Here is a 64,442-nt window from a genome sequence, read left to right as displayed (position 1 = left end):
CATTGTATTTCTGTCACAGCAAAACAAGCACGATACGAATCATAAATATTTGATTGTTTATTCCGTGCAGCCGACTATCGTAGCATCATAGATCAGAGTTTTTTCATCGATACATGAACGAAAAGGGTGAAAAATTCATCACAGTGAAGAAAAGAACAACTCGTAAGAAGGTTCGGCAACAGCAGACGACACAGCTGAGGCAGAGGTAATGTTCGTATCATCGTTCGGAAGATTAACTCAACGCAGTGATCCCGCTTTCATCTTCAGCCATAATTGTTTGTATAACAATCTGTGTTTTTTTTTGTTTAACATCAAGGGAATCTTCGAAAGATCGAAAGAAGAGGCTTGAGCCAGTGGTTGGGGCATGGCTCATTGAAGAGCATTGACGCCCAAAGCCGCCTGGCTCTCGCAAAGCTCTTGCGCCAGAAAGCTCCTGCCTGAACGCATCAGCTGGCACCTACAGGACAACCTACCTCCGGTTAGCGGCCCGACGTCGAGGCCTCCGAGACGGCCGCTTCTTTCGCCGCCGTCAGAGGACTGCGGTTAGTCTCGTCGACTGTCACCTCCCGTACAGCGTCACTGCTCCTACTTCTGGAACGGCTGGTGGTGCAGTAGCCCGCCTCCTTGTTCCTCGGTTGCCTGCTGCTTCGGCTACGGTTCTCGGGATCGGCGCGAGGCTGTGTGCTGTGTAATGGTGCTGTGCTCACAACAACTCAACAACAACACACTCCATCAACTCCTTCCGTCGTGAGGATGATTTGCCCAACAATGCGCAAAATCCACCCCAGCAGGAGGATGTTTCGAACGGACTCAACCAACTGTGTCATGCGCAGGGGAATCAAATGAAACACTTGATGTGGAACATCTTGATACAAAAGATTTGCATGAGGGCTGACCGCTAAGCAAAGGAATCATCTTCGAAGTGCCGACCGCAAGACCACCTGATAATTGGTGTTAACGCGTTCTTAGCGGAGGATATATCGAACGATGTCGATGCGTGACTGCCGATATGAATGTTGAATAATTTGTCCACCTCGATTGCTCGAAATGTAACAATTGTGTTTCTTGTTTTACTAGATTGAAAATAAATAAAAAATCCGCAAAATCTTTTCTCAAAGCGGCTGTTGGAAAGTATTGGAATTAGCCTCATTTTGTCATTATCATTTTTATGCGAAGAATCATTAAACACCGTTCTTACGGTTTAAAACGATACATTTGTTGTTTTGTAGTTGTGTGAGTGTTTAGAATATGTATTTAAAAAAGACATAACCGGAAAAAAAATTGTAATAAAATGTTCTACCTATTGCGCTTGCTCCATTTATATATGGCAACTGACTAAAAAGAATTGTCCAACCGAATGGTCTAGTGGTTAGGGGAGCTGAACACGAAATATGCAGTCGATGGTTTGATACACATGCAGGTATGTAATAAAAATTTACTAATACATATATGAAAATCTACATGCTTTCAGAAAAGAGAACTCTACAACAACACGTAGCAAGCAGAGCAATGACGAAAGACAGAGACGTGGGTATTCGAAAAAAGGAGGGACATTTTTTTATTTCGAATTTTCGAAATCCCCACTTTTTGACATATGCGGTCTTTTAACCGTGTTATTTAGACGTCTTTTAACGGTCTTTTAAAATTATTAAAAGACCATTAAAAGACGTCTTTTCAAGTGACGTTTGCAGCTTGGGATTAGGTTCATCCAGACGACAGCAATGTTTCTCGTCAATGTTGACGTTTACCGTATTCGTACACGATTTCGTTGACTGTATGTGTGTGCCAAGCAACATTGCCGAACGAATTGACGAGCTATCCAATGGTCGATGGATAAGCTAGAAACATTGACGAGCAATGTTGACAGCGATCCGTTTGGCATTCAACAAGGTAACGAAGCTAAGCTATATCCTGTACGAACCTTAAGTAAATTATTAATTAGAACGAGTCAGTTTCATTTGGGCAAGTGTTGGTTCACTTTTTCTATCATGCCACTAATTAAATTCACTTTTGTGATGTTAACTAGTTACCATTTGTTGTTATTATCTATTAATACATATTTCACCAAGATAACTACATGCCATGAAAAATGTCTAGAAACCTTGAACATTGTTGGAAACATTGATGAACATTGATTGCCATCGTATGGACTGAATCCGCCATTTTTGCACAGGGCTGACAACCATGTTTGAATGTGTGCGAAAGATTGACGAAAAGATTGCCATCGTCTGGATGAACCTATTCGCCGCTGCCACACAGACCGCGTTCCGCAGCGCGTTGTCAAATTTGACAACGCAGAAACTACTCGATTTGCTTGATCCTAGCGCGTTTTGCATAGCCGCGAAGCCTCTCACTCTATCTCAAAGATGTCCCGTTCTTCCGAAAGCTCTGATTTGTCTTTTCAAAACAATTCAAATATTCAACGTTAACTATAACGGACAACTAAGCGAGTGTTCTAATATTCTCGTTTCAATGATAGGGAAACTGAATTAGGTCGTTATAAATTTACACTTATATATGCGACGTTATATTTCCATTCTATGAAGACATTCTACAACGTTTACTGATAATGGTTTTATTATATTGGTAAGACGTGAACGAAAGGAAGGGATGAAGACGTTGTAGTCAAACAGGTAGCTAGAGCTATGGAAGGAAGACATGGCGCAGACAAATTGGATCATTCTGGGAGGAATGTGTACGGCGGGTGCGAATAAGGAGAGGTGACCTTTGCAGAAGGATATAGGAAGGGACATACAGAGGAATATGGGACAGGAGTTTTGGAGCGTCAGTGGAGTGCAGGAGAAGTTGGGTGATGAAAATAGCTTGAGTGTTCCGGTGGCGAGTCCGAATCGAGGATAGCCCCAATATTTGACACCACGACTTGTAAGCCGGACGTGTGAAGCATCTCTGCACCCTCTTCAACCATCCCAAGGCTTGTTGGGTCCATACCACGGAGGATAGGTCTGACCCAGCAACAGTAAAGCGCCAGCAAGCAGCGCGGGTCCCGCACCTCCGACGCTAGGCGAGAAACAAGCCACAGCATACGGTTGGCCTTGAATATCTTCAATCTGCACGCAGAAGGGCAAGGTGACGTCCAGCCATATCCCAAGACCCTTGATAGCCGACACCCGCGACAAAGCTACGCTACCAATACAGTAGTCGTGGTGGGTCACCCCAGCGGATCGACTGAAGGATATGACACAACACTTCGATGTGCAGAGAGTCAATCCATTCGCGGAGCACCAGTCGGAGAAGCGGTGGAGGGATTCTTGAAGGAGTAAGAAGTCGGAAGGAGAGGATATGGGAAGGAATAACTTTACATCGTCAGCATAGAGCAAGTGTCCGTAATTAAGCACCACACCAAACATCCTCGCTGATCTCCAGCAGGTTGCAAGTGAGGATGTCACGGGGGGTATGAGCAAGGCCCGTAGGGCCAGGGGCCGCCGACTGAGCCTGGCCAACGAAAACGCTTGGAAAGTGCGTGGCGAAAAGTTTACAGAAGCCTTGAGGAGAGAAAGCGGTCTCTGCGGTGAAAGACATGGAATGGGAAATGCCGGAGGAACCGCGCCGGGTGCCGGATGTTAAAGTACCCCCAGTAACAAGAAAACACACCGAGGGAGTTAAATTATTTCTAGAAGTATTCCTTCAATCCTTTTCACCATTGTCAACAAGGGAAAGTAAATTCAAAATAAGAAACATTTATTATTCACATGAAGTTTTGGAATAATAAACTACTAAAAATATCGCGAATGATGAATACCATCTTAATACGAACAATAAATAACAACATGGTATCGTTTAATGAAAAATTAACTTCATATCAATAATTGTAACGTCCCTTTCTTTGAAATTGAAGGCGTTTCTGGCGTTCAAAAAAGTGCTCGATCCAAAATTTTTGACAACGCGCTGCGTTGTCATTCCCATACAAAACGAAAAACCCACCATTTCTGGGTTGAATACTTGACGCGGTTTAAAAAGCTCTGGAGCGGTAGAGCTTGAGATGCTGCGGCAACCGCGGTGTGTGTGGCGTGCCCGATTGATGAACATTGATTGCCATCGTATGGACAGAATCCGCAATTTTTGCACATGGCTGACAACCATGTTTGAATGTGTGCGAAAGATTGACGAAAAGATTGCCATCGTCTGGATGAACCTAAACCCAAACAAGTCAATACTGATTCGAAACCCAAACGAATCAAATCTTTACCCGGTTGACAAAAATTCAAATTTTTTGCAGCTGTCATGTAGTACCAGCAACCCGCTAGGCAATTTCGAGCAAATCGTCCTCAAAAACGTCCTCCATGACACAAACATCGAGCAGTTTTGTATGGTGAGGAGGACAAGGAGGACGATTGCTCGAAAAACGTCCTCCTTTTGTTTCATCCCCATACAAAAATGGAGGACGTTTGTTCGCGCGGAGGACGTTTTGAGGACGATATTTCGAGCTGCCTAGCGGGAAGTTTTTCCATGGCAGATTGGTGGGACTCTTGCTGGAACTACATACCCAAGGGGATTTTTGAAATATTTCCGGCGCCTGATCCGACCCGTTTTCGCGTCGAAAACGGGTCGGTCCAGGGCACGATGCGCAGTAAATTTCGACCCGATTTGACAGCGATGTTGACGGGCTGTCAGATTCAAATTTGATGGTGGGTTCAAATTCAAAATAGTGGGTTCGAAAAAAATTATCAATCTAGGTTCAAATATAATATCCTCTCTAGGTCTGTTTTCCCTCCTCATTCCGCTATCTTTCCTCTTCCCTCTCCTAGCCTCTACCTGTAATGCACACTTGATTCGATATTCTTTCGTTTTTTTACTGTCACGGTCGTGGTTAACACAGTGGTAGTGATTACATTGGTGGTAGCTGTTGAAGAGAAATTTTTATTGTTTGGTTAGTGAGGATTGAACACTTATCGTTATACATACCATACGATGCGCAGACCGGTTGATCTATCGGCGATGTTGGAAAGTGTCTTGTTGATTGTCTGTTTTATTTTACGTAACGATGGATACATTTTCTCAAAATTGCACTCGCGCGAAATAAGGTGCGTAGTATAAAATCATGAAACTAGAGGTTGGAGTTGAAAAATTCGACGAAGTTTGTGCAGTTTAATAATGTGTTTGATTTTTCTATTGTGCAGTTTTTTTTTAGATTTTAACACTCAATTGACGGTGACTGCAGCATGTTTTGGTCAGAAAGCACACGCCAATAAAGTGTTAAGTGTGGAAGTATTCATGCTACGACATCCACTGGGACAATCAATGTGAAACCCACCGAAACAACTGAAAACCGGCTCAGGACATTCCATCGTCACTGTGTACCTTTTCAAATTCCACCAGCATTGATAAATCACGGTAATTATTGAAATCAAGTTACAAAGATATAACTTTATATTTGTGCCATTTTTAAGACAAATACTGTGTATCATTTATTTTTAGAAGGAGCTTTCAAACACAACCTTCACAACCATTAATATCATACCAGTATCTAAGCCATCGATTTCTGGCAAGTGAATCAGAGAACAACTCTTCTTTCATTAGTTGCATGAGTTTTGCCGTCTGCAAGGCTTGCGGTATAACTTTACAGTGACTTTGGTCCCATTTTCTCTTAAAAAAAAAATCTTAAAGAGGTGTAATCGTTCTTTGGTGTCCTGGATAGGCGCCTTGCCTGAATCCTCCATCAGTTCGTTGTGTCCCAGAAAATACAATGGTGCGAGCAACGCTGCCGTAGTGACCTACGACAGTACATTTCTGGCAACTGCTATAACCAACATGTCCTACTACACCTGTGAAAATTAAATGAAAGAACAATTTAATACATGTGAAATTGTCTGCTGATAAGTTTTGTAGTCAACCTGTTATTAATGCTCTTGCTGGAGCGTCTGCAATAATAGCCCTTAGATTCCCGTTGATGTTTACTTCACATTCCAATAATAAATAGCGTTGAAACCCCATTTCATCCACATAAGCTCCATCTCGATCTTCAACTAGAATTTCTGCTTCCACGGGTATATTGTCAGCTACAGCTTCAATATTTGCTGTAGATTGCTGCGTTTTGAACATTTTTTGGACATTGTCGGATCGACGATAGAAAACAGCATTCTTTCGCAAATGTTTTAATTCGGTTTTAAGCACATTTTCAAGGGATTTCTTGTACAAAATAGACACCAAGTTCTTACAACATACTGGACGAGCGGTTATTTTAAAATGTAAACAATTCCTCAACGGGCTGTTGCTCACACACACACAAGTCTATGCTGTTGGCAAAATAACGCGAGAGAAAAGGACGGAACGATAGAGCAGACAGCATTTGGATTGTCATTAGGAAGTGAGGGGTATGTCAAATGGTGGCGGAGTGGTTGCGGGGTAGCTCTCCCGTCGTGGAGGGGTTTTTTTGTATGGAACTTTCATGGGTTCGGGTCGAAACGTCAATTTGGCGCTCCTTGGGTAGTACCAGCAACAATGTCAATTTCTGTCAACCGGGTAGAAACCGTCAAATGGGATCGATTCTGTCAATACTACTACCATCACTAGTCGTCGACCAGAATTGTTGTTGTTCAGAGGAATTGTTTTCATGCCTATATGATGTCCGCAATCCAAGGAAAGTTAGAGGAAGAAGCTCTCCGTCGCAAGGAGCGTTTACGGGAATTGGCCCGTAAATCTGTGGCCCAGAAAGACGACCGTAATGATGCAGCAGAAAAATCAAACGTTCCAAAGTAAGACATCTTTAATTGAGGATAACATTCGTTGAAATAAACATGGTTTTCGATTTTTAGACCCATTTTTCGGAATTATAAGCCAGAATGCGCCGAAATCCAGGATGCCTCTATTGAAGATGGTCATGTAGGTGATGTACAAACGGAGGTCACATCACAGCTTGAAATGATGGGAACGCCCATCGTTATAGAAGATATAGATATTGTGAACCTAGCTCCTCGTAAGCCAGATTGGGATTTAAAGCGTGATGTCTCGAAGAAGCTAGAAAAATTAGAACGCCGAACACAAAAGGCTATCGCAGAACTCATACGTGAACGGCTTAAAGAAGGTCAAGGACAAGACATTCTACAGGCGGTAAATGTTGCATCTTTAACTACCTCTGCAAATCGTACGTTAAATGATCCGAATGGTGAAGATTGATGGTATTCAAAATTACAATAAACCATTATGTTCTTGTAACAAGATAAGCATTTTATTACGCCTAGTTGTTTTGAATTGCTAAAACGGACACAGCTTCGGCTTGTTGATTACCGGAAATCTTCAATATCGTGTCGTTGATTTCTGAAAAAATACCAAAACATCATCAATGAAATGACACTGTTGGAACTACATGATCGTCCATTATGTTCATACATACTTCGTCGATACTTTTCCTCTATTATATCAGCAGTTTCCTTGATGCGTTTGACTGTTTGAGCATATTCTACATTAGATGTCCGATTTCTTATGTGCTCTTGCTGTATGGCAGCTACGGTATTGCTTAGCTCGACCAACTGTTTTTCTTTCTCCTTTAGTATTTTTTCTTGACGTATAGCAATTTCTGTGCGAAGATCGATTTTGCTTTTCAATTTCATGTTTTCCTTATTAAGATTACTGATAACAGATGATGCGTTAGCTAGCTCATCTGTTGTTAGTTGGAGGGCATGTTTTTTTGTTTGACAAATGTTTTTCTCTGCTACCAACTCTGCTTCTAATTCGGAACGCTGCTTTTCTGCGACTTTCATCTTGCTTTGCACCTCCGATAGTTGGCGTTTCAATTCTAGAAGGGAAGCTTCAACTTTGCAATCTCGATTTTTTTGCTTCGACAAATCACTTTTCAAACGGTCACCTTCTTCTCTCAGTTGAGTGTTTTGATTACGAAGGGATACATTTTCTTCCTGAATAGTTTCTAGCCGTTTCGTTTCATAGGCCATTCGCTCTGTGATCTGATCAATTTTTTCTTGCATTCCGCTGATGATTGTCCGATATCGCTTCTCTTCTAAGTCCTTGCTCTCTGTTAAATGTTTGATTGTTTGGTGCAGTCGATTCATTTCTTCAGTGTTTCTACTAAATATCAAATTTTCTTGTTCCACTATCTTTTCGTTTAAGTAACGTACCTCGTTCTGCAATTTATCAAGAGCATTATTTTTGGCATTCATTTCATTCTTATATTGATGAACTTGAGATGAATATAAGTTTGTTTGTTCTTGTAAGGTTTGCAGCGTTTGATTGATATGGTAGAGCACAGTTTCGGTGGAAGCTTTTTCCATAGTAAGAAATAAATGAGTTAAGTTTTTAAACGAACTCTTCTCGAATATTTGCAGCTTTTGCCCATCTTGTTCACCGAGCAAAGCGAGATGAAGTTCGTTTCGCCTGCAGTTATCGAGGATTTTAATGAGATGATCGATAAATCCTTGAAAGGTGACATGCAGCGATTGCTCTACTCTTATCGTTTCGTATCCCGCGTTATCAATTGTGCTTACATACATTTTGGAATGGTCTATATCTTCAGTCATTCGGATTTGCTGAAAAAGAAATAGGTAGTCACTTTAAATACACTTGTAAACCTTCAGGGAAATGATAGAACCTACGACAAGATTTTGTGAATCCATCTTTTCAACAATGATATGAAACTTCTTCATCGTTCCTATTCCGGAATTTTCTACGCTCACAAGCAAAGGAACCATTGGAAACAATACTTTTACACTCCTCCGAAGGTCACTGTTTACAAAAGTTGTGTCCATTACGATACTTAGTTGTTGTATTATCGGCAAAACAATTCTGCAAAGACGGCGTTCCTATTTTAATTAATTGTTTACTTTGCTTTTTTCGGACCAAGGTTGTTGAAATAAGATAGGCCAACGGAAAATTGTGACATCAAGTAGGTTCAATTTGTTGGTCAAAATCAAGGTGGGTCCTAAGGGTATTCACTTTGGTCAAAATGGTGCAATTTGTTTCCTAAAATGTTTTGAATTAAACAGTCCCGTCGTCATGTTTTGCATCCCAATGTGTAAGAAAGCTATATCTTCCATCGTTCTATGAGAAAGATTTTTTTGAAAAATTAGAATAACTAATTTTAATTTTATCTCATGTATCAGCTTGTACACCTTGAATCCATCAGAGAGACCGTTGAATTCCTCGACCAGTGATTGAAAACAGAAGACTCTTATAAATGTCAGACGACCGACAAAATTTACAATTGTGACAAAACAACGTAAACAGTTGAACACTGAATAATATAAATCCTTAACTCCTTAACTCCTATTAAGTCCTTACTTCAATATAGTTTGCAAAGGGCAGCATAAGTTTGGGCCAGTGTAGAAGAAGTTTTGTTTTTTTTTTGTACCGTTGTTCTTGGGTTAGCAGCAGTCAAACTACAGCCAAATCACAAGCATTATCCAGTCGCTTATTTTTTATCCGCAAGTTCACCATCGCCGTAAGACAGCTTAGCGTCGACTAGCAGCAGCTCTACATTATTTAGTCTTCTTTGCCGTCGTTACGAAATTCGCCATACATTATGTTGCTGCGGTATGAAGTATTGTACTGTTTATATGTTCTTTTACTTTATTTTTGTTTTTTTTAGTCATGTCATTCCGTCAAACAACGAAGTGGAAGAAATTTACATTGTGAAACAGGAATTTGATCCACAAGAGCCGAACTGCAATCCTCTACGAACTAGTTCGCAACTACTGTCGGCAGCATTGTTCGTGAATGAGGATATTGAAATAAAGGATGATCCGTGTATCGTACATCCTAAAGGCACCCCCAACGATTCAAAGCCGAGGCTCGATTCGGACAACCGCTTCGAAGGTGAAAATGATAGCAATTCGAAGATTGGAGAACAAGATGATGGTCAAGAACACAACGAAGAAAACAGTCGTGACAACAAGAATGGCTGTTTGCAGGCTGATGAAAGCAAACGTCGGCGCCCAGCAAAGGAAACATTCAGTTCAATGAATAATGGTAGCGAATTGCCAGGCCCGGAGTGTACGGTACAAAATGAAACAGATTTCAATACGATGAAAATTGAATACTTCAATGATGATATTCAATCGGAAAAACAAATAGCAAAACCAGAACCATTGTCTGATTGTAGTAATGATAATGAAATCACCGACTATGGAGAAGCTGATAGCGATAGCAGTGGAGATTATAAGTTGTCTGAATTGAAAAGGTTGTTTCAAACAAATCAAACCTGCAATTACCGGCGCGGACCAGGACGACCGCGCAAAACTGTTACTGCTAAAAATGATGGAAATGTAGTAATATCAAATTTAAGACGTTCCACCATATCGGATGTGGATGGTGACGGTGTCCGGAATAATGACATGCAAAAAAATGACACAACTAAGTGTTACATTTGCCAAAAAGATTTCTATCAGCGTAAGAATCTATTGCGACATTTACGCGTCGAGCATGTGAATGATTTGCCATTCAACTGCGGTACATGTGTGTCGGAAACGATAACCAATCTCAATCGATTGAATCTGCATCATATTCAGCATGATTTTACATTAAAACGGAGATGTTTTTACTGCCCGGCACGCTTTTCCTGTGGACAAGCTGTCAGTCGGCATATGCGAAAGCTGCATTCCACGCAATATGATATCGATGCTGAGAAAAACCGCCGCTTCATCTGTCGTTACTGTGCACAGAAATTCACCAAAAAATATGATTTGGAAAAACACGAAACAAAGCACCTTTTAGAATTGTCGAATGATGCTGCAGACTTGAAACGCGAGCTAAAATGTTACATTTGCAACGACTTCATGGGACAATCACGTGAAGACCTCAATGAACATCTCTGTTCCCATTCGGATTGGCTGCCGTATCGATGTGGGAAGTGTGATGATAAGCTGATCAATTCAACGCGAGTGTTGCGCGAACATTTGCGCCAGCATGCGGAAGGACTTGCCATTAAGTGTGTCTACTGTGAGCAGCGTTTTGTATCATTGGCTGACTGCCAGCATCATGAAAAACGGGCGCACGTGCAGGACAAGCAAGTACACGAGCTGCAGACAGCAAAGATTCAGGCCGAAATTCATAACATTAAAGTAATAGTGGTTGACGGTCAGAAGCGGTATCAGTGCATGTATTGTAACCGTTCTTATACTCTGCTCAGTACGCTGCGTCGTCATCAGACACTGCACACAGAAGACAAAGCATTTGACTGCAAACAATGCGGGAAAATCTTCAATAAGACTTCTTCACTTATAATGCACGAAAAACGTAGCCATGACGTAGATAGCCCTTTTTCGTGCGACATGTGCGCTAAACGTTTCAATGACACAAGTCGATTGATAGACCATAGAAGGATGCATTCTGGAGAAAAACCATTTATTTGCGAGGTGTGCGGTAAATGTTTTCGCATTCGTCAGGTGCTGAAGGAACACAAGCTTAGCTGTTTCGGACCGGAAGCTTCTCAGTCGTGCTTTTGTCGTCTGTGCTCCCAGTCATTTGATAATCTTTCAGCTGCCCTGAAGCATGTCAAGAGTTCGCACGAGGTTGACATTCCCGATACAAAGTGTCGCTACTGCGATTTGGTCTTTCGTGATGCGGAATCACTTGTTGAGCATGAGTTTCGACATACACTTCCTGACATTATAACATGTAAGGTTTGCAATCGTATTTTCAAGCATCACAAAAATTTAATGCGTCACGTAAAGATGCACGCCGACCAGCCAGTTCCGTACATGTGTGATCTGTGTGGGAAAACATTCACGCAGAAGGGCTCACTTACGATACATCGACGAATACATACGGGTGAGCGTCCGTTTTCATGCGAACTGTGCCACAAAGGGTTTGTGGACAAAAAGGAGATGCGTCGACACTACACTTCCCACTTCAACCCGCAAAGTAAACTGTATATACCAAATGCTCACAACATTGCACCCCCTCCAGAGGCTGGACCGACTGGTAAAAAGTACAAAACGTATAATTGCAAGATATGTGGCCGTCAGTTTACGTCGAGTTCTAATCTAGCGAAGCATGTGACTACTCACACTGGTAAGAGTATTTTTCGATAATGTGACTCAATAACAAAACTAATACATTCCCTTCATACATCGACATACGAACGAGCTAAACGTATATTACTCAAAAAGATTCTAAACAATTTGATATATTTTTTCACAACAATTGTATCACTGATGTATTTTGTCGAAGGCAAATAACACTGAAAAATTTCTGGTTAATGATTTCTTTAAAGGCATGCATGTCGCATGAATGATTTCTCCGATCTTATTAAGCGTAACGATTGTCTTCAGTCTTGTCTATCCATTCAATGACTTATCAGACTTTTTCCTTTACGTGCACACCCACGTACGCCGGTTTATGTTATTTTGATTTAATAATCTATAGTTGAATTAACTGCATTTGGCAAGAGTGTATTTTAAGAGAAACATATTGTACAGCAATCAATTATTCTAAACGATGTTTTTTACATTGCAGGTGAAAAAAAGTATATGTGCGAGTTCTGCGATAAACGATTTAGTCAGGGTGGACAATTAACAGTTCACAGGCGCATACACACTGGCGAGCGACCATTTGCATGTGACACCTGTGGCGACAGATTTTTAGATGGGAGCAGTTTCAAACGCCACAAAACTCATAAGTTGTGTAAAGCATTATCAACTACGGAAAGCATACCTACGAATGGAGAGGATTGTAAAATAGATCAAACGCTTGTGACAGTGATAGACAGTTTCCAGCAAGATGGGGCTTTCGCAAGAACCAGTTCACTACATCAACAAGGACTGCAACCTCCACATATGTACAAGAATAATGAAACATGTTTAGTTAATTTACTTCCACACTAACAGCACCTACAGGATATTGCATTACGTGGTGAATAGACCATTTTTGAATGGTGTAGACCATTTTAGAATGGTGTATTCAGTTAATACATAAAGTAATAAAATAACTACAATTTTTAACCTTTTAGACTTATTTTCTGAAGGGTGTGATCCAAGACAAATATTTACATCGAGTGTAGAATATAAACTCAACACGACAATTACTTTAAGTCCTCTTTGTATGATAGCGAATCTCCATGGTAAAATGTTTTATACAGTTAAGATTTTTGTTCCACTGACATACATTGAACTTCGTAACATGACGATTCTGCAACCGTGTTGAATATTCTGAATGTTTACTGTGGGTGTCGCGACAAAGTTGGTTTTATCGGAGCCAAGTAGATTTATTTAAGTCTAGTTAGTTAAGGTAATTCCCAAAAGACATCATCTTGTGTTTTAGTTTGTCGATTCAATACATTTTTCTAAATTTGAGCTACTTCTTCTTACTAAGTTTGATACTTTTTTAATGTTGGTGGCTTTCGGAGTGATGTCTTATCGCAATCGGGTAGTGCAAAAGGCATTTGCGCGCAAAAGGCGCAACAGTGCAAAAAGCGCAACAATTTGACTGTGCACTAGCGTGGTTGGTAAGCAGGGCTCCTGGCCGCATGGTGGCAGTCAAAATGTGACGCCTACAGAAATACCACAGAAAATCAGGACATATGGCCTTAGTAGTCGGTCCTTAACCAACTCCAGATTAGCTTGCGAAGGCCCAGGAAGCTGGATTCAATAGCCGTACTGGAGTAAATCCTCGCCGAAGAAGAAGAAGAAGAAGAAGAAGAAGAAGAAGAAGAAGAAGAAAAGGATTTACTCTGGGTTAATATTAATTTTGCCTTACCTCCTTCAATGATTCTTTCGTCGGTCTTTTCACATTTCATACTGTCATACACTTACTTCTGGCATTTTGCTACAAATCATGGCAAATTCAATTAAATGTTTTCCACTAAGGTTTAAGTCCACTATCCACGTATACATAGGGTAAAAAGTCTCGTAAGCCCTTTACAGGGCAGGCATGACCAACAAAGGTCGTTACGCCAAGAAGAAGAAGAAGAAGAATCTAGTATACTCGACACGTATGGAATCGAATTAATTTAACAGTATCGTTATTGAATATTACAGCTTTTGATCATGATCAAAATGTGTTTACTTTTAACCTGTATATGTATATTAATACTTTAGGGAATGTTTTTTTATGTTTTTCATTTATATTTTCATAAATGATGTTTCATTTCAATAAAAGTTCAGATTTTCAAGTTCGGTTGTGTTCGATTCTCTATATGCGCGATTGATTGCTAAAGGGTGTCCCCGAAAGAATAAGCACGATTTAAAAACTAGCTAAAAAATAAAACCTGTTCCAAAAACTGAATTTTCGTTTCATAAACTGTGTTTGGGTTCTGTTCTGGACTATTTGTGAAAAAACAAAGTTTAAAAAATTTAATCGTATGCTAATGACCGCACTTTTGATCTGTCGCCTCCGATATGGCTCAGCACTTGTCGTGAACGGTTTTCGACATTTTTGAACGGTTTTACAGTTTTTTTGTAAACTGTCGATGTTTTCCGTAGTTTTAACATGTTTCCTTAAGGTCTGGTCTTGGTCGATTCATCGTCGAGCTGATGAATGAGGATTGGCGGCACAGCAGCTTGTCGTACAGCTACCGGGCCCTATATTTAACGCATGCGGCCTGATTTGCCCTTCCCTTTTCTTTTGGATTTTGTACGATTTTAAATTCAATCTTGCCTTTGCACATTGGACGTTACTTTTTAGGTACCCATTTGTTGAGCCACATCGCGAATGGAACCTTTCTATTTTTGCTTGAATGCTTTTGCTCTTTACCGGTTCAACTATTGGTCGATAGGACCAGCTTTTTGACCACTTTTCGGCGTATCAACGAAGCTGGACTCCTCCCAAAACTTTTGGATGCCGGTTCGTACGGCTCCGATACTCACACCTACCGATTTCGCTAATTGTCTTAGGGAAATGTTAGGAGTCGAGCACTATTTGTGCAGAACGCTTTTGCGCTTTTTGACGGAAATGTCTCGCGTTTTAACGGAAACGGTTGAAAAAAATAGTTTCGATGCACTATCTAGTAGGTTTGAATGTAAACAATCAAACACCCGAAGAATCAACTATTTGGCGTCATCCGTTTTCCAGAAACGTAATTTAGAAATCGTGCTTATACTTTCGGGGACACCCTTTAATCTAGTAAAGCCCAGCTTCGAATAATCGTCCGAAGCCGTTCGAACCCAATACAGACGGACCTGTTTAGTTTTAAAAACTTTAAATTACTTTTGTTAAAAAGATTAAATTACATTGAATTTAACCAATCGCGTTTCGAAGTATCGAATGCCTTATCCAAGGATACAAGCAAACTGTAAATCGAGGTACAGCTCAAGAGTAAAACCAGCTTAGGAAAGAAAACTAAAAAAGCTTAACGAGTCAGAATAAAATGCCTTAAAATGAGAACGTTCCCTCTCACTCACGTCCTCGCAATTAAAGAATGTGGCATAAATCTTTCCCTTGCGACAGGTACGATCAATAAGAAAAAGGAAACCTACTATCGTCACAACCATTCTTTGGCGTGGATTCTCCGCGGGAATTGCGCGGAGCTGCTCTTGGCTTTCCAGTCACCATCCCATTTACCTTGAAACGAAGAGAAGAACATGACATCGGAAGAAATCTCTTGGAGCAGCAAAGGAAAAAACTATACGAGGTTTTATTTTCTCTCCTTTCCTGGTGGATGGTGGAGTTGATCAGACGGCGTTTTTATCCAGAACCTCCACTACATTAGATGTCGTAATGGACTATAGCCCATGGGCTTTAGAATATATGCTCAATGTACCGCGGATGTTATGTGTCGAGACACTCTCATAAATTATACTGCACGAAAAATCTTCCACGGGTGCGCTTCCATCTCGTATTCGTGTGATCTTGATAGTACCTCTTGGTGCTCATGTATTTTCGAAGGCATGCGTTTGCTTTTGGCTGAGTTACTGTAGCGACGTATTGATATTTTCTGAGGAAATAACTAGACATATTCACGATCTGGCATTGAGTAATTTAAAATGTAAATTGTTTAAGTAATTTGTTTATTTTTCAAAAACCTGAATAGCATTCAAGTCTTTTAAGTCCAGCCATGATCTTGACTCATCAAGGTGAATCAAGTGCAATGGCCATCATCGTAGGGTTATATGCGCGCTCAAAGGGAGTATAAATAGCAAAAACAAAAACACAACAAGATCCGATGTGCATGCCAATGAACTGAAGCTACCAGCTGTGCAAGCAGTTTGATCGTGTAACCAGATGAATCAAGCGCCTTAGCTCCAATATTTTCAATTGGGAGAATAAAATTTATGAATTTATAGCCATGCTCTCACCATCCTTGGCTAAACTGCTTTTCGTCCGAAGCTTCTTCTTCGTTTAAAGGCATTATCCGAGTCATGACCGTGCCGATGGTATCATAAAGGTGAGGCTTGTAGTGTTTGCCTGATTATCTACACTCATAGTAAGATTCGGTACAGCGTTCATGTAAGTACACCTAATAAACTCTACGCTTATTGATATTGTTTTCTATGCTGCTTTTTTTTTGACCTGCTCATTGGGTTCACAGCTTTGAAAGGTTTGAAATTATTTAAAAACCTCTTGGAACAAGTAGAAGTAAGTGAATTGAAACATCTACTATCAGGGCGGTAATTTTGTCTTATGCTTAATCTATTTTGATTGCTTTCATTGAATGCCTAAGGACCACCAGTCTGGAATTGACCACCAACAGTAAGTTTACCTTAGAACATATTTATGACTCAAGATTTCTTATGAAAATGGTTCCCCCTCCGTTTGCCGATGCAATTCTAATTTAATCGGTGGGCGATGACCCGTAAATGTTGATAAACATCTGGGAGGAGAGTTTTGAGGGCTATTGACTTTTAAATAGCCATCTATTAGTATCATAAAACTATCTCACCACTCGACTAGGGGTGTAAATGGCCGACTACTACAGCCTTCGTGTGACGAGTTGTGCGATCAAAGTCTTCGCGAGATTCTCGTTATGGAAGGTACGATTAGTACTGTAACATGGACAAATGTATTTTTTGTCCGGGCTTAGCTGATAGAGAAGGTACTCCAGTTATTTGATACGTGAGAGTAAAGTATGATTTGAGGATTATCGAACTAGCGGAAAGATCGGAACTTTACTTCCAGATGTTGCTCAACTAAACAAAAATATACATATATTTGAGTGTGGGCAGGGCAGTGAGTGTTGAGTTGTGTGCCACATTACCGTCGGCTTGTTTTGGTGAAGCTGTTACGCTGTTATTGATTTCTAAATCTATGCTGCTGCGAAATGTTTTTTTTTCATGTTACTAATGTATTGACTTTAAATTTAGTTGTAGAAAATAAACTCGTTTATTGTAAGGATAAGTTATCATTCAATTAACATTTAACATGTTCTATTTTTTGTCTCGTATTTAAAAAAAAGTAAAGCATACGTTTCAGATTTATCTTTTCCATAAATGTAATATAAGATCATAGTAAAATAAATCAGTCAGAAATGAAGTGGGGATAAAGGAAAATAGTTTGTGCAACATTTGTACAGCGTAATAATTCTGGGGAATATTTTGCTCATAGTATTCCTGCGTTCTGTTGAAATTTTATTGTGGAAGCTAATTTTATATCAACACTAGAATAATCCTCAAAGTTAAGCCAAACTTTAACAAAAAAATTCTATGGAAAGCTATAAAATAAGTAAGTTAAGAAATAAAACATTGTTTATTACACCAGAAAAAGCGGATGAGTCTTCTACCAACATATATATTTTCGAGCAGTATTATCTCAATGTATCGCAAATAAAATCCATGAAATTTCTTTTATCAATTTCTCAAACTGTTAGCCGATACTTTAGTCGAAAAATTATTGTGCGTGATTATTAGTTTGAGCTGTTGGTAGAGTGAAATGATTGCTCTTTAATACTTTAAACTGAATTGTATCAGATGGAAATGGTCAAAAAGCATTTTGATGTTATTTTTTAGATTGGATCGAGCGCCTCAGGGGTACGAAAGAAAAGCTAAAATAATCTTTTATTCCTGCCATGGAACTTGATAGTAGGAGATGTTACCAATGGAGTCGGATTGAATTTTAGAATTCTTACAACGAGAGAGTTCATCCGTTGGTTTGTTCACAGTACGATTTGCATTTGAATGGTAAATGTGGCTGGGGGAAAAAGAAAATAAATGCTTTAGAAAACCAGCTTATTGGCCTCGAACCTCGATAAAAGGCTAGCACCGTTGAATTGTCGATAATAGGTATTCTTCGCCTCGTTGTTTTCCAGTCTTCCAATTCAATTCTTGTTATTCCACTGATCACACACAAACATACAGTTCATTTAGGTTGCCCTTGGTCATCGGAACTGTTCCTCGTAAGGATAGCCGAACCGTAATCAAAGAAAAGAATTAAAAACGAAAAAAAAACTGTCAGGGCACTCCTTTTACGACCGTGGTGATTAAAAGCCTTCAAAATGGTTTCTGGTGTTTTGTTCGTTATTCTACCTTATCTGTTCTACCAAGCTCTCGGAAAAAATCCCTCAAAACTCGAGATACATCAAGACAGTGGTGAGAGTGGGAAAGGTGCTGCACTTGTCTACAGAAGATGGCGCGCTTAAAACGCTTAGTTTCAAGTGTTTCACTTCTTTGAACACTTGGCTATAGTTAACGAAGCAGAAATTCGACGGAGACTTATATATTAGAATATAGAGTGAGTTGCTCACCAAACGGTGAGTAAAAATAAAGCATAATAAGACGTTCGAACAAACAGAAAGTTATGTATCAACTATAATTTTCCCAAAATAAATTATGAATGCTTGAACTTGGCTAATTCACCGCGCTACTTATGTAGAGTTTCATATTATGTATGTTCATTCATGTTGTGTATTCATCTGAAGATTTGAAGGTTTTTATTAAACATGTTTATGCCAGCAGTTGAAGAGTTGTGTTATCATTGGTTAATTGTTAGCATTTTCTGAAAATGCTGCTTGCAAAAGGAAATAAATATTATTGAGTATGCTGGATCTGTTTAACCTTAATAACATAATGGTTGGAAAAAAACCTTTTTTAAATTGTTTCTAATATAAATCGCGTGCATTTCCTTTATAAATGTAAAATGTATCATTGTTGAACATCTCAGCATTTATGTACTCCCCTCACACCATTTCCGTTTATGAGAATATAATTCAGATGAAACTTAACAAAATATTGATCTGAACTTTCGTCAAATGAGAAAGTATGCTGTCATTTCCAATATTTGTATCGTAAAATTTGAAAAAGGGGAGGTAATACAATAATGCTGCATCAACATTTTCTGCATTGACTACCATAGTGCATAACAAAGCCTGAGTTTATACAAATTTCACCAAAATAAACAAAATTAAAAATGAAGTTTAAGCACAAAATAATTTACATGAAAACAAAATGGGATCTGTTAGCGTTTTCTTCAAGCGCAACCCAAGAATATAAAGAGGTCAAAATTATCCTTGGCGGCCCTGGCGGGTGTTAAAATATGTTGATGCATGAGCACGTCCACCCAAACCTTCCAGAACCGAATAATGGCAAACACAATCTATTCAAATTGCGATGAAATAATAGAAAAAGATAATGCTGCACTTGCCATTTTTATATTCTCGATTTTTCGATGGGTATGTTGGACGGAATATTTTCTTTAGGCTGTGGAAAGTACCTTTCTGGTGTTTACGGTTCTGTCACGAGCAAACACATTTTTACTATGTCGGAAGTTGATATAATATGTGCACGGAAGTGATTGTATGGTAAAATTTATTAATACGTGGGGGTTTAGATTTAAAGCTAAGGACACAGGTATGATTATACTACTGCCGTAGGGAAAAAGATATGTATTTTTCGTAGTTACATTTTAAACATGCCTTACCATATAGTTAATTTCCAAATAGTTTCATCGTATATAGTTATGGTTGTAGAAGGTATTCTGGAACACTTATTATTTTTTAGATTAGTTATGTTTTTACTATGAGATACAAAACTAATATGGATAAGTTTAGTATAAGATACAAAACTAATAACTAAAATAACAATTGTAAACAATGGTACAGATAAAACTAGTAGAACATTCCAGTACTATTTGACGAACGTAATTAAATTTATTTCCCACTTGCTGTAAATAATTCCTGTTTAAAATACGACAAAAAACGTTAAGATGTGTTCCATCATCCTTCGATACACTGAAGAAGAGTTTTCAATATATTTTACTGACAAATTCCAATCATAATGAAAATATATGTATAGATACCATCCATCCAATGCCGGGACTGTAGTTGGCGTTCTTCTGAATGGTATCTTAGCGATTCATACGCATTCATCGTAAAAGGATATGTTATTGATGGGCAAGCAGAGTATATTACGGTGTGCGCATGACCATTAAAAAGAAACGAAATACGTTGAAATGGTAAAGAGAAATGGTCGATTGCTCTATACATGGTATATGTGTGCTGATCATACATATAATCATAAGCACATAAAATGTGAAAGAAAAGCCATTTATCCGATGCACGCAAATGCACTCTGTGCAGCTAAAGCTAATAATGACTTCTTGCAAAACAACCAAATGTTCGATTGAAAAAAACATCATGTATATATTAGCGACGATAAGAACTATACTGAGTTCTATACTCAGAACTATACTTGATTTTTTTCAGTAAAGTTTGCTAAAAACCAGCAGAACAAAACTAAACAGCGTCGGATTATTTTGATGATAGACTCGCAGTACTACTCCTTTTCCTGTATCTTCTTTATTCAACCAATGTTGCTTTCGTGTTTGGTAGTCGCGATAGGTTTAGGAATGATTAATCTTTTAAGTGTGTTTGTGTGTGTTTATGTTTAAAAGTATGCCTTTGGTGCTTATAGCTCGGGGGGCTTGCAAAGCACGGACAAATGGTTTATTGTTGGAAAAAGAGCTCGGTCCAACAGAGAGCGTGTTGCAGGAGAAACGAGAACACCATACTTACATAGAGAGGACCTTCCCATTGCTCCGATCCGGTCAAAAAAGGACAGCGTTTTCGTCCCACCATGGGGACCGTCGCGAGAAGATGAGAAAATTAAATCCTACCGTTACCCACGACGATGATAAAATTGGTAGATGGCGATTGTGAGGCATGGCGGCATGCGGGTGCGTGGATCCGGGTATCCGGGTTTTCCTCAACGACTGGGGAGAAGGAAAGGGCGCGAAGGCCCAAGACACAGTTGGGAGTGTGTCGTTCGAATACACGTTGTCCTTTTAGCTTGGTACGTCGGTCGTACATACTGAGCTGCTCGCTGTTGGCCTCAGTTTAGTGAGTGCAGTCATTCAGTCCGTCTGGTTTCGGGGCGTACTCGCGTACGTACGTGTGCGATCTTTACGGTCCATTCCGTCGGTGATGGTGGTGTTCCATAAAAATTTTATATGCACCTCCAATCCTACAATCATTTAATAACGACAAGGAAGCCACCTTGGAATGGAGGCGAAATAATAAAAAAAATCTTGAACAGAAATAGCGACGTGAGTGTTGAAAGTTTAATGATGAATTAAGTAGGGGAAAGTGGTTGATGAATCATTGTTTTAGTGAACGAAATAGTGCAGTTTGACATACATCGAGTGAATCAATCGATGACAGTGAATAAACTTATGTTTTTGAATTTGAAGATTTTTAAATTCCGAGAACAAAGACAGGATTGTGTCAATTATGCATTGATCGATGTTTAGAAAAATGCGTGCAATTATTGTCATGTTTCAGTTGAAACAGTTTTTACATCATGACAATCATATGAATTACGAACTTCAGGTGTTACATTTCTTAAATGCCAGATAGGAGCATGCAAAAAACAGTTGAAACTCAAAAATGTACAAGCTCAATGAAACAAACAATAATTGTAGGATTGTGATAATAAGCACTCTGTTGTAACCATTTACACATCGTAATAAAATCATAAACCCTTTTTAACTCTCACTTGAAAGTGGCCCACGAAAAGCGCGAAAAGAGTAAAGCTTCAAAGATGTGTAATCTTCACTTCGCAAACCTCCGTTTAAGTGAAACTTTTCGTAAACATCAATGTCCTTTCAGCTAGTTTTCAGTTAATATATTTTGTTGCAGATAAAATGAAAGTGTATACATGTTATCAATTGACAAGAGTGGACTTATGAGAAACATTTGCAGTAAAGAGTATAATTACTCAATTTGACCTGAAATATTGATTGAGCATATAAATCGACAAAGTGAAGATGATCATTAAGAAAGGTAAATATAAACGTTTGAATTTAAACCTTGTTAACTCGATTGCATCATATTACTTGCTGTAAATTTGCGTTTTTATTGGGTTGGTATATTTTTGTTATTGATTTATAGATAATATTGATTTATAGATAAGATATTTTTCGTAAATATTTTTTATTAATCATCAGTGATGGGTTTAACGGTGAACAAAGTAGTTGCTAGTGACCCAAGGGAGTTCGACATTTATGCTGCGTGCAAACAAATACTATTAGTTGATCAACTCATGTATCAATATATAAAAACGCGTTCCAAAGTTCCAATAACTACGGAATGAAGAAAAACGAATTTGTATTCATAGTTCGCTGATTCTCGGCAAAGATGGTTTTAATGATTAACCCGTTCATTCTAAAACTACAATTTGTCTGTGGGATGTTTTGAAAAATCTATTTAAGGCGATATCATTAAATGCTAAATGGTAAAATTATAGCATTGTTAATTATATAGGCAATTAATTGTATACTTTTCGTCACCGTATGTCAGTATTTTTCTTACTGATTGATTTGAAATAGTTAAATGTCTTAAGAGTAGTTAGATCTTTTTGTATAATCCTCAATCACATGTACATAACGCTTTAAAACGAAGGGTGAAAATGATGGCTAAATATTCAGGTTCCTCAGTTAAAAGAGGGAGAAGATGAAATGAAGTAAAGAAGAAGTTTTTAGAAGTATTTTTAAAAACAATTGTATTGAGCTAGTATCGTGATTCGCGTCGGAAGTATTTGGTAGAAGGGCAACAATTAGGCCCACTTTTTTAGTTTTTATCTCACTGTCTGTAGGAAAAAAAGTTTTCGGATGCAGTTGCCAGCATGCCTGGAAACACTTGTATCCTTTGTTCACCTACAAAAAGAGGTCATACTTGCTGTGCCAATAGCCTTGGCATGTAAGCGGCATTTTTGAAAAACTCATCAATAAAAATTAGACGACCTTGAAAATGTGTAACATTTTTTTATGAATACTCGTCCAACGTATGCTTTAAAAAAATCGAACAAGCGGATATCCTTCAAAACATAGAATACGGTTCAGCTCAATCTGTTACCCTTAAGGCAATAAATAGCTAGAAAAGGGGTCACGGAATGTGTTGTCCATTTGACCTCGCACTCTTGTGAGGATAAAGTGATCTGTAAGGTCAAGGCAAGCAACGTACTTTCATGTTAAACAGAAAAAAAGGATTAGTTTATTGTAAAAACAGAAACAGAGCTTAGTTTATTGCAAGTAACCTAGCAAATATATTCTAGTTTACAAATTGTACATTTCGTCTTGAATCCATATGCAAGAGTAGAAGGTAAAATTTTGTTAAGAAGAAAAACATCGAGCATTACCCTTTTTCCATTTTGTTTTGTATTTCTTCTGCGAAACATCGAACATTTGAATTGGGAACGCTTATGGTGCGGTGTTGCACGGCTGGTTCAGGTTCAGTTACGGCATAGCACAGGAAGTAACAGCATCGACTGGTTAAGTCGGGCTCAAGGCAGCGCGCACATCAAAGTGGCCGAAAGATCCACAAAAAATATTGGGAGCTTGCTAAGAGTGTCAACTTTGTATGTGTGAACCATCGTTCATGAGTTTGATTTATTACACACATGTCATAAAATTGTGTTTTAAAAATCGATCGAGCATAGATTGGTATAATCGAGTTTATGTATTCCTTTGGCATTAGAAACTTATTTACGTGAACATCAATAGTGGGATAGGATTAAGTAAAAATATTGTTAAGTTTACATATTTGAATTCTAAAGTATTATACAATTTAACAAAGAGATAAATTAATACCACTATGCTTTGGTAAGAGAAAATTCTAAAATCAATAATGCTCAATAATAAGGCGTTAAACCGATCATCAATCACCATTCTACTCACTTGTGAAGGCATGGGTGCATAATTGGTTGAGTAAATATTTATCAAAAATGTGTGTTTGACTTTATTTACGCAAAGGCCGAAGCTCGGGTTTTTGTTTATCGTGTGATGTTTCCCTTTTTTGTCGGCGGAAACAGCTGTTTTAGAAGAGGTAAACAATCGTTAGCAGGTTAAACATTGTTTGATTAGATGCTCGTTTGCCAGATTTTAAAGCTTTTGTTTGACTTTATTTATGCTTGCTAGAATCTTTTGGCATACACAGTGAAGGACATTTTCACACGAATTTGCATTATTTGAAGAAATAAGTGTACAGGATTGAAATGGCTTAATTAAATAAGAAATATATGAACAATGAGATTATGTTCAAGAAACGTTGACACTTCAGTTGTATTACATTTTCCGTACGTGTCTTGTACTAGTAAAAATACCGTAAACTTTTAAAATGCCTCAGCTGCCGTTACCAAATTTTGCGTCTTGTTTTCCTTTTTTTGAAACATATTTTCATCGAAACCGAAGCTAATATTATACATATAAGGTTGTTGAGCACAATGCACATTTAATATGTTTAGCGAGCATATGTTAGTTATAATTAAGTAGCTAAATTTACCACATACACTGTTTGCATTAATTAATTTAATATAACAGAAATTACATGAAATGTTCCATTATGCATTCTTCCTATACTATTAATTTACCGTTGTGCCAAATAATTCACATGGAAAACCTGGTGAAAAATGTGTGAGGATAGGTATAAATATTTAGTATATAGTTGAGAAAATGTTTATTGTTATTGGCCTAGTGGGGAACATAAATGCCTTGAGTCGAGTGCTTATAGTAGGTATCGAGCAGTTCCTCATACTGGTTCAAAGTTATGCTTTTCATGTTTTAGTAAGGTGTAAAATGAATTGAAATTTTTATTTTTATGAATCAGCCACGCCTTTTAGTACTTTTATAATGAAAGCACGACAAAATTTAAAAAAGTAATTACAAATGACAAATGTGTAGGTGATAATTTCATAGCTATGCACTTTCCTTTAATCTCATAATTGTAGAAAGGATCATTGAGATTTCTCGTTTGTAGAAAATGATAAGGCTATTTTTCCGATATTAAATTTTTCGAATTGAATTGAAAATTATTCAATTATGCAAAAACTCAAGCAGCGTTGGTTAAAAAGAAATGCATAACGCCGTAAAAATGCATGAGACTTTTTATAGCGTGAAGTGAAAGAATGGTAAAGAAAGTTAATTTATATTTCGCAGCGACGCTTGCAATAATGGCCTCCATTTGCTGTGTCGAATGGCATCAAACATGCGCAGTAAAAGAAAAAGTGTTTCATCGAGTATACGCTGCTGTGTGCGTGTATTTTTCTGACGCCATGATACTCAGGTTTTCAGGGGGTGTGGCTTAAGTTTGTGCTTTCTACCTACCATGGGAGAAGGGAGTGGGAAAGAGATAAATAGTTACTTTAAGAAACACCTAAGAGCCGCTTGATGTTGAAGGCGTGGTGCAGGAACGGATAATAAAAAGACAAAGAATAGTAAGTGATATGGAATAAATGCGACCAGTCCTCTGCAAGGAGATGATTGAAATACTTTCTAATATGTGTGTGTAATTTGTTGAGTACAATAAATGTTTAACTGTAAAATCGAATACGTACGCACGCACAATCATTTATTAAGTTAATGCATTTTCATGTTTAACGAACTGCTACAAATAGATATAATTCATGTTTGTTAAACCTTTGACTGGTATTCTATTCTTGAACACTGGTATTCTATGTACATGTCTTACAATATTGTGTAATTAGAAACACAGCAAACCTTTATCGATATCATTGCCGCGTCGTGGATATTTTCTATACTTTTTAAATTAATGCCTTTTCCTAGTAACTTCAGAAATACATATAGTTCGCAATGTAAGATAATATGCATGTGCAATTATTTGATTTTACAATGGTTTTTACTGAGACAAGCTTCTTAGCAATCTTCTTGCGAAGAAGCTAAAGCGCGAAAGTTGAATGTTTGAACTGAACCGTACAAATAGCTAAATGAATTGAATAAATAATCAATCAAATCACATTCTCAGTAAAATTTCTCAACATTTTTCACTCAAGTTTAACTTGTTTTGCAGTTCATGTAAAAATAATATTTCCTCGAAGGAAATATCCTTCCTTTATGAGGTCGTTGTCGTTGGTTAGCTGGTGAGCACTAAAGTTTTCAATCGTTGGTTGATAGGCCTCCTATCGCCCGACCTGAGCATTAAGGCCTTCGATGAGCTGCGTATAGAAGGCGTCCTTATCAACATCACAGCACTCCCAAGGTGCGGGCTGTGCAAATTTTTAATGCTCAGGTTGAAGAAGCGACCACGTATCTTCAACCTACACATCCTGTTGTGATCGGCCACTATCCGATCACACGTTTCCTCATAGCACCCATACAAGGAACGCCGTACCGAGCTCGTGCTTGACTGATCCGTTCTGGTAGATCATGCAATCGCTGCGGTAGCGGCGCTCCGAGACTCCCTTTCAGTGAACCTCTTGAAGTGCTACTATTTGGGTGAGGTAAGAGTCCTGCAGTTCCATGCATCGAGTTTCCAGTTCCGTAGTCCTTTTTCCGTCGCGTAGGTCTGACATGATTGGTCCAAATAAGTTCTTCATTTCGGTATCTTTTCGTTGCGATTGTACAAAGGTTGGCAAGGCCTCTCCCCCCGCCTCTTATCTCGTCGGTGGAACAGTCAGCAAAAGCGGCTACCAGAACGATCGTATGACATAGATCTTCCATTTGTGAACAATGTGGAGAGGAAACCGTTCGGAAAAAAACGGAAAAAGAATTGAAAATACAAAATTCGAAACTACGCTAGTCTAGGCTCACTAGAGGGCGCTTACCTACACCAGCAGAGGGCGCTAGCAGTCAATACACGTATCCGGTTCGACTGGTTCCGGGTCTGTTCGACAGAGGTCGCAAACCGGAAACGTGTGTTGACTGCTAGTGCCCTCTGCCGTGGATTTTTTATTTCTTATTCAAATGTTTTTGGTTTTTTTTCAAATCCACCGAAATTAATGAAAATTTATAAAAATTACACGTTTAACGTGTTCAACGGTACAGCTCTCGTCAGTTGGATGTGTAAAACCCTTCGGTACATTGTAGGTACTTTACTTTTGAGCCCGCTGTTGGAAAATATGTCTCAATACCTTTGAATAGAAGTAGAAGAGAAAAAAAGAAATGACTCTGATTTGATGGAGTAAATGGAGACCTGGTCTACAGCATCTCAAATCGTATGATCCATAATGATTTATGCAGCCCACAAGTACGTAACTTACAATGTTGCACTGTCAGCGAAACATTTTTGTTGTGTTAATCCAACGTTTGATTGTCATTTTGAGCAGCCATGATATCCAACTTCAAATTTACTGATCTCCCTTTTATGAAATTTTATTTATTGGCCATTTGATTATAATTGGTGATATATCGTTACATATATAGCTATAGTGTTGTGATTTGTCCTTAATCTAAATTTGTCTCGAGAAGCAAAGAGGCAAATTAGTCACGTCAAATTAGTCTGCGTAGTCACTACTGTATCCCTCAGTTTGTAGTAACCGAGTAGTAGTGTAGTAACCACACAACCGACCCAAACTCTAACATGGATCGGGCTAGACTGATAAATATGGTTGATCCTATCATGTTTTGCTAGCAGTATATCAAACGATATACTGTCGAAGTCTGCCTTTAGATCTGTGTACATAGTGTTTACCCCTGTCCATGCAGCTAAAAAAATCCGAAACAAATTCGACTAAATTTGTTGAAGTTGACGTTGGGGCATGAACCCATGCTGAGCCAATGTTATGTGGATTTTCAACCTACCGATCAACGCATTATAAACAATTAATTCTAGTAGCTTGGCTATTTCCGGTACTGACGTAACGTAAGTTGTATGTTGTATAGCATTACAGAAGCATGGTACTTGCAGATCGTGAAGTTATCGATCCTAAGCTAATAAATAAGACTACTCAATGTATGCGCTGACAGGGTTGACAATGTGTGTGAGGTGTTTCCTTACATCACAAAATGTCGCGCATTGAAATTATTTAATCATCCACAAAGTAACGAGCAAAAGGCGACCTTCAATCGATCCTACCTATGGTTAATTGGTGAGTTGGACAGATCGCTACCTTTCTACCCGAGCATCCCGTAAGTAGGCCTTCCTACCATGACGGGTTTAAGTTTTCTGTAGGATCTGACTTTTTCAATTAAAATGCGCCCTGCTCGATTATGAAGTCGTAAAATAGGCTTTGTTTCTTCTTAGCGCCTTTTTTCTCATACTCATCTTCGTCTCCTGATTGGGTCGGCCGTCTATAATTCTCCAGAAGGGACACAATTCGGCACACTCTTTTATCTGTGACTAGCCATCCGCAGTTGCCAGATCGAAGAGATAAACGCTGTCAGTGAAGAATATATAAGAAAAAAATGGATGTAGTCAAACCCAAGGATAAATACTACCCGACTACCCGCGGTAGATACATTTGCATTCTCTTAATTAACCCTCAGGCGTATCTATTTTAATGAAGATAGCTAGGCGTGGTAAGCGTAAGTTGGCGTAAGCACTCTTCTCTGGCGTCGTGAGTTCGAATCCCAACCAAGTTCAATTTTCTTCAAACAATTTTGACAAGTTAACGTAAAGAATAATAAAATATAACATCGAGTTGAAAAAAGGCACAGTATTTTGATGATAAAAATTAAAATAAATAATGCTGTGCGGTAGAATGCAACAGAAAGTATTAACATGAACTCCTTCAATGTTATTTGCAAAAATAACAGTATCCACTTGAAACAACCAGTATACAACTATGGATCAATTCTACAATCTTTTTGTGTTTTTTGGAGAAGATGAAAAAGATCACTTTTGGGAAATTATTAAAGAAGCGGTTAGTTTGAAGATCATGGAAATAAATGGACTAGCAAAGAAATCTCTAACACGTTTCTAAAACATGATTACGTACAAAAAAAATCACGTAATACAAGTTTTTATTGGATACATTTAAGTGAATTGTAGTTTTATCTACTAAAAAACACTAATCAACATGTGAGTGGTGAACATGTTGCGTAGTGTATGGTTTTCGGGACTAAACTGGGGACCCTTAATCCGCCACTGCACATACTCTACCCGAGATTTCTTCTTTTGTTGCAATACAAACCCTGATACTGGATTCTGCTTATACCCCTCCCTACTCTATTCGTTGAATGTATTATATTTGCCGAACGGCAACGGAAGATGTTTTACTTGAAACGGGATCATTTCATCTTACCCGAATGGAAACAGGAGGGTTGCTAAGGGAATAAACAGAACATCGGGGCTGACATACTTTGTCTTTCTTGGGCACCATTATGCTCCTCGGAACGGATGGAATACCATTCTGCGACAGAGTTTCGAGCAATACCATAAGTAAAGAGGACCAATCCCCTAGGAATTCGTTTGGAATAACAGGCGCCCTTTCGATAGCTTTCGATTCTATATTTTTGCTAGTGCCAGGATTGCTGTCGATGGTAGAAACGTTGCATGGACAGTTGTGGCACAACCCCATGGCACATTCGTTTGTAATTTCATGGCGATAATTTTTATCAGCAAAAATAAGATTATCGGTTCCGTTGTCGTTGGAGGTTCGTTGTCCTTGGTTGTACGGTCCAATCCCTGCGAGCTCACGGTAGCCATTTTGCACGCAAAGTGGAATGGATAAACTGAAACGAGAACAGCCGGCAACGTGGCAACGCGAGCTCTCTCGCTGGTTCTGTAAGAAACGTTGCTTGTAAGTCTCTCTTTCCCTAACGCCAGTTGTTATGGTGATTTATCACTATTTCTTTAGTGCTTTCACTGATGAAGCGACTATAGCACGTTATGAAAAAGTTAAATGTAAAGATGTATTGAAACATTATTTTTAAACAGAGATTATAAACAGAACTTCTCTTCCAATCCTTTAGTGTTTATCCATAGTTTTGATGTACGGTTATTGCATGCCGCATAAAAATTTAATAAAGATTCTACCTGAGTATGGTATCATTTAATGTTTCTCAATTGTATTTAATACTATAAATTATAGTTTTAAACAGTGGATCGTTTGTTTTGCGTGGTTTTATTGTCAGTCAGTAGCAGGAAGGGTTCCTACTATTTTCACGCTATAAGAAGTACTGTATTTCGGCAAAATAATTTTAATATCTGGGTTCTACTATTCTTCAAAATTATTTCACTGTATGTGCACGTAGTTGAAAAAGTTTTTGTTCAAAAAGTAAAATTCTACAATTGAAAACTTGGCTAAAGGAAACATCAAAACTAATAAAAATAATAAGCTCAAGTCTTACTGGAAGCGAAGACAGATACAAAATCTTCATCGTCGTCAGCGCCATGTTTTCTTATTCATTTTGATTGTGTCATTTGGCTTTGAGGGCAAACTCGCCGCCGTCCCATTACACGCCAACTCGAAAGCCACTTTACCTGACAACTTACACTCGACGAGATACACTCACACGCAGACGCGGTATACATATATACCTCACATCATGTATACATCACATACATCGATGTCTACATACATATTCGTATCGCTGAGGAGCAAACGGTCAAGAGACTGCTATTATTATTCTATAAGTGGTTCAGCAAAAAGGCTTTTCCCAACTGACCGCTGGTTGTTGCAAGCAAATCTGTCGCTTTGATGTTTTTCTGTCTGCCGTGTGTGTTATTATTGCTGATGCTCTTAGTGCTCGTTAAAATGGCAGCAACGAGGTAGAGAAGGCAAAGTTCAAGGCACAAAAGCAGACCCTAACATTTCTTACGATATGCCATCCCGTTGTTCAACGCGGTTGCATATGGAAGGGATGTAGTCGTTGCCATGTGGCGTGAGAGAGTTACTTGTTGGAGATTTCACGTCACGCATAGATTGACCATCGTAGCTCCTGGTAACCGGTACAGTTTAAACAATTTACATCAAATCTCGCCAAGACGTTGCCGACTGACCAGACCATATCATAAAGGCGACTTTCAATACCAAATTGAAGTTAAGATATCATTTGATAAAGGTATTTCATAAACAAAAAGAATAACTACAATATAATTTGAGTTTAATCTAATCACTAACAATTTAATTATGTTTCTTTAATAGCTAGAACTAGGTGGGCAATTGCATGCAATATGCATAGTTTTGATCAATAAAAACAAATGAAACGTTTATACACGAAGTTAAGATTATTTGTGAGTGCTTTATATGGTTTATAGAAGTTTAAATATCACTATACACGCTTTATTTTCATGAAACACGGATCAACTTCATTCATAATATTTACATTTCAAGAGTTTCTTATATCCTCAGTATACGATGTTTTTTACTTTTGTATTTTAAATGTGCAGCAGGGTACTTTGAACGAGAGACACATTTCTGTATTTAGTTTTTGTTAGTTTTGCTTTAGTTTCAAAATATTCAACAAACACGTATTAAGCAAAGGAAACGAACAGCGAGAAAACATAAATCGTTCAAGTACATGACAAACATTGTAAACGATAGCAGCTCCGCTACGCATCTTAATGATGACATTTGGGACCTTTTATGATTTTCTTCTTCGTATTTTTCTTTCTTTTAGCAATAGGAAGGTTACACGGTGCAGGATCAGTTTGAACGTAGAAAAACTGTTGGTGTATTTCGTTTCTTAGGTTTGGTTTTTTGTTTTTTATTCCAACTTGGATGTTGGAACAGCAATTAAAATATGATTCTTTATAAAAATACGACAATATGATAAAAAAAGTTAAGAGTAAACCTGACTTAAATAAGTAACAATTTGTGAATAAAAATGTAGGAAAACAATACAAATTGAGAGTGATATTGATCGCATATGATGCTTACCAACAATACAGTATCTAAAAACGTAGTATCTAGATTGTAAATGTTTTGTTAGTGCAGGAGAATGTTGGGTATCTGGTTGTAAAGGTTTTATTAGTTATCAATGAAAGCAATGTTTTTTGAACAATGGTTATTTGCAAAATAGTTACAACTTAAATAAAACATAAGCAGATTTCCCAAAGAGCAGCTTTTAGTTAAATCGGCAGCTTTCATGTACGCACGGATTGAATTTGGTTATAAAAATGTCAGATCATTGACCGCAATTCACAAGATTATAAACACATCAGCTGCTGTATTCGCTTGTTAACCTCTTGACTGGTCTTTTCTCATAAAAAACAGCATTCAAATCGAATTCTACTGAACGGCACCTTTCAACTGCTCCAATCTGAATCTTTTCTGGCGGTAAGAATGACAACACCAGGCGGCATTCTTTATTCTTTTCAAACCTGCCAGATTGAACGTGTTATCGGATGGGTCCCATTTCGGCGAGTTTCATGTTTGGCCTGTCTTTTGAGTTTATTTACATTGGATTCGCGTTTAGTTGTTTGCGACAAGTATGTGGTTTATTGTGGTGCCTGGAGCTAGTCAAATTGTCTTTTACATTGTTAAAATGATTCCGTACCTTCTGGTTTGAATAAAAACAAATATTACAACATGAAAAAGTCCGCCAATGTGACCATTTTCATTAGTTTAACCTATGACATGCTAACTCCTGCTTTCTTGACGTCTTTTAATTTCGTTGCAGAAAACAATGATAATCACTATCCATCGCTACGAGTGAGTGATCTAATTCGCAAGGTGAGTTGTAAATGCTTCATATTTTTACAGATGCTTCAAAACAGAAAGGGTTCGAATTGTTTGTTTTACCAAATCACAAGGCTTACTTCATCAATGCTCTTAAAACGACACTAGAGAAAGTTTCTAGATTGGAATGTATTGCGCATGATCGTACAACTGTATATCGTGCAAAAGACAATCTCCCTGAACAAAGAATATGAATCAAACGATGTTTACAAGGGGCATGTCTCCTTATAAAGAGTTTAAATTCAAAAACTGTTAGTTGAGCTGTCTCTCAGTGCAATACAAGAAGAGAAGTTGATATCTTGAACTGGTAAACATGGCAGACTGTCGGTTGCGTCCTATTTTAGTCCAGTTTTTTTTATATTCTTCAAATATGAGATGTTGCTACTGAGCAGCGAACAGAAAATGAATCCTACCGAGTCGAATGTAGTAAGGAGGTTGACTGGAGAAATATAAAAGATAAAGAGAGAACGATAGTTGACGGTGATGGCAATCATACCTGCGACTTTCGCAAGAGATAATCAGGAAAGAAAGAAAAAACGAGAGAATGCTAATGAATCAATTAAGATTTTATGGATTTTCTCCTCGATGGCTTGGCCTTTTACTCGATGCAAAGGATGGATCTGCTGAACGATTTCGTCATCTTATTCATTTCAATGTTCTTGCATGATTCTAGTTCCAGCTATTCCATGCCAAACGGAAATGATCTAGAAAATTATAAGTTTATTACTGCCAACCATAGCATTATCATAACGACAAACGAACCGGCCAAGCGATCACAAATCGGTTGCATGTAAGAACCAAACCAACTAGATAGAGACAATCAGAAAGATAGTTGTTTCACTGGTAGCGCTCTATTTTATATAGTACAGAATGCACCCTAGGATGGTTTGTGTTGTTACGAATATGTCGGTTGATAATATATGAACAGAACCGAGTAATTTGGAAAGTTACACTTGCCTGAAATAAAAAAACCCTAAATTCACGTATCACCTGATTGACCAACAGGTTCTGAAACTCTCTCTCGCTCTCTGAACTATTACTGACAAAAGACAGAGCCGTCGGTAAAATACAGGGCCAACTTGTATTGAAAAAAATCATTTAGTATGACAGAAAATAGAATGCTCGATAGAAAAGTGAACATGAGATGTGTTATGTAGTCATGAATGTCTCCTCTTCATATTAGAAATCGTGGTACAGAGGAAATGGAGGACGGTGGTTGATCCACGGGCAGAAAACTGAGACATGCGGAGAATCTCTAAATATTCAAATAAATTATGCCTGCCCTCTCTTTGGATTCTTCAAGCTGGAGTCGAGACAATCGTGGACTCGGCATGGGACGAAATAACAATCCCACTACATTTACCGTCAACATGGCGGCCATTGTCAGCCAGGGCGCGGATACACCATCGCGCACCCAGTCACGTTACACGAGATAAAGAAAGGTCGAACAGAGGGAAAACAAGAGAAGGAAGGAAACAGGTTCGGCTTTAGATTAGAAGACGCAACATGAGGGAAGATACTCTGTAGGTTGAGGCTATGGGCTGGGACAATGACCAAATATTCCTGGATCTCCGTTTTCTTTCCGTTCTTGGGATTGCTGTCAGAGGCATTTCGGAAGGGCGTGGGGGGTAAAAGATTTGTGATATGTCTCAGTCTTGGATTGCCTTCGTTACAAGAATACCGAACAAGCCGAACTACAGAGGTACGACGCACGAAAAACAGACAGTGAGAGTCAACATCATGAAGCAACGGCACCTGGCAGCTGTCAATTAAGTGCTTGTGTGTTGTCGACGCCATTTTGTTCAGCTGCACGTCTGTTTTATCTCAAATATGAGCATACAACTAAAAAGCATCTTCTAGTACTCAGCTTATGGAACTGTTTAGATTGACAAGTTAATCACGCTCCACACCTTTCATTAAGATTGGTTTGGTATTATAATTGCAACATGCTTCTTTCTTTTCAGAACATACCCAACCTAATAGGCCGGAACAGCATTTTAGCCAGTGCTGCTTACGGTAGGTATTTATCATAGTTTCAAAATGATCACTTTATGTAATAGAGAGGTAAATGAATAAATAGTAAACTTTTATAGCACTGCGATTTACTCGTAACTCCCTGGCACACTTGATGAACTTGAAAAGTGTTAAAGGAATCAGGAATTCAGTTCCAGTTGACTAGAAAATATCTTAACGGACATACTTACATTTGGGTTCAACATTTATTGAACCATTGGGTACTATTCTAAGAACGACATTGTGTTTGGAAAATGCTACATTATTACCATCTGTGGAAAGTATGCTTCTGCGAGTGTGGTTATAATCTAATTGCTCATACAATAAATGTTTATCGTGGAATGATGAAAGGAAACAATATGTAGAATTGAAAATCAATAAAATGGTAGGTTCATTAACAAACACATCGAGAAGCTCGGAGTTATAGTAGTTGATAACAGAAATTATATAACATAATGAGATCTGCATCTAGTGTTGATAGTTTATAGCCTTTGTTATTTTGTAAATTGTTTCAATGTTTGATTCAAACATCTGATTGAAGGTAATACGAAGTTATGAAAAAAAAATTATTTATCACAAATGCTTTGATTTTTGCGTATCAAACCGTTGTCGCATAACTTCCATCAGCTGACTGAAACTTTGGTGAATTGAATGATTTATTAGCTGATTATTGCTGTTTGACATTGGTGCGACCCGAAACCCGTCGCGTTCTCTCCCTTGCCATGGTTTGTGGCAATTTCCTGAATGAACACAACCATTTAATGGGATGCTTTTTTGGCACCTTCACACGTTGTTGGCAGTTTTATTGCACTTCTGAAGCGTCCATATGGCCATGCGTGTTCGTAAGATGTCTGGAGATTTGTTCATTGTTTGGTGATTTTTTTCGCATTCCTTGAGATAGATGCTTCTGGAGAAGCGTGTGCCCAGTAAAATACCCAGTACCCAGTACTACCCAGTAAAATTGCTCAGAGTGAAAAATATATATATATATATATATTTTCGTTCCATCATACTGTTATGAAATGGGTTCTAAAACCATTCCAGCAGACGGATTATGCTCCGTTTGTTTTTGTCCTGTGCAAAACTACCAAATAAACAATCGTTATAAAACTAAGCGTTTAACGACCTTGTTCGTCATGTGTTGAAGAAAGGAAAAATAGATAAAAGCACACAGCACATAGCCATACACACGTAACGAAAGACTGTTTACTTTTTCGGTTCTGTAATTGCCAAAAGTTTCTATCGATATACATTGTGACCCACCTTTATTTATGGTTTGTTATTTGACTACAGTATTTTACCTTATTGAGCGCAAATTTGAAAACAATTTATAAACGCGGCAGGAAGGCGGCACCAGATTTTTCTATCTTTTTTCCTTCAATGCTTCAAGATTTGAACTATAATTCTCGCCTAATGGTTGCTACTACATTCATGCCTGAGGTAGTGCGACATGGCAGAGGGTGCGATGAAAGATTTTTTAAATGAAGCGATTCGTTTTTAATGATGATTATTTTATGATTATTGCATTAATTATGGGGCAATGGAGAGCTGCTAAAGCGTTTTGTGGCGACGAGTGCTTTCGTATAGGTGTAATTTTCTTGCTGTTTTGAAGGCACGGAATATGAGGGACTATAAATTATATGACAGTGTGTTGTTTGTCTGTTGTGTGCTTTTATGACCCAAGCCGAAAGCGTGGTTATGGCTGTCTGAGCGCCACAGGTGACACCAGTGAGGACGGCAGGCCCGACACAGAAGCATTTGCACAGCATAAGTCGAATTGCAAACGACCTCGGTATTTTAATTGGCAAGGACGCGCTTTCGCATCCATCGATCAGCCACGTGACGATACATTTGACTGTCCCAATTATTGATTTGGCTCGAGTGTAGGCGGCGAGTCGATATTCGGCGTTTGGTCGCGGAAAAAGTACGCACGCCGAACGAAAGATGGCAGCAGCCAGCGCCCAACGCAACTTGCCGGGTCCGCTGTATTTACAGAACTCAGAGCTGAGCCTGTGTAGGTGGATGTCCCAGTGTGCGTCGAAAGCGCTTTTCGCGGAAGCAGAGAAACTAGAAAGGACGGCCCCAGCGCGCACGCGTCCGCCAACGACCTTTTCGGGCGCACACAACCAGCGGCAAACAGTCGGCCGAATTTCGGCTCGCTCGCTTACTCCTGCACAACGCATGCCTGCTCGGTCGCCTTCTCTACGACCACTTTGGTAAAAGCGCGCACCTTCCCCCTCTTTTCGTTTGCGCTGAAGCGGCATGCCGAGGCCCGTGTCCGTACACGGTTCCGTGTACGTATAGACTGTTAATCTGCTGAGAAGCGGCACACGCGAGAGGAAGCGTAAGAAAAGGCGCCGCGTATTGTTGAAAAATTGTTTTCTTAGCGAAGGAGAGTTGCTGGGGCGTCGAGTGAGAGGCAAGGTCGGATCTTTTCTGGCCTGTGTATGCGAACGCGGCTTCATGTGGATATCCCTTTTCGCTTGCTCCGGCAGTCGTTGTGCAATCGTCTTTTTCTCTCTGAGCATCATTCGTTTTTCGGCTGCGAGATTCGTGCATCGACACGCAAGGGACACACGGCGCTTGCTACGACACCACATAGAGAACGTTCGTTGAAACGCGCGCGAGTGCGGTGTGTTGTGCAAACACGCAGAGTTCTATGATTTTGTTTTCAGTGTAAGGTTGAACTTCTTCAAGTTAAGACGAAAGTCGGCTTTTCTTCGTAGCGCCACGCACACAGTTCACTCGGCGAGGTTAAGGGGCGCATTTTGGGAGCGAGTCGAAACGTACGGGAGTGTTGCGACGAGTGTGAACGGTGGACGGCGCGTGTACGTTGAAACGATCGACCGTTGGACGAGTGGAGAGTCGCGGCTAGGCGCGGGATGGCCATCAACACCCACTGCTACGGAAGGAAAACTGATTAGAAGATCGGTCGTGCTTGGCTATTTGATGGATAACTTAGTGCGCGTTTTGCGAGGATAGCAAGGTCCTGTCGGGATTCGCTGGGTTTGGCAGTGTTGCCGTTTTATAGCCCTCGGCGGGTACCGGGTGTCTACTGATAGGCGGGAAATTTGCGAATACCCAGCATACTTTGCTCGCGGTGATTTCGAAAATTAAAATTGTGTCAAACAGCGGCCAGCGTTGTGAACAAGAGAAGCCCCAACCGACTTATGAATTCAGCACCCTAACAGGCTGGTTGTTGGTTAGTGTTGGATAGAGTGCTCTTCACGTGGCCGAGTGTTATCGGGTTTCGAAGCTACTGAAATCAACTTTGCAGAAGAAAATTATCGTGGTCGTTCCGTCAGTATTAGCCCTACGATTGTGTTTGCAATACACGATTTGCAACTGTTAAAGTGCGATTCAAGTACGAACCAAAGACTAATTAAAACTAATTAAAACTTCATATCAGCTCTGGTTGTTGAGAATGGATTGAAGTGATATTTCAAGTACACTGCTTTTGTGAACCGAAATTCAACTACTTTTTCATGAGTTTACTTTGCTCCCTATTTGAGCGGTTTGTGGAGCGAAGCAAAAGAGTATTGATAAAAGTGACAAAACAATCTCGGTTGTTGGCTATCATAACTCCCCACACAACCCACGAGCTGGCAGATAATGAGCATCAGTTTCGAGCGTTAAGGTACTCTAACTGGTGTGACTATAGTGTGGTGTAATTTTAATTTGTTTGTGAAAATAAGCCTAACGGTAGTTGGTTTCTAGATTAGTTCTTGTGCCCGAAAAAAAAATCTAGTCCTGATCGTGGTAAAACAGATGACAGTCGTCGGTGCCTCGGTGCATAAAGTTACCTGTTGTAAATTGCAGTGCTGCGAAAATAACTAATTATTCGAAAGAGTGTATCCAAGGTCTCGAGCAGTAGTTACACCGGACTGTCCGTGGGTTGTTCTCGCTAAGACCGTGTACATTTGTGTTCTTTGTGAGCGATCGCAGCATTGTGGATCGTTTCTTATAACTTTTTTGTCCATACCGTCCTTACAAAACCGCAAAAATTACGATCACTCTGCTAAACCACCACCATCCTCACCACACCTCTGACCTGGCGTGCGCAATATACCACGATCCCCACGATGTCACGGCAGGGTCACACGCTGCTGCCGGGGCCTGGTGGGGGCAGCACTCCCATCCGGTGCACACGGTCGGTGCGGCAATGTATGGCGAGGATACAACGGGTGGACACACAGGTGTCGGAAGTCGCAGTCCTCCATCCTCCCTACACAACGCAGCCAGCCACAACAGTTCAGGCAACCATATCGTGCAACAACAGCAGCAACAGCAGCAACAGCAACAACAACAGCAAGTTGCCGCAGCCGCTGCCGCTGCGGCCGCAGCTGCCGCGGTGCAACAGCAGCAACAGCAGCAGGTGCAAGCACAACAACCTACTGCGGCTCAGCAGACACCTAACTCTTCCTCATCGACTACCGCTCAGCAACAGAGCAGTGCTGGATCTGGGGTGTCTGTACAGTCGCAAATTGTTCCTCCATCCGCAGCCAGTGAATCGCCGGGAAGTGTAAGCTCACAACCATCAGGTAATTGGGAAAATTGATTCATCCTCCCTTTCCACTGTTCACGTTTCCGATCCTCCATATGCATCCCTTATTAGAGTATTCACATAAAATAATGTTTAAGCACTTGTGATAGCTTCTGTTGTTTGTACGTTTGTTTCTATTTGTATTCTTTTTTTCTTATGTTTCTACTTTCGTTCTTTCAATCCCGCAATCCTTGAACTGTGCTCAACCAATGCGTGTAAATCCATTAATGATAGGTCCTATTCATATACCAGCAAAACGTCCTCCCGCGTTCGATCCAGATACCCGACTGAGGCACTCGTATCCGTGGGGCTACGATTCGGCAGCTGACTCCGCATACCATGCACAGTATCCCCCGTACGCGCTCGCGACCGACATCAAACCAATGTATTATCCGAGCTATCCAACCGATGCCAATTTCCAACCAGTAAGTGGACAACCTGTCAATGACAATTTTTGAGGAGCCAAGTTTGACAGAGGTGATGCTCGTACCGTGCGCTACAGTGAATGTTTTCGGTTTCTTTTTCGTTGTATTTTTTACGTCCCGTAGCATCACTACTATCCAAAGTATGAAACGGACGCCTACATTGCAGCATCCACCGAGAGATCCCGTGGGGTTACAGGGGATCCCCCCTCGCTGCAGTCTAGTTATGAATCATACAACTCGTCGGGACTGCGATCATACCCTGGCGAAACATATCCTAATCCTGGTAAGTAAGATGAGCAACTTTATTCATTCATTTGATGTACGATAATTTCGAAGTCATAATACATGACTTTTAAGATTATGGAAAGAAGCTAGAATTAGAATGAAAATACAGTAGACTCCCGATTTACAATGGCCATAAATACATATTTTTCATGTTTAGTTACACGATCGTTCAGTGGTTCGGGTAAGAAGAAAGCTATTCTCGCAACAAACAGTTCAATCAAATGTCAGAAGACCGGCGACAATTGGCTTTGCTATCTAAAAATTTGGAGAATTATTTGGTAAAAAACATAAACTGTTAAACCATGAATTACGCAATTAGTTCTTATTTAAAAAACGTTTGAACAAACGCTTTAAAATTGAAACTCTACTGTTTTTCTGATAGTTGTATATTAAATTTGGCCTTGTATTGTATAAAAAATTTCACGGTAAATTGTCAGATAGGTGGAAACATTTTTGGCTTCAAATACCATAAAGGTCCCTAAAAAAAGAGGTTTTGATTTTTTTCAAAACCAAACCCTCAAGGCTACTTGAACCAATTTCGGCATCGGAGCGTTTTGTGAGCTTTAAACAACATTTTTCTCTCCTGAGAAGACCTGCGCAATTGTACCTTTAGCTGTATGGCTGTCGTCAGCTGAAGGGCTACTTTAATAGCATTGGTTTTTCTCTCACGAAGTATAAACGTGTCGAAGCGGGAGAATTGACTAATATTTTTATTTACTCTAAGCGTGTGAGTTCATTGATTTGGGTCCAAATATTAGTCGTCTGGTTTATAACCGGAGGGTGTCGTGAGTAACAGCAATGCTTTGTTTATTAAGTTTTCAATCCCATCGGGCGTTCACTTTCCTTCATTGTGTTTTCAGCGAAAGCCATGCCTCACATCGATTGAAAGGCAGAAGGAACAGAAAATGGAGGACAAATTGCGTTGGTTATTTTTTATAGACTTCCGAAAAACTGTGTCTAATCGAACTTATACCTAGTTGCTTGAAGGTGACTGCTTGGTTGGAAGGTCTGTGAGGATGTTTTTGTTTATATACGAACTTGTAAACTATCCCTTGTAGCGTTGTGGTAACAGGTTCCGGCATGCATGTCTTTTGTGGGTTTGTTTACGTAGAATATCCGCGGGGCCTGGCGTTTGTCCGTAAATTGCTATTCTGGGATTAGCTTTTACTTCAGAAAATATCCTTCCTGTTCAATTGATGCCAATACAGGTCAACAAAGGCTGTAGTTTGATTAGGTTTTAGAATTTTTTTTATTCGTTCTGGTGCGGACGTTATTTATTCATTTCTTTAAGGTTATTTCTCTATGCGCGTATAATGGGACAACAAAAATGATTGTTTTTGTCACTGCAAATTGTACATCTCGAATATTAGTCGCCATGCAAAATGTTGTAGATATATTTTTAGTGAGTGAAGAAATTGTGCAGAATGTGATGGTATCTCGAAGATTGTTATTTTATTATTTAAACCTTCAAATCTTCAACTAAGCATAGCTAACTAATTGTTTGCATAACATATAAGTGAAAACAAATTTTCAAAAATAAAATTTCATTCTTCTTCGCTTCAACTTTACTATATATACAAAGTTAATTGTGTTTTGTCCTCAATGTTCTTGAAGGATTGCTCACTAGCTCAAAATATGATTGAAGTACTAGGTTGAAAACCGGTTTAGGTTTTGTACTCATTATTTGTTACATAATATGAGCTACAAACTAGGCCCGCTAAGTAATAATCGATTGTTTTCGAAAGCACAGTTTTGTATTTGAACTTGTAGTAAATTACCAAAGAAGCTCAAATATGTGAAATAGTAAAATAAATATAACCATCAATAAACCAATCATAAAATCCCCATTTTCACCGCCTCTGGAAATTATGTTTGTTGAGATCACTACTGCTAATTCATTGTCTGGGAATAATGATGATGATGGTGATAATCATGATGGTGCTAATGGAGGTAGTTAGGGAAAACTCATTTTATGGATATAATAAATTTTTACGGTTTTGAGTGTTTATAAATCTATAAAACTCGTAATACACCTGTTGAAGAGGTTTGAATGTTATAAATCAATTATTCGTTTTTATTTCCATTGTATCTATTGTTTTTTTAGAAAGGATTTGGTCGTTAAATAATGTTTATTGGAAGCATAAAATGACCAGGCATGTAATAAGGCTTAATTTTGACAATTTTATCAAACTTAGAGTGTCAATAGCCGCGACCGCCGAGCGGTAGCGCCGTTTAGAAAATCGGCCCATGAGCGCCGGGGCTCACCACCTCGACGGCGTGGGTTCGAATCCCAACCGAGACCGGACCCTCCCCTGTACGAGAGGACTGACTATCCACGTACAACAGGGAAACAAGTCTCGTAAGCCCTTAACGGGCAGGCATGACCGAAGAGGTCGTTACGCCAAGAAGAAGAAGTAGTGTCAATAGCACTGTACCTAGTTCTGATAAACTTGGCTTTTTAAGCGAGAATTCGAACTCACGCCATCGAGGTGGTGTCTCAGCACTAGTGGCCTAATGTTGTAATGGCCGATGTTACGGCACTGCTGTCACGGACCTTTATGACAAATGACTCTTCTACAACATGCAGCTCATCTTTGCTAAAATACAGAAGAAATCTTTTGTGGTTTTTGTTTACAATTTTCCAGTATTAACCATAATATTTGTCGTGTAAAGACTTGATGGCTCCTATGTTGTTTAATCTAGGTAAGATCTACTTGCCCCTGTGGGTAGCACGTGTATCGTAAAGATTCTTAAGTGCTAATAAATCATCTTACATGCTTCAGAACAAACAGTTGAGTAAAAATCGTTTAAAATCATGACTTGCGTTTCTTATAGTTATGTGAGTGCAAGACCATTTAGTACCGAGAAATGACCAGCAGATAAAAATTGTGCTCCATAATAAAATGTGACTGACGTTGCATGTACCTTCGTGTATACAAGATTAGAAAAAAGTAAAATCATTGTAGAAGAAAAAAAATTGTCATATAAGCAACCTCTTTGTTTTGATGATATTTTATTTGTCAGTGTTGTTTAGGCGTTCGTTACTGCGATGTTGGTTTACTTTGGTTTACATTAAAAAAGTTGACTTGCGGTCGTATGAAAGGTATCCGACATTTTCGTTTTTATACGTTTTATGAGCTTCAAAAATTCGGATATTCTGTTCTGTGGATATAGATTAAGCCCTCGACTAGAAAGACTAGCCGTGCTTGTGTGAACAGATCTATGAGTATTCCCCACGCAGAGTTAGTTAGTTTGGTCAAATAAAAAATAAGAAGAACCTGCCCTGCAGCCAGACAGAATTTCAATTCGTTATCTAATTCAGTATATGGCTTATTATATTCTGCTTGGGAAGAAAGGATGAGTCCCGTTAAGAGATATATAGCATGAAAAGTCATATTTACACACACATATATAAATAAATATTATATATATATATATAAATATATATATATATATAAACAGGCATACACAATTTCTGTTACGGTGTATCCTGTTTTTTTTTGTTAATATTTTGATGATTTTATTTCAACGTTTTCACTGTTTTGATTATTATCATCGTTATCTCAATATCGATCTAATTTACAGGTTCCAGTTTGTCGGTCGGCGTCACTGGTGTCGGTTCATGTACACCTTCAAATCCGTTGGAGTGGACAGGCAATGTGACAGTCCGAAAAAAGCGAAAACCCTATTCCAAGTTCCAGACACTTGAACTGGAGAAGGAGTTCCTCTTTAACGCTTATGTTTCCAAGCAGAAACGATGGGAACTTGCTCGAAATCTCAACCTCACTGAACGACAGGTACGTCTTTCCTAAATTCAATGCTGCGTTAGTCGTTGTCATTAATTTGCTTTCTCTCTTTTGTTGTGTGCTCCTAAAATTGTGCGTTCATTATGCGGTGGGCAGGTTAAGATTTGGTTCCAAAACCGACGGATGAAGAACAAGAAAAATAGCCAGCGGCAATCAGCACAAGCAAGTAGTGGCAGCAGCAACAACAGTTCCAGTCACAGCCATTCTCAGGCGCAGAGCCATCACAACCCGCATCACCTGGGCCTAGGGTTAGGCATGTCAGCGCTTCACGGTGCAAAAATGCATCAGTGACCTTTGGAGCAACAGTCACAGTCACCACAATTATCACAACAGCCACAGCCTCAACAGGCCCAACTCCAACAGCAGCAACAGTCTCAAACCATTCAGCAACCGCAATCCCACCATCCGCATCATCATCATCCGCAGTCGCTCCATCCACAGACGCAACCATCGCAGCATATACAAACTGTGCATTCTCATCATCTTAATCTTCCACCACATCAGCCTGAGGACGATGACCAGCTGAAGGTAGAACTGTGTGATGTCCCTACTGCACCAATGTGCAGTCACATTCCTCATCCGCACCTTGTGAACTATCATCAGCACTGATAAGAGATTGGGTTCTGTGATCGGTGCTCACGGGACCGGTAGCTCAATATGATGACGAACAGCTCTGCTTGGTGTAGTGGTAACGCTAATACGTAAAAGAAAAACATGTTTTGAAAAAAATTAAACAATCGTATCAATCGGATTTTGTGGGATGCGTGATGGAAGATTTGCTATATTTTCCGAAAGGTTCTTCACCGGTTCTATGTGGTTGACTGCGCATGTGTTAGAACTGTGCGTGAGTAATCATAAACGATGCTAAATGAAAAATGTAAATAGAATAACAATATTTATAAGTCGTGTAGCCAGTGAGACAGCCTATAAAAACTAGAAAAAGAGGTTAAGTCGTAACATTGAATAATACCAGAATGTCAAATAGTCCATTACAATCCATGGCTCGTAGTTTGCAAAAAGATGACAAGAGACAAAAATAAAAACAAAATTCTGAAAATTTGCAAAATGAACGCTGAACATTCAAACTCACACGTGAAGAGACACACAAACGTAAATTATAAAATAATATCAAATATTTGTGAGGGAAATGGAGATAAATGTATTATAAGGCTCACAACAGGGCGCGTTAATTGTAGTTATAGGATTCAGTAAATTAGTAAAACGTAGTGAATTCAAATCTCCAAATAATTTAAACCAAACTTCCTTCCCTACCTACAGAATACTAATTTATTTCCATTGCACAACGTGACGAAGCAGCATGTGAAAATCGAAAACAATCTACTAAAATAGAGTCAATATCATCGAACAATTAACTTACACGATATTAATCATGACATGGTGGATGAATACTGAATCGAATTAAACTTAGATATGTGGTTATTCTTATCAAATAATCATGTCAGTAAAATCGAGGTAGTAAAAGTGTTTCTGTGAATTTCATTCACTCTATTCTGTCGCCGCTAAAACAGTTTCTTCCATCCAAAATAAGAAAAACATAAAAAAACTCAAAAAAATTACATACACAAAACAACAAAGAAAAGAAATTAAATCAGATGGTGTTTTTTCATGAAGTTATGTAAAAATACATGAATGAGATAACTTTCAGTCAGAAAATGAGTGTAGATATAAACCGATGTCCAATATATATGAAAAAGACAGAGAGAAAAAAGAAAGAAGAGAAATTAAACAAAAAAAAAATGAGCAGAAGGAGTGAAAAATAATCAGTTACCTTAAACGATGAATGCTACGACACTGGAGATCATAATTACTTCTTTATTGTGTCTTCACTGTCAAGCGGATACCATTCACTTATTTTTGTTATTTGCTCATTAGGTTCTCTTCGTGTTCGAATACCTTCGAGATCGTGCTTAAGGTCTTGTATTAGTTTTATAATATGAGTGAGTATGAGTCCGATCTATTTGCACGTTGAAATACCAAGGAAGGATCAACAAAATCCACAAACAGAAATCTTGCTTGTATTGTTTAGAAGTCTCGGATTTTAAACATTTTATCCATTTCTTGCATAACTTTTATTGAACGCAATAATGTAATTTGCTTAATATTGTAGACTGATTTACTGTTTATAGAAAACGGATGAAAAATCGTGAAAAATTAAAAAAATTAATTGAATGATATGTTTTTATGCATATTTCGTTTGGATTTTTGATGTATTTTTGATTTGTTTCAAAACAAAACATACGTGTCTCAACTTCCACGTCTATTTGATTGGCGCCTTCTTAAGAAAACTTGTTGTTTGCTCAATCTCGAGGCGATAGTTTTGTTGTTTTATTTTCCTTGTATACTAAGAATTCTATGTATCAAAAAGCATTTCATTTGAAAAAACTACAGATAGGCAAAGAGTGATAGACATAATAAGTTAAAAATAAGATATTGATACTGTAATAGAAAATAAATCGAAAACTCTGTCCTTCCTTAAGTAGGATGACAAAAAATCGAATCTGATCCGGGATGATTGCAAGTCACTAATAACGCTTTTCTTTCGTGGTTATTTTATATATTAAATAATCTTTTTTGTATAGTTTTGCTACTTTTCCTGTACCATGGCTTCTATGAGTGATGGTTACAATAATTGAATAATTGGGATGGAATTATTCTGTTTTGTACACTTAATACACATGGTATTTTGTGGCATAAGGAATGCTATCTATTGACCACCTTTGGTGAGATATTCATATGGAAACTTTTATACTTTAATAACTAGCTTTTAATGGAGCAAAAGATAGCAAGAAATAACTAAATCTTGATACAGTACATAAAGAATAATAAGTTTTGTTTTGTGGTCCTCTACTCAAAGAATGGTTACACAAATCTCTAAACAAGATGGAAGAATTTTTGAAAGACACCTTTTATCTATTTATCATCAAACTTAAAAAAAAGATGTGATTGCAGCTCGATAAAAATTAAGAAAACGAACATGAAATTAGTGAAGCAGTACCCTTTAATTGGATTACTTTATGAAATCTTGCTACCAAGAAATAAAATTACAATGATGATACAAGCGCTGTCTTTGATTTTTAACAAGATATTTGTTAACTGAACTGAAAACATCTTTAAGATTATGCTACTAATGTATCAATGGAAAGTTTTATTTGAGCACAAGTTTCCATTGAATTTCTAAATATTAAACGAAACCTCTCAATCGAATTTCTTTATAAAAGTGAAATAGTGGGATAATTATACATGTGACGTTGTTTTTTTGCAGCATAATCCATCGTGAAATACATAAATCATCTAGGGATTGATTTTGAGCCAATTTTCACTGCACGATTAATCTTTAGTTTGAGATATGATATGTCTGTTTTGAATGTACATATTGAGTGAAAAGTACAGTAACAAGTGTAATGTATTGGTTTGTACGTTACATATTTCTGTGTTTGATGTCAATTTCAGTTAAGTTTTGAATTTTGGTACAGCATGAACATGTTGTGAACCTTAAAAAAACAGAAAGTAAGGCAAGTTGTACAGGCAACTTATAGGGTAATCATAAACATAGATTTGGAAACATGTTTGTAGAGCGATGGAATGGGATAAAAGCATACAAATCTATGTGCATGGAGAAGGTAACAATTGCGATAGAAAAATAACTTTAATCCTAAGATATGTGAGGTAGAAACATTTGAAAGAGACAAAAGCATCGTTGTAAAATCGAACTAAAAAATCGATGCGAACCAGTATGATGCAACACTTATTAGGCTACTCCAAAATTGATCTACACATCTTTTATCCACTGTAATTAATAATTACTATTAGTATTACAATTTCAAAATAAACGTATTAATATATTAAATGAACAAAAATATGAAAATATTGAAATTAAATTTTTTTATTGTTTGATAACAAAACGAAAAAAACTATTGATGTACAGCATGTAAGTATGGAAACTTTTTTGACAAAAATTTCGTCGAAATTTTTCTGGAAATAACTCAATTATTTTCAGCGTAATCTTAATTTGCGCCAACAATGCCACAAGAGCTAATCGGCCTCGGTTCCAGTTTTCCAGTTCCTGGCGTGCAACGGTAGCACTTTGACGTCCGTACAATTCATGGTGTCACAACGTTTTTCGACCGGCTTGTTTGCTCCAGTTTCTCCGCATCTGGCCGCCCTGTTCATGCCCTCTCTTTTGTTAGAGAATCGTTTCTATATTAGAATAAACGTACGTACGGCAAAACGCCCTGCGAAGTTTAAAACATTTAATTTGATGTTTGTTTACATCCAGTATAATGTGGCAGGTGTCAGGTGACAGCGGTGACAGTACACCAAAACGATGTGGTCGGATGAAAACCGATACGGCTTTAGGACTCCGTATGGGGTCTCCGGACGGCAAAGTGTTAGTATGAAATAATTTTCCATTATTTATTATACTTTTGAAGATAGTAGCAATTATAAGATATAAGTATGTTGCGATTTTGCGATATTTTTCTCGTAACATTTCATGATACACCATGAAATCTATTATAATAAAGGACACTAAATTATTTATTTCAACATGCTTACCCCCGTGACACTTGCCATTGCTACATAAGCTATAGTGCTTACACGCATCTTACGTTACGCACAAAATTCTCTTATTTTAATGATTCCGCCATGATAGCGCCTAACGATTCTTCTTCTTCTTCTTGGCGTAACGACCTCTTGGTCATGCCTGCCCGTTAAGGGCTTACGAGACTTGATTCCCTGTTGTACGTGGATAGTCAGTCCTCTCGTACAGGGGAGGGTCCGGTCTCGGTTGGGATTCGAACCCACGCCGTCGAGGTGGTGAGCCTAGCGGTTCTTCGCCTCATTTCTATTCTTCATGTTGCATGAACAAACCCTCTGCATGTCCCGTCGTCTGATTGCCAAATTTATTGTTATTCCTGGATGACTTTTGACTTTCAACTTCTCAAATTAAAGAAACTTTTTGATCTAAACAAACAAATAGCTTACGGCACAAACCCTCATTGCTTCCGATTCGTGTCAATTCCATTTATTACAGTTCTAAATAATTGATGTATGTATGTTTTTGTTTTAACAGATTGGTTAGAGGATTCTTGAATATTAGCAAAGTCTACTTGAAAATCTTAAACTTTGTGTGATGCATAAATAATAAACATATCATAAATTATCGCCAGACTGTTATTCCAGAATGTGGAATTAAGTAAATGCGATTCCACTTTGTGAAAAATAAACATTTCAATGAAATCAAACAAAATATTGAAGAGGAAAACAAATTAAAAATTTTTCAAACAAATAATTTATGAACATAATTCAAGAGTGCTGAAAATCAATGCCATTTCACATGCTCACTTTAGTTAGCCAAATTATTCCGTCGGATTTTTTAACAAAAGTCGCAAGAACCTTGAAGCAGATGCTCAAACAAGGAACAGTTCAATATTGGCTAATTTTGTAAAAAAAAAATTATATATTGGCGTGCCAGAGTGACGAGTGATAAAATAATATTTTTCTAAGATTGAACATGAAATACTTCCTGTTCATGGCTGCTGTAAATTTATGTGAAAAGTGTAATAAGTAAAAAAGTCTCTTACCATCCAGACTACGCATGTAATCTGATTATTATTGCAGAATAATAATCAGATTACATGCGTAGTCAGCAAGGAACTGTAGCTTTGATTCTTCTTTAAATTTCCGCAATTTTACGGCAAGTGCGTTAAGTATGTTTTCTGTACCTATTCTAAAAATACCCTGAGCCTCGAATAATTATGGAACAACATAATAATAACTGAAATGAGATTTTATTGAGTTTAAGATTTAGTAAATTAAAGTGGTTTTTTATGTCTGCTGCAAATCCTAATTTCCAAAGCAACGTTCTTGCTTGCCTTTGTATCTAAAATTTCTATTACATTCTATCTTATTTCGAGCATTCTGATCAATAGTTTTCTACAACTTAACCATCTCTCTTCTGTGTAATATAGACCGAATATCGTACGAAATCAAAATAGAAATCGATGCTTAAGTTTTGCGGGCCGCACGGGAGGAGACCCCTGATCTATACGTATGCATAAAGAAAATCGTATTACATTCTTAATCGGCATCATATGCAACAAAGAATATACAATGCTCGTACATTGTCCATGCATAATGCGATGCCGATTCGAAATATACTAATATTAGATTCAATTCATATAACTTTGTACGACTTCGAGTTATGTGGAAGCTTACTAATTTTTTTTTATTAAAACGGTTTTTATTTACGCTAGTAAAACAATTTTTCCTTACGTACTATTTAACAATTTTACATGTTGGACGAGAAAACAAAAGCATGATTTTCCATACAGGACACTTTTAAAGGGAACATGTAAGGACATCTACATCAATCGCAACATCATTGTTTCCAATGATGTGGATGATGTAGTTTGCAAAGACGGAGAGTATTGCACTACGTGTACCTGCTCTTATTCTGTTAATAGACAATTATAAAGAAAAAGTTCAAAAGAAAACTTTTCTTTAAGAAAAAAGAATATCTTTGCCATGATTCATATAATGTTCGAAGTGCCTGTAATGAATTGCAGAAACAAACTGTGGTTAGATGTAATGCATGAAAATGGAAAAAACAACACAGAATAGAGGGCTCACTTATAGATTTCAACATGATTGAAAAATTATACCATTCTTTTTTTTCCCTGTCTGTACGTCATTCTTAACAAAGTCATGACGCACAGTAACATCTCTATTAATGGTTGATGGTTTTCCTTTCCCCTAAATGTATTGAATATGCAACAGCAACAGTTTGCTTTCTCTTTTCAATCGGTCGGTGAAAACGTACGCAAGACGAAGGCCGCAAACGCAGAAAAATAGCAGGAACTCCCTCTTATGTACTCTAGTTTTCTAATGGCACTTATCGGCACTCCCTTTTGTGCGCCTCCTCTATTAAAAGAAGAAAAATCCGTCGTCTAAGAAACTGACCATCGATTTGGAGGGTCGAAGAAATTGTTGTTATGTGGGTGTGCTATGTAAAACCTAGAAATTCTCGAAAGTTGTTTCTAGAGAAACAAAAGAATTCACCCCAAGGTTTTAGGACCGTTAAATGTAATACTAGGTTTCCATTCTTATACTGTTCTTTTAAGAAAATGGCTTTTATTGTAAGGCCAGATTTGATACAGTGCCTACGGTACCAGTTGAAATTCAATTATTTAAAAATAGTTCTAAAATCTTTGGTTTTATATATTGAAAGCCGCTGGTTCGAAATAATTGTCGACGCCATTCGGTTGGAAGATATCTGTTAATAAAAACCTAGAATGCGGCCGATTTGAAGAAACGTTTGGACAGGGGTAATATCAAATATAGAGTCATTATGATAATATCTCGATCGATATATAATTATATGTCATAATCTAATAACATCGACTAATAGCAAGTTTAGTTGAAAAATTTTTGCTTTTTCTACGTACTATGCAAAAAACTAAAACAAGATGGATTTTTCATTTTTTTTTATCAATAAGTAAAAGCCCCAGTGTTCAGACCAAAATAAATATTTAAAATATAGTTGCTGGTGTTGTATCATAGTACTAAATTCATACCTGTTGCGACGTTTACCGTATTTTCGTATGTATTACTCTTCTTTTTTCATCCACCATTATTGGTTTGAAAGGTAGAGGTTGCATGGTACACGGTAGTATAAATACTAATTTCTGTCAGTTGAAACTTAGTTGTTTGGTATGGCGTTTCTTTTACGTAAACAAAAAACAAGTAAAAAAAAAACAGAAAACATATGTTTTCAAAATTAGTCAAAAATATTTTGGTGTTGTAATAATAGGATAAGATTATACACGCAAAAGTATGAAGTTTTGAATTGTGTTATGTCACTTTAACAGCATTATTTTTTTAAATGTGGCACGACATCCCCTAGTGGGACAAGGCCTCTCTCCGAAGAGAGTTTGTTTGTCTGACCGAAAGACGGTATATTATAGATCGGTGGTCAGCCGTTCGTAATGCCGGAGGGTGCCAAGACTCGAGATTCGATCCCACACCTGTGGTGTGGTGTTTCCTCGCGCTACCGCTGCGCCATGGGCCCCCCCTAACAACTAACCCTAACAGCATTATAGATACGAAAAATAATCGAATGAGAAAAAATACTGTATTGCGATAGCCTTTACATCTTACCTTAATAACAGAAGTCGAAGCAAATCAAATGAAAACGCACACGAAACGCATCAAATGAAACGCAAATTTACGCACACAAAAGTTGGGCCTATTTTTATCAACCATAAAAATGCGATGCTATTTGTTACGCAAAATGATTGATCGAAATGAATGTTAGTGCAATGTTGCATTAATTTGCAATTTTTAAAAGTATGTCGATGGAATCGGTCAGGTTTTTGGAAGTTGGTCGAAAGCTTACCCAACACCGATAAAATCATAGATATTTGGATATTTTTCAGTTCCCTTTTTCACATTCTGCTCGTGCTTCGAAATATAACGTGAGGGACTTTTTAAAATGTTTCGGTCGGCAGCAGTAGCATGGTAGAAACATTTATCTTTCTTCTTCTTGTTTTATGAAAATTTCTAGTTTTGACAGGTATTGCCAGCTACATAGAACTCCAGCGACATGAGTGTACCCTACTCTCTGATCACCAGTCATAAAACTTTCTTACGGAACTTGGTAGACAAATATATTTGATAAATACATTGTTTACATGCTTTAAGCAACCCGTAATGTACCTGTTTCTTTGCCATGCATTGCAATCTAGCGTCAAATAAGTTACAACAACGTAGTCAGGACGTCCCGATTTCCCAAACAGATATTTTCACCAGAGGTCGACTGATTCGTTCGCTTGATCGACGTTATTGGTTAACAATGTCCGGTTTAAGCTTAAGTTTTTTGAAAATATTGAGTCAGTTGATGTGGCTAGATCAGACTAGAAACCCGGAAATAGCTACAATACTTTCTGCTTTTCGCTTTGGATCAACGATGCATTTTGTGTTCCACAGCATTAACCTGATAATGTTAAAATTCCAACTATCAACCCTAACCAAGTTAAATTCACGAAACCCCAGGAATAAATTAGCGGTAGAATTAATCCACCGGAAGTAGTGGCTGTACTGGTTAGGTACTGCCAGATTAGATTTAAATGATAACAGAATTAGATTTGTGCTGGGCATCAAAAAATGCTTTTCTTGATGATGTTTTAAAAAGAGAAAAAGGATGTGTTCTTGTTTTTGCATGACATTTACTGTAAGTCGTCCTTTTTTATTGTGTATATATTTTCTTCGTGAATATTCAATTGCTTCTAAGCTCTTACAAATTAATGAGTAAATTAATTTAATTATAACATTTATTTAAAATGTATTTTTTTGAGCAATTTAACGCCATAACTACACAACAATTTGAAACAAATATCTAATACCACGCGAGTTCAAGTTTCTTGAAACAATTTTTGACGACAGAACATGATTCAGTGAGCACATGAAGTGATGAAGTTGAGAATTGCAGGGGAATCAAGAAATGGTTAATATTTTATGTAGAAAAGATACAGATCCATGATAAAAATTGCAAGAGCAAACAACAAAATTTAAAAAAAATTGCTTTTTCGTTACAGTTACTCAAAATTGTAAAACCTAGGTTGAGTGATTCATTTCAATACATGTGATACTTACGTTGTACTTTTTATTCCGGACCTATCATATTTCATATAGAAGTATCACGAGAAGTCGAAAAGCAATGTCGCCGAATAATATGCAACGTGCGGAACAGAGGGTGGCACCGTCATGTGGTTGATATATAAAATAAAACTTGTAATAAAACTGTAACATAGCACACTGAGTGCTAAGAGAGAAGAGAAGGCCACCGGGTGTTGTAGGCTTGCCTTTTCCCGATTTTCCTACTCCCATGTGACATTGCGTGGCTGCTCTTTTATAAGCATACATATACGAGAAATTACGATGACGACGAAGACGGCAACGCCGATCCTTAGCAACGACAGAGGCTACCATCTCTCGCGGCGACGGATGTACAAGTTAGTAAAGGACCACATGATAATGGCAAAGCGAGAAGCGAACATGGGCTGGCAAACGAGCAGCCATCGTAAGAGCATTTATATTTTTCGTCAGAAATCTAATAAAAAGTTATAATTTACGTTCGGATACCCAATCGGAGAATTTTGTTATCTTTTCAGCCCTTGCCGGTCATGCTCTTTCCTGCATCGGTGTAACTGCTTCGGCGTGTTCCCTGTCGAGTTCAGCATTGGTAAACAGAGGCTCATCGTTTTCCTTAGCTGTAGCGCTGTATCGCTCAAGCGTACGGCGTTGAAGAATAGAATGCTTTCATTCTCTCACCCCTCAAGTCAGGCCGTCAGCAAGCTGCCATATTGGCGCTCTTCTCATTTTCTCCATTTTTTTTGCAGTAGCATGGGGTGTGCGTCCGCGTACGGGATAAAACAGTTCGTTGACGAGCAGCAGTCACCATCTTTCACCGGCGCGATCTTTTGGGGTATTTCCCCTATTGTTTGACCGATTTGATGTTACGTTTTAGTCTACTGCAACTCGTATACGGGTATGTATTTTTCTTGATGGTGGTTGAACTGGGATGTATGTATTGCTTTTGGCAGGCTGTTCTTTTTAGATACGTGGGTGGTGGATTGGAATGAACTGTGTTACTTCCAGAGCGGGTTGTAATCAGGACGAACGTTCATAAGAGCAGCATGCAAGTGACAAACAAATTCTGGGTCTTACGTTAACTATTGTGAGGTTGTGGTGTTTGAAGATCTAGCATGGGACCAATTTCAATCTAGTCAAAGAAACGAATGGAATGTCAGTTAAACCTCGACACGGCATCGTAGGCATTGAAAAGAGTAAAATCAGAACTGAGTGACACATAGTCCTGGGATTTAATAGTCTTTAACGATTGCAGCTTAGAAGCAATATTTTATGTCACAGTGTTTTTGGTCGTCGGTAAAGTGAATTGGTGCTCAGTTGCCAGCTGTAGACTGTGACATCCAGTGCACGGACTGCCTGTTGGAAAATATCTATTCATAGATGACTTACAACGAATGGCTCGGTACTCTCACGTTCGTGTGTACAAAGTTTTTCGTCAACTTTATGCGGTTTTATTCTATTTTAAATTAACTAGACACGACAAAAAGCAATCGAATACTACACTCCTAGAGACGCAAAGTGATCAAAGGTTACCAGTCGGGGATTCGAATCTTGGGAAGCAAGAGCGAGGCAGAATGAGTAAGATTAAGAGATAGAATGAGGGTGTGTGTGTGTGAGAGAGCAAAGAAAATACAAGTATTAACATGCAAGATTCGACACGGACAGAACGTCATGATCGTCGGCGGATTCTCGCGGGTCGGTGTGCAAGTGAGAAGGCTAGCCAACCGAGTGATCTGAGCGAACGATTCAACGAATCCGTTCATGCACCCATCGACTCTACTGTGGCTACGAAATGAGCCAGCGTGCCGGAGTGAGCGGTTTGAAAAATACATACGAATTTTTATGTTATATACCACCCTTAGCCGAAGCACTGAAATGGAGGAACTTTTATAGCTTTTTTGTTTTGTAGAAAAGATTGTGTGGTACAAATTTTGGGCAGTTTTCTATCAGAAGTCTTTCATTCTGATAGCATCTTTTTTTCAAATCTACTTTCGTGTCGTCGTCATCATCGCCGTCGACAGGCGTCGTTTTGTGTGTCCTCATCGTTCTCGTTTTCTCGAAGCTGTCCATCTGCGTTTTGACGGGCATCAAGTTACATCCGTTTTCTCTTGATGGAAGTTTTCTCGGTCGGTTGGTCGATCCGCTGGTTAGGTAGTTGTGGTGTTCCATTGGTTGATTTTCCATCAGCATTGTTTGCGCCTTGGTAGGAAGTCGGCAAAAGCACTAGTGTAGGATCGTTTAAAATTTCGAATGGGTCTTGCGTCAAACCTGATGCCGCACAGTCGTTTGACAGTTCCTAGCACTTGTACAACACTCATTTTCATTTGGAGCTGAAAGTGTCAGAAGAAAAGAAGAAAATTACTATTAAAGTGATAACAAAAACGTTAGCGCTGATGTGGTGGCCACAATCGGTGCATTGATCAGTTTCAATAAAGTGTCTTATTTTGATTTGGACTTAGTGCGCGTGAGTGGAATAGTTGTAAGCCAAGTCATAGATTTCGGATTTCATTTGTTCATTTTATGCGTTTTGAACGCGAACGCGATACGTTGAATTCCAAATGTCCGTCGCACCGTGCTATAAAATGCATAATTGTAAAAATAGGATTAGTATCATGTGCCTAGTCTGCGATCTATCGTATATGTGAGAGCCCAGTGTTTGAATGAAATGATAAGTGAACGTGTACATATGATCTGTTGTTCGAGTTCAATTTACCGATACCATGATGCTGTATGTTTTGTGTTCATACCTAGAAAGCCCTCGTCGCACCTCTATCATGTTGTCGAACAATAGCAATTTTCCACAAAACAGCTGTTGGAAAGAAACTCAATGTGAAGTGAGTTTGTGCATATGAGTTGTAATGATTCGCCAAATTATACAGCTGTCTTGTGTATGTTTTATTTTCTTCCGTATGTTCACTCCGGTTGAATCATAGCTGTTGAGATTACATCAATATCTCATCCGAAAGCTTTAGTAATAGTTTATACCAAATTGCCCAAAAAGCATGTGAGGCGTGAACCAATCATTATAAATAGATTTGCAAAAAGTGATATGAAGAATAACTCGCAGTTAATAATTGAATTACGGTTTGTTGATGGTGTCTTCCTGCAAAATAGTTTCAAATGTATGGTGAGTAATCTAGAATTATTTAGGATTGAATCAAAATATGTAAATAGCTATGATACTGTGTCCTACAACGACCACGCTTGTCTGAATATAATCAGTTTGAGCAAAACCTTCTTAAGCGCGTAGCTTTAAAATCGATGTTACTTTTTTGCTTTCGTTGTAGTAATTCGAAATGATCTATAAAAGAATAATCCCGCTTTGGTTTTTTCACACATTGCTTCTAGTTCTTTTATTAACACCCAAATCCCAAATATCTCACTAGTTAATCGTTAGTATTGGAAGCGATTTATTTAAAAAAACGAAACTTTATACTCGTGTATTTTCTATCTTGCTCTGTACTTGTCGAGTCTTTTGAAAACATTCTGTCAAAACAGTGGACAGTTCGAATTCCGCTTTGATGGAATTTTACAACGACTGAACCCGACCTGTAGATTGAGAGTTTTTGAAACGCTCCACGGTTTTATTTTATAACCCCGGAATGCAGTGGGCGTGCAAACTCAGTGTGGATGATTTATGGGTCCACGAAAAATATCCTGGTTTATCCTCAAGTCATAGCAATCGAAATGGTGTTGAACCGAAAGAGCATAGACTCACATGTTTTTCCAACTTAACAGCTGGAAATGAATACAAACCCCGTTCAAAAGCCTTCGAAATTGTACGGGAGCCTTCGAAATTGCATAGCATTACGTATACGGGTTAAAGCTCATCATAAATATCCTGCCGAGAGAATTGGATCGGCACAAGAGAAAAGTCTACAGGGAGTTTACGATACTTTGGAGTTGTCCGGGGTAGTTTATCGTAAAAAGGATGCAAACTTCCAAGCGCAACCAACTTCCAAAAGCATATTGTAAATATCCCTACTTTCTCTTCTTTTCTTCTGCGTCCTTTAAATTTTGGCCTGGAGAAGGGTTGCTGTAGCTGGCAGATTTAAAAACACACTGCTCCATATTCACGCTGAGCAGGAAGCTAACTATAACATTATATCATTTCAAAGAGAAACCCGTCTCTTGGTTTATGCTTGGTTTGCTTTGTTTGTCTTCCACGTTTAGCCTATGAAATTGAGTATGTTTTTGTTGTCCTGGCATGAACCGTTAGGCCATCGAAGGGACGAAACTAATTGAAGAACCCTTTTCCTAACGGGACCTTCTATGGGCTAGTACAGTCTGCCCATACAGTTATGTCAAGTTCTTTTGGACGTAAACATCTTGTTTTATAATTTTTCTTACACGTTCCATTGTGATTTTGTCTTTTGGAAAAGATATGGTTTTGATTGAATAAATGTTTCTGTAAGGACAAAATTCTTATGAAGCTAAAGCAGGTTGAGGAATAATGGAAAGAAAGGACGACGATGGGACTATTGCTCCTACAAACAAACACACACTGATACACTGAAAGACCTTTCTCTACCATGCGCAATCAACATAGATAAGTTATCAATTTAAAGATTGAGAGATGAGGAATTTTGCTTTAAAAAAAGTCACATCTTGATTTGCGTATCCCAACTGAACCTTTCATATTAAACCAAGCTTCTTAATTATTGATTGTAGGCTTTCCGTACGACGCGAACGGTGAAAGAGAAAAACAAAGAGAGAAAGAGACATAAGAAACGGTTTTCAACGTTCGCTGCTGACCAATCAGTGTTTAGTTGGGAATTTTTCAGCCATGATGGAAAAGGCGTGGCTATGCGTATCGGACTAAGAAATAACGGCAACGTTGTAGAATATCAATTTTTGGGTTTGGTTAAGTTGTTCATTCTAACCGAATTACATTTTTCACTTCTTTTGCCGTATGAGGTTCGTTAATAGATCATTTTTATGTTTACACTTATTCTAGGAATAATATGTATATTGTTTGAACTCTTTTATTTTCGATAGTAGCAGTGTATCATATTTAATATGTAATTAGATGGTAGGAGATTGTGTTTTCAATTAGTTTTAGCTTTAATATGTTCCTCCTAATGTTGAGGTTAAGGTGTTAAATTTGTATAAAATTTTTAAACAATGATTATGAAAATTACCAAACATCCAACAACTAAGGCTGCATCGGAAAACGGAACTTAAAAAAAAACAAACAAAAGCACTTAGCTTCAACAGCCATGGTTAGATATGTTTTGTGTATGGATTCATTGCACCAGATGAAATAATAAAACACATGATTACACATTTTGCGTACAGGTATTTTGAAAACTAAGCCACTGTAACAAAGTGTGCGACATTAAGTAAAGCACAAACAAATATCCTGGGATCTTGGATAACTCCCAAAACAGATATTTCATCGGCGAATAATTGAGATCCACAACCACCAGAGACTTAAACAATGAATGCAGCACTGGCGTTGCCATGGGATTAACGTAAACGCCTTTAACATGCAATTAACACTTTGACGACTGCACGATACAGGATTTTATATTGCTCTAGTACCGCAGCTTTTGCTCTGTTTAATTCGCATGTTGCCGTGTTTAATTTGCACTGTATTGTGCTCTATTTTTTCCAATCTTCTTCAAACTTACCTTATGTACTGGTAAACCAAAACAAATCATAAGTAGTCATAAGAAAGCGTTGCAACCAAAAGCTGTGTTTCCTGGCACACTGTAGAGCGCGTGGACGGAAAGGTGTTAATGTAAAATAAAAGATGGAAGAAGGAGCGTACAAATTGAAAAGATAATCCAGCAAAACTTTTTGATCCTAGATTTCGAAAAACTTCACAAATAGTTAAATATTGAAATTAGAAATAACAACGAATCGACAAACGAGAGAGGGATGTCGATTGTATCCAAGGCACAAACCTCGTTGCAGCTACACTAGCTCGATCTGTTGGCGGAAATTAAAAGCTTTGCAACATCCATTGTCTCTTCTATGTGTTTGTGATCACACAGTTCTTACTTCTGGAAATATGTGTGCTGCGCACACAGAAAGTTCCTACAACAATATTTGTTGTTTGCTATTAAATTGATTAACACTAACGGGCACCCTGAAGCACAGATCAACTCTTAAAATTAAAAAGCTGGAACGATTGGTTTTAAGTTCATAAAAAAGCCATCGAATACAGCCGTATCGAGATAAACATTAGAAGTTGTTTTAGAATTTAATCTAATCTAAAAATAGTAGGTTATTTTTACCTATTTGTTGGATTTAGAATTGATCAAACTTGTAAGAATTATCGAGGTATTGATTAATGAACAAACATTTGAGCTCTATCGGAATCATTTAGCTGTTCACGATAAAGTGTGACAGGTAAGATGATATACATTCAATTGCTACTGGTAATTGCCATATCACATAAATGAGATACTTTTTTACACTTCTTGAGCATCACAAAGAGTCAAACATTTCTGTGAAAACTACCCACTAGCAGGGGTTGAATTTAAAAAAATATGTTATTGGTTTACCGTTGAAGCTTTATAAGTGACAAGCTTCTAAGGCTGTTTCTTACCCCCCCAATCGATTTCTCTTCCAGTTGGTCAATCTCCGTTGGGCATAACAGGTCAAAAAATTGAATTGAAAAGAAATAGTACATTTTCAAAGTATAAATTGCAACTCATGACGTATAAATATAAATAAAGGCACACTATATAGAAATTAAGCATTTTAATTATGAAATTTCGTAGGTTCATTTTAAAACTAAATAATTTTTATTTTAAGTTTTAACATTACCTAACAACACGTGAAGTCAAAGTATGAAAATCCTGTACAGTTTTCATTGTATATGGCTAGTTTATTTGTGGCTATTGGTTGCAATTCCTTTAAGCTGCTTTGCCGATACTTATTAAACTTGACTACACTCGTGATCGTTTAATGAGCTCACCTCATTAAACTTGACTACACTCGTGAGCTACCTTTTATTCATCCGTAGATGGTAATGATCCTTTTAAACTAAAACGTAATTTTTAGTTTTGCTTTTACCATAGAAAAATCCTCTTTGATCTTTTGGTGATCCGACGGTGCTATAATGGTGCGCTATATAACAATAAACATAAATATTGATAATAAAAGTTTGAATGCTCTTGAGCTATGAACAAATTAGGTGGAGCGGTGATTGAAGTTTTAGTCATTGACGAATTATAAAGTTTTAAAGTTTTTTCGGTTTACGGTTTTAATTATAGTTAAAACCGTAAAATAATATCAAGAATTCGCGCACAATATTGCACCATCAGGTAAAATTGTCGCCCTGCGGTATGTAGGTGGAACTGCAGCATTATGTACGTTTTATAACTATCACAGGCTAGCCCAGCCAACAATGGTTTAAAAAAATATTGGGCTGCAATCGTTATTCTTTTTAAAATGATTCTTAATATTGCTGAAATTTCGACGCTTTTTTCACTTATTCATAATGCATGTTTTACAGAATCTATTCACCTGAAATTTGACTAATCATATTTAGTTCTTAGTTCTTCGGCTTAGTTCGTTTTTTATACAACTAAAAAGATCATCATAATCAATTATTAACTACTGCCATAGTATAAACAATTGATCATTTTTCTTCGTAATTTATGTTCAACACACTGGTAAACGAAGGCTTAGACAAGTCTATTTTGAACCGGATTCTCCTATCTCTTATTAAAGCTTTTAAGCCACCACCAATGAAGAAGAAATGAGTTGAAAACAGGTTTCATACCGGCAACATGATAAAAAAACATCACAGAAAATTTATTCAATTATTTAAATTTTCTACGATGACAATCAGTATATCTGCACAGAAATCATATACAGCCATACTGAAGCAGATTCTTTGGCATCTATGATCTTCCAATGTTTCTCTGAAAAAGGTTGCGATGAAACTGAACTCCTCAGAATAAAGAAAACAGGTACATAGTGTACAATTTTGATTTGGCTGCTTTATCGTAATGATAAACAATATGACAGGACGAAAAAGGTATAACAGTTTGACGATCAAGCATCAGCGTATTGTAAGAGACTGAGTTTGTATCATTATTGTAATTGATGTAAACAGCCAGCAAACAATCATTGTTGAAGGTACTTTGCATACAACGATGCAACAATGTAAAGACAGAGTACGCAGTTCGTGAACAATTTTGAACAAGAACTCTGTTTGCTTCCATGTTTGTCTATATCCAGAAAGCCTTTGTATAAAATGTCCGCTTCCATTGGGTTTTCGTTTTCCTGACGAGGGAAAGGACCCCATGATTTAAGTGTACTGATTGTACGGGCATTCTTAGCCATTCAAGGTGGACCATTAAACCACGGTAAGCTTGTCGGAGCAAATTTTGAAAGGCGGAAGAAGGTTAGAAATTTATGTATTTACTTCTTGCATGGCGTATGCACAGAAGAAAAGGATTCTTGAGCTAGGTATGAAGAAACGAATCAGGTGCCAAATCTATGTTTTCGTACAAGCTTCTTGGGGTGCATAGCTAATGAACTTGGCTGGTTTGCTCGATACTGAACAAGAATTCGTTGTAATAAATCAAATACTTTGGGTCTAGCTAGTCGTTTTTTAGAGGCTACTCTTAGTTTATTATTTGTAGAGAGCAAAATTTGAAGCGTCCATTTCGAATCTATCCCCTTGGATGTTGTGTGTTGCCAGCATGTCGTCTATGGAACGAGCAGGCCCCATTTGACCAGAGGTTGGTTTAATTAAAACGCACCAGGACGTTCACGCCCGAAATGAGCCGTAGCTTTATTGTTACGAGCAGCCCATTTATATTTTGCTCTCCTCAGGTTTAGGGGGGCTTCGATGCTAAGAGCCAGGACGGTTGTTTTTTTTCTGGTGGTTGTTTTACTTTTTCCGCCTGCTTGTTCTTATACCGGTGCTCCAAAACTAGAAGGTATTTTTGACATTGGATGGCAAAAGAATGGCTGCTTGCTTCATTATGTTTTATTCTTGAATAATAGTTGCATACTGCCTGGTTGGTTTCAAGCGCACTGTTCCGTGTGCGTTTGTATTTATCGGTCCCTTTTTCATACTTTAATAGATTGTGTTTGTACCATTTCTCAGTTTCCCATGGTTTTTGTTTTCTATTTTATCATATGCCATTAATGCGCAAAGTGTTTTGCTTTGACTCTGAAATTCAGGAACAACAAAAATCTTATGCATTATGTATAATAAAACGTTCAAAATTAAAAATGTATGGGTACGATTGAGAATAATTTATTTTAAAATCAGATTGAAGAAAATGCACTATGAATAACATGAATAATTCAAACATCGGAAAATGCTTTTTATTTACAGTTTTTAGTTTCTAGTTCACAAGAAAATTTACTTTGTGTTTGGATTTGACCTAAGATATTCAATAATATGACCATTTTTATACTTTATAAATCTTTGGCAGTTTTTTTTCAAACGAAGGATGACACCTTCATATTGTCACATATTTGCGCTGATTGGTATCTTATACCGGTAAAAGCCTTTGATTTTTCGTTCTAAAATAATAGTATTGCGTAATGCGTGTAATCATCTAAGGATATGTTGCTTTAGTGTTTTCCCTTTGCAATATTCATTTAAAATTGTTCATGTTATTTTCCAGATTTCTTGAAATCTTGGACAGCATACTGGTATGAGAAATACATAATTTAAAAGTGTATTAAAATCACTTCGGCGTACTACAACAAACGTACAAAGACGAAATTGACCTACCACTTGAACTATTAAATACGCACTAGATTATCTCCTTTGTTATTTTCGTTTGAGAAACTTTCATCACAAATTTGATAGAATTGAATGGTCTTGTTGAGATCTTGTTTTCGTTTCCTTTTGTACAGATTGGATGCAGTAATATATCTGGTCCATAACGTAGGCTAGACAAAAAGATATATGAGAAAAAGAAGTTTTTAAAAACGAAATCTTTAGCAATAGAATGAGTGCGGTCGACTTCTGTCAAACTTGTATTTTTATCTTATATAAATCAGAACAAATGGGAGTCCGCGACAGCCGAGCTGTATCGCCGGTTAGAAAATCGGCCCATGAGCACCGAGGCTCACCACCTCGATGGCGTGGGTTCGAATCCCAACCGAGACCGGACCCTCCCATGCACGAGAGGACTGACTATCCTCGTACAACAGGGAAACAAGTCTCGTAAGCCCTTAACGGGTAGGCATGACCAAGACGTCGTTACGCCAAGAAGAAGAAGAAATCAGAACAAGTGAATTGCATCTTGAGGGAAGTAAGATTTTATTTTATTTGAGCCATTGAATTTAAATCCACATTTCTTGGCAGCAGTTGAAAGATTTCAACATTAATCGTCGAATAAAGAAACCTTTATAAGTAAAAGTAAAACTGAAAAAATCAAGAGAGAGAACGTGAAATCAATCATGTTTCTATTGCTTTTCTTATTGCAGTCTAAAACATACAGTGCCTCCGTCTTCGACTTCAAAATAATAATAATAATCAGTTACATCATGTGACAAAAAGAGGTCTGGAAATTCTAGGAATAAAGCCATTAAAATAGCAATCATAAAAATGTATTGTTTAACATGATCATAACCGTGCCTGTCAAATGTTGCGTGATCGCGTGCCTTTTATCGAACGGAACGGAAGTGAAAAGGGTATTCGAATACTCTTGCTTTTGAATTTGGTGTTATAGTCGTAGCAAAGTGGGGTTCAGTTCCTATGTCGATTGTTTGAACATTAATGTTTATTGTTTTTAACGAATGGTATTGACATAACCGATGAATTAGTGTTGAACCGAAATTGGTCGGGCCAGTTTCAAGTTCGATGTTCATTTGAATCAGTCTTCACTTCATTGTGATGGAAAGGATGTTAGAATGTGGTTTCGAATATGTTAGTTGTACGAAACACAGTTCACCAAGCATAGACAAAATTACATGCCAAAACGCAAGCCCATAAACACCAGCGTACGTCTCAATCAGCACAATGAAATGCAGAATGTGCTGTCATGCTCCACTCGGCACAGAATACACCAGTCAAAAGACACCAAGG

The 64,442-nt window shown here is 38.1% G+C and overlaps 4 protein-coding genes across 4 annotated transcripts; 3 read left to right on the top strand and 1 right to left on the bottom strand.

Moving 5' to 3' along the window:
• The first annotated feature begins 6,576 nt into the window (after positions 1–6,576).
• On the top strand, positions 6,577–7,175 carry LOC131286493 (coiled-coil domain-containing protein 12). Its single transcript, XM_058315453.1, has 2 exons — positions 6,577–6,713; positions 6,774–7,175. Exons 1-2 carry the CDS (start codon positions 6,580–6,582, stop codon positions 7,132–7,134), a joined length of 495 nt encoding a protein of 164 aa, XP_058171436.1. The 5' UTR covers positions 6,577–6,579; the 3' UTR covers positions 7,135–7,175.
• On the bottom strand, positions 7,141–8,767 carry LOC131286492 (spindle assembly abnormal protein 6 homolog). Its single transcript, XM_058315452.1, has 3 exons — positions 8,565–8,767; positions 7,352–8,498; positions 7,141–7,275 (listed from the first exon to the last, which is right to left on the bottom strand). The coding sequence occupies exons 1-3, from the start codon at positions 8,715–8,717 to the stop codon at positions 7,196–7,198; spliced, it is 1,380 nt and encodes a 459-aa protein (XP_058171435.1). The 5' UTR covers positions 8,718–8,767; the 3' UTR covers positions 7,141–7,195.
• A 612-nt stretch (positions 8,768–9,379) lies between these two features.
• On the top strand, positions 9,380–12,837 carry LOC131285082 (zinc finger protein 85-like). Its single transcript, XM_058313939.1, has 3 exons — positions 9,380–9,501; positions 9,557–11,979; positions 12,424–12,837. Exons 1-3 carry the CDS (start codon positions 9,491–9,493, stop codon positions 12,789–12,791), a joined length of 2,802 nt encoding a protein of 933 aa, XP_058169922.1. The 5' UTR covers positions 9,380–9,490; the 3' UTR covers positions 12,792–12,837.
• Positions 12,838–22,095: 9,258 nt separating this feature from the next.
• Positions 22,096–44,047, top strand: LOC131285080 (homeobox protein abdominal-B-like). Its single transcript, XM_058313938.1, has 8 exons — positions 22,096–22,111; positions 32,626–32,678; positions 34,649–34,700; positions 38,792–39,238; positions 39,475–39,665; positions 39,789–39,948; positions 43,536–43,747; positions 43,853–44,047. The coding sequence occupies exons 1-8, from the start codon at positions 22,096–22,098 to the stop codon at positions 44,045–44,047; spliced, it is 1,326 nt and encodes a 441-aa protein (XP_058169921.1).
• Positions 44,048–64,442: the final 20,395 nt, after the last annotated feature.

Source organism: Anopheles ziemanni, chromosome 3 (genome assembly GCF_943734765.1).
Source record: "Anopheles ziemanni chromosome 3, idAnoZiCoDA_A2_x.2, whole genome shotgun sequence".
In the NCBI taxonomy this organism is placed as follows: Eukaryota; Metazoa; Arthropoda; class Insecta; order Diptera; family Culicidae; genus Anopheles; species Anopheles ziemanni.
The sequence above is the reverse complement of the archived record's forward strand: the minus strand, read 5'-3'. Positions and strand labels throughout refer to the sequence as shown.

Coding starts and splice junctions, on each gene's coding strand:
- LOC131286492 (XM_058315452.1), bottom strand. CDS start 8,717: ATGGACACAACTTTTGTAAACAGTGACCTTCGGAGGAGTGTAAAAGTA. Junction 8,499..8,564: donor TGGATTCACAAAATCTTGTC/GTAGGTTCTATC, acceptor TTTCTTTTTCAG/CAAATCCGAATGACTGAAGA. Junction 7,276..7,351: donor AGAGGAAAAGTATCGACGAA/GTATGTATGAAC, acceptor GTATTTTTTCAG/AAATCAACGACACGATATTG.
- LOC131286493 (XM_058315453.1), top strand. CDS start 6,580: ATGATGTCCGCAATCCAAGGAAAGTTAGAGGAAGAAGCTCTCCGTCGC. Junction 6,714..6,773: donor GAAAAATCAAACGTTCCAAA/GTAAGACATCTT, acceptor TTCGATTTTTAG/ACCCATTTTTCGGAATTATA.
- LOC131285080 (XM_058313938.1), top strand. Junction 34,701..38,791: donor TTTAGCCAGTGCTGCTTACG/GTAGGTATTTAT, acceptor ATGTCACGGCAG/GGTCACACGCTGCTGCCGGG. Junction 43,748..43,852: donor TCAACCTCACTGAACGACAG/GTACGTCTTTCC, acceptor TGCGGTGGGCAG/GTTAAGATTTGGTTCCAAAA.
- LOC131285082 (XM_058313939.1), top strand. Junction 11,980..12,423: donor GCATGTGACTACTCACACTG/GTAAGAGTATTT, acceptor TTTACATTGCAG/GTGAAAAAAAGTATATGTGC.